At 36.9% G+C, this 71819-nt stretch overlaps 5 protein-coding genes across 10 annotated transcripts in view; 3 read left to right on the forward strand and 2 right to left on the reverse strand.

Moving 5' to 3' along the window:
* rock1 (Rho-associated protein kinase) overlaps window positions 1–6407 on the forward strand; it is a 12730-nt gene extending 6323 nt beyond the window's left edge. Inside the window, exons 5-13 of the mRNA XM_013312948.1 lie at window positions 3303–3493; window positions 3683–3857; window positions 3940–4097; window positions 4199–4400; window positions 4475–4743; window positions 4891–5048; window positions 5137–5262; window positions 5467–5683; window positions 5959–6407. Of these exons, the coding sequence (XP_013168402.1) occupies window positions 3303–3493; window positions 3683–3857; window positions 3940–4097; window positions 4199–4400; window positions 4475–4743; window positions 4891–5048; window positions 5137–5262; window positions 5467–5683; window positions 5959–6052 (1590 nt within the window). The 3' untranslated portion in view covers window positions 6053–6407. The remainder of the gene's footprint in view (window positions 1–3302; window positions 3494–3682; window positions 3858–3939; window positions 4098–4198; window positions 4401–4474; window positions 4744–4890; window positions 5049–5136; window positions 5263–5466; window positions 5684–5958) is intronic.
* Window positions 6408–11557: 5150 nt separating this feature from the next.
* qua (villin like protein quail) lies at window positions 11558–22812 on the reverse strand. Its single transcript, XM_013312890.1, has 16 exons — window positions 22599–22812; window positions 20866–20952; window positions 15451–15564; window positions 15168–15370; window positions 14824–15022; window positions 14436–14741; window positions 14027–14323; window positions 13734–13931; window positions 13570–13656; window positions 13391–13484; window positions 12961–13209; window positions 12748–12885; window positions 12500–12655; window positions 12307–12413; window positions 12031–12216; window positions 11558–11840 (listed from the first exon to the last, which is right to left on the reverse strand). Exons 1-16 carry the CDS (start codon window positions 22698–22700, stop codon window positions 11727–11729), a joined length of 2637 nt encoding a protein of 878 aa, XP_013168344.1. The 5' UTR covers window positions 22701–22812; the 3' UTR covers window positions 11558–11726.
* Window positions 22813–24489: 1677 nt separating this feature from the next.
* On the forward strand, window positions 24490–25091 carry LOC106118277 (uncharacterized). The gene has a single exon (XM_013312897.1). It carries the CDS (start codon window positions 24571–24573, stop codon window positions 25054–25056), a length of 486 nt encoding a protein of 161 aa, XP_013168351.1. The 5' UTR covers window positions 24490–24570; the 3' UTR covers window positions 25057–25091.
* Window positions 25092–25096: 5 nt separating this feature from the next.
* mEFTs (elongation factor Ts, mitochondrial) lies at window positions 25097–27386 on the reverse strand. 6 transcript variants are annotated; one of them, XM_013312892.1, is made up of 5 exons: window positions 27276–27386; window positions 26872–26901; window positions 26371–26508; window positions 25812–26063; window positions 25097–25697 (listed from the first exon to the last, which is right to left on the reverse strand). In XM_013312892.1, the coding sequence occupies exons 2-5, from the start codon at window positions 26899–26901 to the stop codon at window positions 25173–25175; spliced, it is 945 nt and encodes a 314-aa protein (XP_013168346.1). In that variant the 5' UTR covers window positions 27276–27386; the 3' UTR covers window positions 25097–25172. The 6 variants fall into 6 exon arrangements, with proteins under 6 accessions (XP_013168346.1, XP_013168345.1, XP_013168349.1 ...); XM_013312891.1 differs by having other exon boundaries at window positions 26371–26520; XM_013312895.1 differs by lacking the exon at window positions 26872–26901 and having other exon boundaries at window positions 27276–27385.
* Dhc36C (Dynein heavy chain at 36C) lies at window positions 26941–52851 on the forward strand. The gene is made up of 74 exons (XM_013312898.1): window positions 26941–27254; window positions 27650–27875; window positions 28090–28294; window positions 28585–28720; window positions 28842–29008; window positions 29379–29532; window positions 29783–29932; window positions 30068–30259; window positions 30404–30532; window positions 30686–30933; window positions 31110–31331; window positions 31526–31607; window positions 31700–31824; window positions 32152–32329; window positions 32399–32520; window positions 32591–32875; window positions 32957–33079; window positions 33214–33367; window positions 33442–33668; window positions 33777–33921; window positions 33995–34123; window positions 34254–34416; window positions 34617–34732; window positions 34844–35000; window positions 35103–35239; window positions 35314–35544; window positions 35625–35790; window positions 35874–36019; window positions 36150–36275; window positions 36414–36536; window positions 36783–36943; window positions 37065–37236; window positions 37436–37618; window positions 37689–37820; window positions 37912–38025; window positions 38103–38210; window positions 38367–38564; window positions 38641–38764; window positions 38840–39015; window positions 39188–39339; window positions 39487–39634; window positions 39720–39932; window positions 40116–40288; window positions 40826–40967; window positions 41044–41157; window positions 41255–41365; window positions 41486–41674; window positions 41760–41989; window positions 42144–42369; window positions 42491–42673; window positions 43125–43350; window positions 43566–43711; window positions 43802–43997; window positions 44122–44192; window positions 44315–44472; window positions 44564–44717; window positions 44818–44951; window positions 45076–45349; window positions 45488–45629; window positions 45818–45996; window positions 46184–46347; window positions 46948–47089; window positions 47164–47230; window positions 47340–47485; window positions 47595–47747; window positions 47831–47960; window positions 48047–48288; window positions 48488–48644; window positions 48759–48925; window positions 50217–50454; window positions 50709–50860; window positions 51329–51466; window positions 51861–52004; window positions 52584–52851. The coding sequence occupies exons 2-74, from the start codon at window positions 27656–27658 to the stop codon at window positions 52788–52790; spliced, it is 11934 nt and encodes a 3977-aa protein (XP_013168352.1). The 5' UTR covers window positions 26941–27254; window positions 27650–27655; the 3' UTR covers window positions 52791–52851.
* The last annotated feature ends 18968 nt before the right edge of the window (window positions 52852–71819 follow it).

Here is a 71819-nt window from a genome sequence, read left to right on the forward strand (position 1 = left end):
ATGACAATATGTTTTAAATGGAGATTTTAGTCTTAGAAACTCACGGTAAAAGAACCAACTTAAGTTTATACTCATGTTACGATATAACACGCACCTGCTCTCTAAATAAACATAGTTACGTGTTATTCATGGTTTATACTATATGTCATTTCTTTTAGTCATGTAGAAATAATTAGCCCTCATTCATCTTTTCAAGGAATAGAATTTATGGTAAAATTATTGTTAAGTCATGTTTTGGTCAGTTTAATTGGAATTGAGTTCGAATTGTTCCTAAAATGGTGGCGGGAATAACCATTTTGATGACAGTACTTCAAAATTATTACATATTAAAGTATATTTTTCATAAAAGATACCTATAATAACGCGTATTAGTTCTTGACAACAAAAACGTTTGCTTATTTAAAAAAATAGCTATCGCAAGAGAATCAGTACGCACGAAATTAAAAAAAAAATAATGTATGCGTCCTTTCAGGCTATATCTATGTATATATCTATGCCAAATTTTAGTGTTATCCATGCCGCCGATCTTGAGATACATTCTAACAAACATCTATCCATACATCCAAACATTTATAACATTATAAAAAGTAAGATCGCTTCATCACAAACCTATATAGATATTAGCATGTTTACCAGTATTGAAAACGAAGTTCCTAACGTAAAGATTGAATCTAGTTTATAACGAAGCAATTAGACCTACATATTTTATGTGACATGTCATAACACACGTAATATGTCGATTGTTCACACAAGCACAAAAGATTATCAATACGCTCTCAAACTCCGCTATTAAATCAAAATGGTGGCACTCAACGAGTTCACAAGTTTATAGACAATTGTTTAGCGGCGTGATACGTAGGGTCATTGTTGACTTGAATCTTTGGCTCTTGTATCTAAATTTGACTGTTAGTATATCTTTTTGACACCTCAAACGAATTATATTAGAATCTAACAGTACGATTTCCAAACCGCTACGACTTAGGGTCCTTCAAGAAGCGAGCTTATCACCATTTCAAAGGCCGGCAACGCATCTGCGGTTCCTCTGGTATTGCTGATGTCCATGGGCGTCGTTGAACACCTCGGTGTTCCCGCTGCTCGTTTGCCCCCTTCTGTTATAAAAAAAAAACGATCCTCGGCTAATGCACGCGGAGTCAGGGTTTAGCCATATATTTTGACATTGAAAACAATTGATTGTGTCTAATTTATCAACTGCTGGGAATATGGGCAGTTTTAAATTACTTTCGTATATTTCGATTTACCCCTTTTGCATCTCATAAATGTAGGAGATAAATAGCTGATGTCGTGACTATTTTCTATATATTTTTTTATATAATATGCTCAAGTATTATGCTGAGATAGAACGACGTGCCCGATGCGCATGTTCGATGTGTGACGCAAGCATTACTTCTCACACGCGGTCCACAATGCCTCACTATGCTCGATTACACAAACGCTGCCGTGTTTACTACGATTTCAAGAATTTAGCGAGATTCATCATGTCAATTAATTTTGATTGCTTATGTTTATTTTTGTACATAATTAACACATTTTTTTTCTTTATATTATCACGGCTGTCTGACTGCTAACAATTAGAAAAAATATGGTAATATTTTGATGAGACGTTGTATCATAACTAGTAGCTTTGTAGCATTATCCCAATTAAATCCAAGTATGATAAATTTAAACCTTTTTGGTGCTTAAATCAATTTTGGTATAGCATTTTTCAAATATTTTGGCGGTTCGAAACTTTGTACGCATCCTTGCGCAGAATACAATTTTAAGTTAAACGGGGTGAAAATGGATGCCGAGGGACAGGATTGACCATCGATGACTTTCAGCCGCCAAAGTATTTTAATACATGCAGTTGTACCGTTATGCCATAGTTAAATTAAAATAAAAAGATAGATCAATTCTTCGAAAAATACGGATATGAAGTAGTGACTTCTAGATAAGCGTTCTGAGAATGCGTGCGTGCGTAGATGTGCTCCGTAAACTTTTATATCGCCTCGCTATGAAGTACAATTCGTCGCATTGTGCCGGCACAGTACCGTTATTAGAGAATTAATATATTAACAAGGATAGATGTTTCTAGAATATGATTGTTAAGAAAAGATGTGATTTTTTTTTCTTATCGTCACAGTTCTAGCTCGAATTGTTTAACTTTTAGACGATAGTTCGTTTCCCAAACAAAACGAAAGTAACACTTAATATTTTTTGATTCTGATAGTATCATACAGAATTTACAGTGAAGAGTTTTATTCATGGTACTATAAATGCGAATGTTTGGATGGATGGATGGAAAGATAGATTGATGTATGTTTGTTAGAACGTATCTCCAGAACGGTTGCAGGTCTTGCAGAAATTTGGCATAGCGAGAATATATAGGCTACTAATTAAGTTTTTATTTTAATTTCACGCGTACAGAGTCGCGGGCGACGGCTTATTACTTATATGTTAAAGGGAATAAATGATTATTAACAACTCTACAGACTTTAAGTAAAATATTTACACCACTTTCATTAAGTTGCTTGTAAATTTGCTAACAAATTCCTATAAGGACGGCCTTCAGAGATGATGATGGGTATAAAACGCAATTATTTATTAAAGTTTTAATGAACAGTAGCATGTTGACGTAGCTTTATTTCCCGGACAGCTATCGGTGCTGCGATTTTATTGCGCTCTTATGTTTTATTTACACACGTATTACATTGGTTTTAATTCGCTCTATAGGTTCACGATGAGCTTGTTTTGAATGACGTCAGACACTTACGGTCAGTGTCGCTGCTTGATTTAGTCATAATGCATATAAAAAACTATTTTGCATTTACCTACTGCAGGAACTTGTATGATTTTAAAAAGCATATAGAATTTATGATTTTTTAGATAAGTATAAACTAATTATGAATCTCCATTGTGTGATATTAGGCGGTATGTCTCCATACGTAAAGGTCACTACAATTTTAGATGATACACAAAATTTATATTAGACGGCAACTCTTTAATTTATTCGCTTACTGAGTACTTTTAGATATAATTGGTTAGAATTATTTGGCGCGAAAGACGCGCTTTCGTTACAAAACAAGTGTCAGATTGATTAATGAGGGGACATAAACGATGACATTTTAATAAGGGTAGTGTTGCGCCTAAACACCGGCACAGTGTCGGATTCATTGCTTTGTGTTTTCGTTATTAAAGCTTTTTACGCTTCGTAAATTTTACGTCGTTTATAGCTAGTTAAATTGTTACACCTTTTAAAGATTACATGACACATGTATGTAATATTAGTTATATGTGGTGTCCAGTGCGAGGAGCTGCGGTCGCAGCTGGAGAGCGAGCAGCACTACTGCGCGGTGTACCGCACGCAGGCGACGGAGGCGCGTGCCCAGCTGGAGGAGAGCGGCCGTGCCGCGCGCGACCTCGAGCACGAGCGCGCCGGCCTCATGCACCAGTTGCAACTCGCCATCGCGCGCGCTGATGCTGAAGCCATCGCAAGGTTAGCACATCACATCATACACCCCCTAGCTTTCTACCTTCACCTCACAAATGAGGATAACTCCTTTCATAAAAGGACCTTAATAACTTTTAAGATACAAAGGTGCATGGAGATTTAGAGCCAAAGACCAGGCAGAGCGCGCTTATTCAAACAACAATGATATTCAAATCATTATTTGTCATGCACCAGGTCTATAGCAGAAGAAACTGTGGGTGAGTTGGAGAAGGAGAAAACGATGAAGGAACTGGAGATGAGAGAGGCACTTGCACAGCAGAGCGGCGAGCTGGCGGCGCGCGACGCGCTGCTGCAGAGCCTGCGTGACCGCGACCACGAGAACCGCGCCACTATCGACCTGCAGAGAAAGGTTAACATTGCACTCTGTCATTCATTCAGTCATTCATTCAACCATTTCGCCACTCATTATAAATTTAACTGGTATTTTGCAGGAGGTGGACGAGCTTCGACGCAGCGGAACAGCATTGGCGGAGCGTGTGGCCACGCTGCAGCGGCTCCAGGAGGACGTGGACCGGCTCAACAAGAAGCTCAACTCGGAGATCATCCTCAAGCAGCAGGCCGTCAACAAGCTCGCAGAGATCATGAACAGGTAAATATTTTGATCTGGTTACTTTGCAGTAATGCTCTAAGGATACGACAACCTAAATTCTTTATAATTGTAGTAACTAAACATCGATTCTATTAAAACAGAAAAGACATGAACCCAACGAATACGAAGACGAAGAGCAAGATGTCGGTGCGCAAAGACAAGGACTACCGCAAGCTGCAGCAGGAGCTGACCCGCGAGAAGGAGAAGCACGACCAGCTCGTGTCGAAGCTACAGCGCGACCTGCAGGACGCACAGCAACAGCTCGTCGACGAGCAGCAGACTCGCCTGCGACTCGCCATGGAGGTAACAAAGGAAATATAAACAAATATTTTCAATGTACGGTTTTAATACTAATTTGAACGTGTTTGTGGTACCAGGTGGACAGCAAAGACGTGGAGATAGAGCAGCTGAAAGAGAAGCTGGCGGCGCTAACGAGCGAGACGGCGTCACAGTCGTCGGCGGACGCGGAGGACGGCGAGACGGAGCAGACGCTGGAGGGCTGGCTGTCGGTGCCCCTCAAGCAGAACATCCGCAGACACGGCTGGCGCAAGCAGTACGTCGTCGTCTCCTCCAAGAAGATCATCTTCTACAACTCCGAGAACGACAAGCAGAACACCACCGATCCAGTTATGATACTCGATTTGAGGTCAGTTTCATACTATTCAGATCATTACATTGATGATGATAAAACTAAAAGTTTTCTGTTCCATATTTGGGTATAAATAGTTTATTTTTTTTATCAAGTACATAGTACAAGGATAAGTTTCTCTACGTGTGTTTGTGTGTGTTACAGCAAGGTGTTCCACGTGCGTTCGGTGACGCAGGGCGACGTGATCCGCGCAGACGCAAAGGACATCCCGCGCATCTTCCAGCTGCTGTACGCGGGCGAGGGCGAGGCGCGCCGCCCGGGAGACGCAGCCGACGCGCCTCAGGACAGCGCCGACCATGCCGGTCAGTCGTTAACACTTTGTATACTAAAACGTATGCGTATACTGCGTACGCCTTTGTACCAGCATGTGATGTGTGACGTATGTTGCAGGTAACACGGTGCAGCACAAGGGGCACGACCTGGTGAGCATCACGTACCACATCCCCACCGCGTGCGAGGTGTGCACGCGCCCGCTCTGGCACATGTTCCGTCCCCCGCACGCCTACGAGTGCCGCAGTTAGTACCGCTTACTTATCATTTCGTAGCATTCCATTTTGATTGAAAATTATTTTAGCTGCTGGCTTTTGTCTGCTCCGTTTGCGCAGAATAAAAAAAGAGTGAAATGCTCTAAAACTACGCCAAATTTTAATTGATGTGTCCCGTGTATCCCATAAAGAGAATGGTATTGTTTAAATTATAAATTTGAATTTATTTTGTCAGGGTGTCGTATGAAGATCCACGCGGAGCACGTGTCGGAGGGGGGCGAGGGCGTGGCGGCGTGCAAGCTGCACGCGGACCGCGCGCGCGAGCTGCTGCTGCTGGCACCCGCGGCGCAGGAGCAGCGGCGCTGGGTGGCGCGCCTGGCGCGTCGCGTGCAGCGCTACGGGTACCGCGCCGCGCACCACACCAACCACGACCACGCCAAGCTCTCGCCCAGGTCCGTACACCTACTGTGTAGTCATGTAACCGCCTACAAACAGGTTTATTACTAAGCATTTATGTCGAATAAATAAACACAACAACTCAAGCTGTAGTAAAAACTATAACCAAGAATTAAAATAAATGAGAAAATTTATAATTGAATAAATTGTTGGCTAGTTAGGTTCTTTTGGTGAACTTTTGTTTTTTTTTTACATTAACATTAATAAAGGTTTTTTTTTCGAATAAATCTATGTTTTGACATCATTTATAATATTGTACCTATCATTATAGGGATTCGGTGCGGTCTAACTTCAAGCCGGCGTACCTGAACGCGTCGCAGCGCAGCTCCACGCTGCCCGCCAACGCCTCGCTGCCGCGACACTGATCATCTCACACCGTGTCTCTCACAACACATTCACCACTCTCATTGTCATACAGTACACCACTGTCATGTCACGTCCGCACATCCGATACGTCGATGTCATCATTGACCGCATTAATTAGGACAAAACTGCCTTTGTCTCACTATAGATGTCAACACGATCAAGTGTACACGTAGCAGTAAATATACAACAGACGTACAGAACATCATTTTATTTTATACATAAAGTACTCTGTAGGCTTTAGTTATAGTATCGGTGTTCGTCAATTCATTTAAAATATTCAAAAACAATTGTATGAACATAAATTGTTGGAACAAAAAATGATAAAAGGAATATTTTTTTAAATCGCTAAAATTAAGTATGATAAAATAAAATTTGATAAAGGACAGGTGACAGACCACTCTTGACCGTAGCGCCACCTACTAAGCGTTTTTCCTTGCACTGGAAACGTTTTCTTGATCGGACGATACTGGTATTGAATAATTTACTAAAACAAAATAAAAACGGCTATAAGAACATTTATGGCGCTAACAAAAACTTAATTTACGTGTACCATATACGGAATTTTCATTATTAACAAGGTTATGGAGCCGTTATGACATTGGCGTATAGAATGTGACAATTGCTATACGAATTTTGTTCATACACATTTAATCACAAACCACATCACTGTTTGATATATAATATATAACATAAATATATATGTAATGTAAAGAATGGTGCACATAAAGACCCCAAATAAAGACATGGACAGTCTTTTTAGTAATAGTTTTTTTGTTAGAAACATTTTTTTGACGTTTATGTCACGTAATGCTTCAATTTAATGCTCACAATAATACAGATAACATAAAAGTTTTATAAAAAAAAAATATAATAATACATATCTCAGTATCACGTATGTTCAATTTTTGTATGTTTATATTAATTTAATTATATAACTAGTCCTGTGGTATTTTATAGTGACTACAAAGTTCGGATTTCTACGTTTTCGGTCCCTGTGATAGGCGTAATGTTGTACTTACACATTTTGAAAAATTTATCGATATTTTTTGGATCTGAAATAGGGATGGTCGTTGCTGTAAAAACGTCGATATATCGTTTACAAAATAACAATTAAAAATTATCATTTTATAGGTAAAAATTTATGAAAAGTTAAAGTTAACAACGTTAACGATTTTGGAATTTTTGTGCAAATGTGTTGCATAATTTTGCAACATATTTCTTTAAGAAATTAAAAAAAATTAAAGCTAAAAATGTCATTTTGTCAATTTAAACAAACATGGCTATGTTATTAAAGTTATTTGATTGGGCATTGCACTTTTTACATATCGATTTTAGTAAACTTGCATCGATAGTAGTATCGATATAATGTATCGATCATCCCTAAGCTAAAATTGCATTTAATAAGATTGTTTATGTTATTAACAATAAAGTTATATTTCGTTTGGCATAGAGAATAAGACTATCAAAATTGCTTAATCTATATATGTAACTGTAACACTATCGTTGATTCGCTTCCGAGTTTTTTTTAATCGACATTATATTTATATGAGTTAAAAATGTTGAATATATGAGCACATTATCATTCAATTTTATAAGTTTTTAATTTCAAATTATTTAAATATTAGTTTTATTTGTGTTGATCGATATTGTTTTTTTTTAACTTTGTATGAGTAGATGTTGGATGAGTTTTGCTTTGGCGGTTTACAAAATGACGGTTGATGCGCGATTTGTATACGCTCTTGGGAATGCTTTGAACGGGCTTAAGGTTGTTTTTATTCAGGGACAGGGGAAATGTTACGTAAAATTCAAAAATAAGCTTAAAGAAATTTAAGGAATAATGATTTTAATGTGAAATCAAAAGTAAACAAAACTCAGATAGGAAATTCATTTTTTAAGAAAGGAAAGACGCAAATATTTTTTCCAGTCAACTTTAAAGACAAGAAAACATCCTAAACAGTACACAACATAGTGAAAACAGTAATATTAGAAATAATTATAATTTTTTGAAGGAGATTTGGTATATAATTTGGTAATTGTAACGCTCGGACTACGTAACGGTTTTTTAAGCTATGCACGGTTTTTTTTTAATTACCAGAAAAAATATTAATTAATGTAGAATATAGATAATATCTTAAACATAAGTTTTTTAAATAACAGATTAAAATTTTATAAAAAAAATCTTTAAAAATATTGGCCACAATATTTTTTACAAAGAAAATACTACGAGTCATATTGTTGAATGAAATGGCTTGGCTGAAACATAAATTTGCGTAAAACATTTTTTTTTCGATTTTGATGTGCATATTTTTTTGTGTAAAATCAATATCGTAAACAGTTTACGATATGTTTTTTTCTGGTAATTAAATGATGACGGTATATTTTATATAATGAAATATGTATTAAGTATATAACTCTAAAACAATACTGTGAATCTAAAGGAATTGATTTTCATAATATTAAAAAGTATTTATGTAAAAATATTTATCTATGTATTATAAATATGTATTTAAGTATTGAGCCTTCTTAGGAAATAAACAATGTAAGAGATACGAACATTTCAAATTGCCTTATAATTTACTTATCTTCTTCAGTACTTCAATCTTTATCAGTACTAAAGTGTTTTTAAAATGAAAAAAGCTAATAAATTGCTTACATTACCGATAGTATATAAATCAATTTAAGAAAATCTCAATTACTAGTGTTTTATAAAATACTAGCAGTTGCACGCGAATTCGTCTGCTCTGAATTAAAATAAAAATTGGTATAAAATATGTGTGCAACTTCAAATATTTCTTAAAAGGCTCGATATTATCATTGGCACTTATTTCTCAATACAATAAAACAAATTAAATATGTAAAATCCGTGCACAATAATATGGCTATAGTTTGGTATTACGTCGCTTCACACTCTTCACCCGTGGCATCGGTATGACGTCATCGCACTCGCATCACGTATTATTGTGCATTTTAAGATACACGTCCATTAGCCCGTGACCTACGGATTAAATGAATTTTAGCTTTGTCTAGCGATGCGGGCGGCGCGGATGATGGACGCGTACCTTTAATCAAACTCAGGGGCCCTAACGTAGTATATGTTAGTATAAGCATATGTTGCAAACAGCATTATCGAAGTCAGTGCCATATGTATGTTTTATTTCTAATAGTATATCTTTCATCTAGTTGCTCAAAACATATGTATGTTAAAACATGTTCGAAATGTCGCATCGTAATAATATACAGGACCATTTTGGGCTTCCCGAAATTGATTGATCAATTATATAAGAATTTTATAATAAAACAGTGTGAAATTTTACAAATAATTATTACTGTAAGTAAATATTTATATGAAAAGCAATAATTGAAAATCAGTGTCTTAAAAGCTCCTTAATTTTAATGTGAATTATGTATAGTGCCAAATTTTGTTCAGCTTGTATTATGAATACGGGAATATAATTTTTAATATAGTGTACAAATAACCTCGATTGAAGCTTGTTTTGCAAAGGTTGTGTATACTATATATTGCTTATGTATCACATATATACAACAATAATTCTTGCTTAAAGCGATGTACACTTGTAGTTGTGTACCACGTATGCGTAAGCTTGTGTGCGTAAGCAACGTTAGCCAATCAGAGCACAGAATGATGCGCAAGCGCACGTATACGTTACAAGTGTGCTTTGTACGCCTTAATTTATTGTCAGTAATTTAATATATATTTCTCATAAATAGTGATTGAAAAGTACAAAATGTAGTTGTGAGGGTACATACAATTTCACACGGCTAATAAATGTGTCGTATATCAATATTCCCTGCTTGTTGAACAGTGACCTCACTCAGGATCTTTTAATTGCAGTTAAATCCTTTAGTGTACATTAAGTATGTACATTATGTGATTTAAGTAAAATTTAAGACTCTTTGAACAGTGTCGACTCGAAGACACTTTTTATCGGTTCGCTGGATCTGGAATAGGGCGGTGCGACTCGGCGTCAGGCCACAGACACATGTGATATAGACGTGTCTAGAATAGGGATGCACTATTATTTAAACTTCGTTTATAATCTAATAAATAATCGTAAATATAAACTTACATTTTCTAACTGGATTTCTTGTTTATATTAGATATGTTTCATGTTATTAAAATTGTAACATAATTTGATATAATATAAATTTAAAAGACAGAGTAAATCATTATTTAGCGCATCCCTAGGCTGGAGCCCCGTGGTGCTAAAGAAAGCAGGCCTCCGACGTATTGTTGTTACTCGTGGTTCTTGTTAAAGATATAAGCGATGTTTATTAATGCTATAAAAACTGTTTACATTCCTCCAACAAGAGCTATGTTGAGTTTTGTTTAATTTAGTTTTAATATTTGACTCTCACGTTCGACTCTGTCGCTTGACCAGTTATCGCTTTTAGTTTTTTTTTATTAAGTTTTAGGTTTATAATCTGTCCGTTCATTTGTACGCCGACTTACGAATTACATATTAACGTACTTAAGTGTTTAACTCAGAATTCATTGTCGTTGTTGTACGCTTATTTTTGAGATGCATTTTATTTTAAATTATATTTTGATAGGGCAGCTATTGCATTCGTTCCATTCCATTGTACATCGATTGATTCATTTTTGTTATGCTTTCAACGAAAAATATGTATTTGTTTTAATTGCCAAAGAAATTTTGGATTTTTTTTATAATTGATAACCTGTTTGCTTATACTGCGAAAATTATATTTATAATATTTTCATTATTATTATTTTGTTTGATTATTATAAATCTGGTTAACGCATAATTATTAACAAATAGCGACATTTTTGTGAAGTATTTTTTTTAATCTGCTTTAATCGCCGCGTTAGAAATACTTCCAAATTGTCGTGAACGTTTTTATGAGCGATGTTTAATCCTCAATTATATATAAATTATTTATTTTAATTATGTATTTACCCCTCACTTCAAACGGTTTGTCATTTTTTTTAATATAAGTAAGTTCCTAAGGTTCAGATTTGTAAGCGAAAAAAAACTATCGATAATTGTCTATGGCCGTATCGTTCAGTATATTTTTGTCTCTTGCATACTCTGTATTGTGTTTGATTGTTAACTCAGTGAGGAATTTTTGTGCAGTCATCCAGTACTAACACCACGTGCCTTAGCTACTCTGCCCATCCCATATCAACTAGGCAAACTATGTTATATGTAATCGTTAGTTATTGTAATGTACATATGTTTTCAAATAAAACCAATATTTTATGGATTTTTTTAAGGATTTTGTATATTGTAAAGATTATTATTAATTTTATCATAAAATTAATGCCTTAGCTAATAAGAGCTACATTTGTGAGAAATAAATAACATTTTAAAAATCTCATTGTTTTATTTTAACGTATTTCATTAAACATTTTTTATTAATTAATAAATAATGGATTAATATTTTACAAACTACGACTTAAATCTATTTTAATTTGAATAAGGAATAAAAGTTTATATTTTTTAAAACATTCCAACACAAGCCATTACCTTTTATTAAATAACAAAAGGGAAAGAGAACAGAAATCTAATCGGCAGTTGTAGATCTATCCAAAAACTGCAAGAATTGCGAATGATTACATAACGTCACAAGAGTTGTGTTATAGCAAATAAAGTAGTAAAGCTCGATACACATCTCCCGCTATTTGTTCTTATGTTAGAAGAGTCCGACAGCTTTCTTCATCTCCCTCTGCTTCCAGCTGGGCAGCACACGAAAATCGCTGTACGCCATGTTGAATGTCGACACGAAATCATCGTGCGTCAAATACAGCTGCAATTAGAATAATTTAAATAATTTTTTTTATAAGAAAATGCATTTTTCTACACTGCTTGCCAATTTTAGGTTACTTTTATCCGAGGAAGTATTAGACACGCTAAAGTTGCTAACTCCAACCACATCTGAAAGTTCAGCGCTCAGAGTTACTAAAGTTAGTGAATAATAAACGATTTTGGGTGCAGACCTCTTTAGTGAGAGGGTTGACGTCAGGAGGCAGATGTTCCTTGGGTCCGCGCAGCAGCGCCGGCGGGTACTTCTCATGCAGGTCGAATTGGTTGGCGCTGTTGCCGCTCCGCACCGCGCTGTTGCCGCCCTGCACGATCGCCTTGCCTTCCAACGCGCTCATTATCGCACCAAAACTCTTGTGGCTCTAGAATACATCGAAATGTAAATCAATTGATGGAAATTGAATGTCATCATGTCATGACCAAATCCAAGAATCTTCAAAGGAATTTCTTACCTTCCACATGGTATGTTTCCAGTGTGGGAAGAAGCCAGTGAAGTTTGGTGGCTCCCGGCCCTGGCTCAGAACAATGATCGGCGTCTCCGGATCTCGTGCCGCGGGATCTAGTGGATGTTAGATTAATTTAGGTCGTTAGTTTTATTTGATTAATTAGTACATTTAATGGAGATAGCCTCATTTAAGGGTGTACCATGTGCGAGGTATGTGGCGGCGATGTTGCGAGCGTCGTCCTTGGCACGCGGGCAGCAGAGCGCGCCCAGCCACACGAACACGCTCGTGTGCGCGTCCAGCACTGCCGCGATCTCCGGCGCAAGCTCGTACTGATTCACGGAGATTATCTCCTCAACTGGAACATATTGCAGTAGATACTATCTGAGCGAATGAATGACTTAAAAAGAACCACGAAACAAAGTGCAATATTTTATTTTATATACTTACAAGAATACTGTCCGGGTGGCCCGAAAGACACGTAGAATAGCCGCGGGGGCAGCGGGCGCTCCACTTCCTTGAGCGGAGTCGCGACCAGCAAATGTCGCCGGTCACCTAATGCCGTCCAGAAGTCGCTTTTCTCTTTACCTGCACGATAATAAGAATGTTTATAACTTATCCTATATCGGTACAAATAAAATTTTCTAAACATTATGTACGTACCTTGCATGACGAGGGTGTGTTCGGCGGCGGCCATATTCTTGGCGACCTCGCGCTCATCACCGGTGGCGCAGGCGGCGCACCACACCCAGACCCGCGCGCCCTCGCGCACCACGTAGCACGCCCCGCGCGCCTCGCCAGCTGACGTCCCGCCTGCCCCACACCGCACCTCCTCGCCCCGGGCCTCCCGCGCGTACTGACCGGACACGCGGATCATAGCGCGCACTGGCGCCACCACACGTCTGCCGCTTGCTACATAACAAAACACACTTTTAGACATTATCAAAAGTATTCCAAATAATTTTTTAGAGCTAATTAGCTCACACGGAGTGATAGTTGCACACATGAACAATGAGATTCTAGAATCCGCCTATAGCATGAAGCAATAGGAGTAGATATAAGGTTGTCGGTATTAATAAATGATAAATCTTACGATCATAATCTGTGGCACTGCCAACATACGTGGTCATCCTTCCTTTGAATATTTGCAGAAAATGCGCCGGTTCCTTGCCTTGGTACACCCAAGCCTGGAATCGTAACATAAGATTTAATTTACTGCTACATTTACATATTTAAACCACTACAATATAGGATATAATACTATTAGCCTACCTGGACTGGAAGACGACCTAATTTAACGTACAGATCTTTGGCTTCTTTTGCTCCCAAATCCCTCAGTTCATTTGGTGAAGAGCCACCCTGGAAATGGTGAAAATTGTTTAGTTTTTTTTACATCAAAAAAACACTGCGTCTACCTGTAGCAATTTTACACATACCATCCAGTAGTAAAGCACAGATTGTTCGCCTGTAGGCGCGTGGTATGTATAGAGCGCGATGTAGCAGTCCTGGTCGTAAAAGACGGCGTGCTGTGGGCGCTCCACCTCGGCCAGCGCGGCCGCGGGTACAGCCGGCTCGTCGGCGCGCTGCACCCGCCACATGCGCAGCGACCCCGACCCGTCGTCAGGAACCTGCGCCTGTATACAATACACAGTACCGAGTCGTTTACAGCCTCTACTAATCTTTGGAAGGAACAGCGTCATATTTTATATATGGTACATTAAAGGATTACCTCAGCTGCAAGCCAGGCATTAGTAGCTAGGCTGACCGCATCCAGCTTAGTGGTGGCGGAGCGTGCAGCGCGGAGCCGAACGTCTCGGCGCGCATCGCACCAGCGCCAGCGGTGAAACAGTGCCGCGAACTCCAATGGCTCGCGGCCTGCGGCACAGCAGCTTACTGGGCCGCAGTAACGACGCGCGCGCGCCAATCCCCGCGCCGCCGCCAGCGCGCCGCGCGCTGCAGCACCCCCCGCACCAGAGCCCACCCACGCCCACACGCCTCGGTTGCCAGCGTCCACCACGTAAATTCCCTGAAGATTGGTTGGGAGTATACTCATCACATTAACCTTTTGTAGAAATAGGACCCACGGCTATAAATATTACATGAGTTGCAGGTTTTATGTCTCCTGCTCTAGAACTTACATCATCAGTTAAGTCTTCTCTATACAAGGGCGCGCGCTTTACTTCCTCAAGTCGCGCAGCGGGCCGCTGCGAGGGCAAGGTGAGGGCGGCGTGAGGCATGCGGGGCTGGGCTGCGCGGTACAGACGCGCCGGGCGTGGGGGCTCCGGCGCCGGCGCGGTTCGGACCACGCGCGTCCTCGGCTCGAGCAGGCCGGCGAGCAATGTTCTCTCTGTCACCGGAAGCGTCTGCTCGTAGCCATCATGCGCAATCACGATTCGTCGAGTTGTAGATCCTTTCTCTATTCCTCGGGACATGCGGTATGCGATCTGAAAGGATTAATTTTGTTGAATTGATATATTCTGAAGCCAGCAAAAAATAAATTAAATCAATTACCAATCTAAAGCTTACCTTAGCGCCGAATATCTTCTCAATCAAGTTGGCGGTGCGTCCAAGCCAGAGCACGAGAAGAGCGCCGGAATCCAGGACGAAGACTCCGTCGGAGGCGAGCTGTGCCCAGCACACCGGCTCCAGCTGCAGTAGCAGCGGCCGGGCGCCGCGCACACGGTACAGTCGCGCTCCACCGGTCGTCGCACCCGAGCGGAAGATCCTGAAATGTAGTGATTGTTTAATTATAGTTATCCGATTTATTTATTGTCTCTCGGTTGTCAAAAGAGATCATGGTTATTGATTTTTGAAATATTGGTAACCAATATTTCAAAAATCAATTACTATGCATCAATTAGGCTGCTGACCTGATCCCATCCTTGAAGTAGGAGAGCAGTCGCGGTGACTCCCTAGTGGCTGGCTCGCGGTGCAGCACAGCGGGCGCAGGCAGGTGCGCGGCGAGACGCGCGGCGCGAGCCAGCGCGGCCGACCCCAGCTGGCCTGACCGTTCGCTACACCAAGCGTGGATGTGTCGCTCGCTGCATTCGCCGTTCTCTTTTATTTCCCGTCTCTGTATATATATCAAAATATCAGTCTTCTCCGTCTCCAATAGTTAGTAAAATGGGCATAGATTTTGTGAGGGTAACTCACGATGACATCCGGGCCGGCCGGGTGTCCGGGCAGCGAGCACGAGTACACGAGGTAGGCCTCGGCGTCGTAGAATGTTCCGTACTGCGACCGCGGCACCAGCTCCGTGCCCTTCTCCTGCACACGTCGTAAATTATCAAAGAACACATAAAACATATAAACATAACTAGAATTTGTACCCATGAGGGTCAAAATGTAAAGTGCAACTATGTTATTTGATGCATTCACTTTTATAGTTTACAATGTAAACATTACAGATATCAAGGATTATATTTTTACAAGCACTTCGTAATATGTATTGCGTACAAGTATCAAGATTGTTTGATTTGTAAAATCTAGACCAAGTCACTATTGGCAGTGAAACTGATCGGCCTAACGGTTATTTCCAGCCCATATCATTGCGCTTTCTATTTCGCAAAATACAATTAAGCCTAATTTTTCTCGGTATGATTTCTTTTTTCCTCCTTTTGCGTTGCACACGCTATTATTTTTATTAAAGCAATATTAATAGGTTCTTAGTTTATTTGTTTTGTCTTATTTTATAATTATTTGACTACGGTATATTGAAATCATGAAAAAAACAACGCCAAAACTTTATTGTGAAAGTATGTGGCGATGTTAGTAGTAGACGTCAAAAAGGCCTTTTTTGGTTTCGGGGGAAATCCTAACAAAGACACCCTGCTCCTTGACAGCTTTATGTGGGGATTTATCAACAAAAACTCCGTCAGTGGCAATTCTCTAATGCCACTGACGGGGCTCCGGTATGTCAGGTGGAACGCACCGTATGTACATAAAAAAGTCCTACGAACCAGATTGTGATAACGATAAGAATGTCATTCATGACGAATGTATGTTCACTACAGCATTCGTCAAAAAACAGTTTTTCTACGTCATAATTTATATACAATACACAAATCGATTCTAAGTCAGTCATAATCTTCGCGTAATATTCGTGACGACGACATAATGACGTCCAATTAACTGCGTCAGTTATGCATAAAAACTTCACCGATATGTATTAATTTGCGGGGACAAGACAATATAATAGGTGTTCATGCATGAACGCCGATTAGCTCGGGATTCGTCAGATTGTTGGGATTATCCTGATAGCAACACGACATTTGCTGATAGTTCGAACGCTTTCATTATTACTTTGTGTAGCCAACAGTGACGATAATGCCTTTGTCATATAGACTACTACTTATGTATTATAAAATATTATTAAATCACCTCTATGAGTTATAACCAACATTTTCTTTTGAAATATAATTTACTAGCTGTTGCTCGCGACTCCGTCCGCGAGGAATTAAGAAAAAACATTTTAAGTAGCCTATGTGCTCTTCCAGACTACGTTCTATATTTTTGCCAAATTTCAGCGAGATCCATGCAGCCGTTCTGGAAATACTTTCAAACAAACATCCATTAATCCATCCATCTAAACATTCGCATTTATAACATTAGTAAGAAGTAAGATTTTATTTACCTGAAATAACATTAACGAACCATTTCACTTTTAAACGATTTAATGTGCACGTTCAAGTCGAGAATTTTGCCCTTACAGTCTGAATGTGCTTTAGAATTAATTATTGTCATCATACTCAATAAATAAACATATTAAACCAATTAAAGATTACACACATGTACCTCATCATCAGTGTGTTACTGATCTTGACCGTATCTTTTTAATTGATCATAAATAGCTGAGGAATCATCGGCATCGTAGCATGGATAACAGACGGCTGAGCTGTCGGTCTGATTCGATTCCATCACCTCGTTTTATCACTTTTTGTTACCAATTAACGTAGCAAAATAATTGCGCACAATTGCATGTTCCGCTTTTATACACATAACAAAAACGAATCGATTTTCTAAAGTCTCCTATTTTTTATAGCCTCCTATAGTTGTACCGATAACGTCCTTTCTACCAAGATTAGTTCTACGTCAAGCTATTTGTGAATATTGAAGTAACGAACCGAGATATCTCGTCTATTGTCTATATTTTAACTGCTATTAAAATGAGCAGAAAGACATACATACAACTGTAAGTATTATATATATAAGTGTTTCGGATGGTTAAACCACTATTACATATGCTTAAAAGAATCATAATAAAAAACATTTTGAAAACTTTACCCGGCCCTGTCGCGGTTGCCAGCCAACCGAACAGGCGGAGCCGGCGGAGTAACGGTACACGGATGAATCATTCATGACTGCGATACACCGATATCGCAACCATTGTTATTGTTTTGGATTCAGACTAATTCCTATACATAATTTAATAAATTTATTAGTTGTTTTTATCTATAAAATGCATATTCGTTAAATGAAACACCCAATAACATCTAGAGTGAGGTCATGCTTATACAGTGCGACAAAGCTAGTGCCATGTTGGATTTTAAATTAGAATAGTTCATGATGTTAGCTTTTTGGTACATCCACTGTATCTTTGTACAAGCCCTATTTTAGTGTAGTGTGTTATCTTCATATAGTTTATGTCTAACAGTTCAATAGAAGCTGTTTTGATGGTTACGTAGTTGGTAAAAAACTTGATTGCTGCTAATGAACTGTTACACCTGGACTCAGAGAAATTCCTAAGTGGAAATTTAGATTAGTTTATACCAATATAACCATTTAACCAATTTCAGTGCGTGAGTTAGTCAATGTAAGTTACATTCATTAAATATTGAACGTGTTCAATAAAGATTAAAAATGTTCAAAAAGCCTTACCATATTATATCTAACGTAAATTATTACGCTTTTTGTAGAGTGTATTAACACTCTACAAAAAGCTTTTGATGGAAGCACTTGCGATGCTTCGTAAGCCAGGAAGCGCACGAACTTTCTGATTAATTTCAGTAAGTCTCTAGAGGATATGATGCTGCGGAAATGTATGGCTTCTAAGTACATTATTAAATCAGAGTATATTTCGTCTTGTTATGAATACTGTGAAATTACTATCCAAATGTTATTTCATTTTTTTTTAAACTTATGACAGCGTCGTGAAAATTATGTGGCCATTAAGTAATAATTATTCAAAGTACTTCGCACTTTTAAACGTTTATAAGCGATGTCGGCTGTTGATTTGCATGTTTTATGTCAAGTGTAGGAGCGGTCGGCGGAAAACTTTCGGTTTTCCTCACTTTCTACCGATGCGTATCTAACAAGAGTGATGTAGGTATGTTGAGTGTTGATTTAATTAAACATTATCATGTATTAAAATAGCTATAATTAGAATAAAGTACCTTTGTTTGCTTTCTTTTTGTAGCAGAAAAACGCACTGATATTTACTGGTTACTTAACAATCGTTTGGATTTCAGCAAAGGCATCATAAGATCAAAGTAATCGCAATTTTGGTTTATTATAAATAATAAAGAATTAATACAATTTTAACGATATTAAACTAGAGCTTAAGAAAATAGTTAACTTAACGTTAACTAGTGTACAACAAAGACGTAGTCAGGCTCAGTTAGCGGACCGCACTATGCAAGAGTGTGTCACGCCCGTTTGTCGACGCACGCGATGCACTTTCTACTCGCCACACCGAGATAAGCTTTTTAACTAAACATAAGTGCAATAATAATTATTATTATTGTATTTTATATTAATCTTACAACATTGTAACGTAATTAGTCCTTATTGAATACATTTATCAGCCCGCATTCGTGTTACAAAAACACTTTTAAGAAACATTTTTTCACAGAACATTAGGCAAATCGTGATTGTAATTTTCGACAATAGAGTTACAAAAAAATAATAAATTCCACGACCTTTTAAAAGGCGTGAGGATAACGATGTAACGAAACACATTATGTATTGTTCCAATAAATTCACTTCTCACGACAGCGGGTAGTTTTAAAATTGTTTCTCAACAACGTCTTGTTTATTCATCGTGGAAGTTCACTTGGAGACGACCCAGTATTTTACTTGAACACAATACTCACAAGATTCATGAGAATGTATACTGTCATTGTTTACATTGTGTTGTTAAAAAGGAACTTATTTCCTAGGTTATTAATGTTTACAGTACCTAGATAACTTGATACTTTTACAATGTGAAATTCTGTATTCCATTAGGACTTGATTGATGTTTTTAGAATCTTATTAACCTTTGTATATCACAAAAGTATTATGTAACTGTCGCTAGCGACTATGACTAAGCAGAATTTAGAATAAACTAGCCTATATGTTCTTCCAGACTATGTTCTATATCTTTGCCAAAATTCAGCGTGATCCATGCAGCTGTTCTGTTCGCTGTGTTCACATGTATATTAGTAAGATTATTTGATATTATATTGGATAGCTCGATGTAGATTTTTATAATAGATTTACATAAAAATGTGAACGACCTGGTTATTATTACGTCATTAGATGTCTTGTCGTTTGAATCGTGAATTAGATATTATCACAAATTCAAGCAAACAAATTAGTTTGTATATCTAAAACATAAGTGCCTTTGAAAAGTTGACCAAAACATAGCAACCTTGGAGTTAGGATGTAAAGATGAATGATAGTGACTTTCAAAAAAGTCCTACCATTATTTTTATAAATACTATCGAACTTTTTCGTAACCATGAAATTCGGGTTAGGGAGAATCTCCATCAGCGAGAAAAATATTGCTGTCTCTTGGATCTTCTCTTATTCAGGTTCAAGTAATGTAGATACGACTTCACATTACATTCGTGGACTTGAACTGGCCAAACTCAAATACTTTTAGACATTATTAGTTAGAATCCTTTGGCGCGAAAGGCGCGCTTTCGTTACAAAGTCAAGTGTCAGATTGATTTTTTTTATATTGGAGAAGGGAGCAAACGAGCAACGAATCGCCTATAATTATTTGATCCCACGCCCATGGACATCGCGACTGATTATTGAAGGGACATAAACATTGACATTTTAAAAAGGTTATTGTTGCGCCGATACACCGGCACAGTGTCGGATTTTCTTCCTAACAATACAAAGTTCTATCTTAGTTATTTTAGATAATGCCATAGATGTATTTGAATGAATGTTTCGCCAGTGGAAACGAACCTCAATACCCAACAAATACAAAAACGATGAATGAAACTAGATTCAAATTCGGTATTACATGAAGTATATTTATTACGTAACATTACAAAAGATATTCCCTATTCGTAGTTTACTAACGACGTTCTATCGTGATGTGATTGAGACGTGAAAGTGAAATTAGTTTCGTACGAGTAGTGAGTTGACACGCCACAGAGCGACACGAATCTAGAAACTAATCGTTGAATCGTGCGACATCGTGCAGTATGCGGAGTGGTTTACCAGAAACGACAAAGTTCAAATCTAAGAAATACGAATCCTTTTCAGTCTCGAAATAGAAAACAGAGATAACTAAGTTATAATTGTGACTGTTAATTTAAAATGACCTAGTTGACAAATACATATACAACTTACCGTGATTTTCCAGACAAGGAAGGTTGTATGGTCGCGCGGTACCGTCCGGAATACAGCATCGGCGGCGCGCGCTGTGCCTTCGTCATCCTGTCATGACATATTCAATTATAAAAAAATATAAACTAAATACTTAGCACTTGGACAAATGTTTGTAGTTATAATCTAATTTGAAACAGGAGATTGGTTTTTATGTACTGGAGAACAAGTAAAATGTCAGTGTGAACTTAAAGCCGTGTTCTTCATTACGAAGGTACTGGTTTGTCTTATTGGCTGAATGTTTGTACTTTAACTCATTCCATACTGGCAGGAATTAAAAATATATCAGTAATAGTATTTAAAATATAAATAAACATTATGTAGTAACATTGATATTTTAATATATCCACCATTTGACTATTTATCGTATAAAAATTTCTACATATTCTAAAAAAAATTATAATATTTTAGAAAACTTTGACCGACAATATAATTATGATGTCCTTATAATATACATCAAAATATTATTAAAACGAAGTTCGAATTAACCTTCGTAAACAAACAAAACCCATATCTTGCAAATCATTTTGTGGTCATATAAACAGTTAAAGTTACGACCCCATTACAAAGTCTAGGCTTCACAATGCGACTACACCTTAGTTTGGGAGCGGCAAAATAAAGGCCGATTAAACTAGGGAGTTGTCAAATAACCTTGAATAAAGACAATTGTATAAGAAATGTACAAAAAATAGTTATATAATCTGTATTCAAAAACAAAAGGGTAATGCTTAGCGACATATAGAGATAGGCAGAGATTATAGATTTCTATTTGTTATAATTCTGAAAGACATTGCACACGAGTTTGTTGTTTATGGTCTTATTAAAGAGTTATTTAAATCCTAGATCTGTCCCTTAAATGATTTCTTTTTTACATATAACAAATGTACATTTTAAACTTTGTAAGATAATAAAATTACTATTCTTGTATTACTAATCAATAGCAAATGTGTCTGATTGTGATCTAAATAAATTAAAAGTAATCAGGTCGATGTAACGGTAGTCAGTCACAGCTGCGAATAATGCGGAGCAAACGACGTCTTACTTATTATCTCCGATCGCAATACGATCCATCCAAAATATAATATGTATAATGCATACAAGGTAACTTTTATAATATTTGTAACTTTAACTGATGTCAATCAACTAGATATTTGAATATTTAAATGTCATGATGTTACAGTTAGAATAAGTTGTTGTTTATTTGACATGACCTTGGCACACCTTAAATCTTTTTTTTTTAGAAAAAAAAATAGTTTTATTACTGACCATTATTCAGTACTTGTAAATGTAGACTATTCGAAATAAGTTTACTGCATATTAGTTGTAAAGAATAGAAAATGCCTATGTAGTTTACCAAAAGTAGCGCAAGCGCTAGTAAGTCCCTCATTTAAGCCTGATTTATGGTCATACTTGTTTATAGAACTTTCCTTATTTGATAAGGTTTTTATTATGTGCAATTTTAACAACAGCGTTATGCGAACTGAAATTACAATAAAATGCAATTTCTTTTGTACTTTACGTGCCTACCTACTTCTTGTTTTTTATTTAAGTTTGGAGTTTTTTTTTAGTTATTAATAGTTTTTTTTATTTTTTAAAACGTAAAACCTTTGTTTTTGCGCTAATTTTTACTTAATAACCAGCTTAATGATCACAAAAAGTAATGATGAATCAACAAAAAAGAAATATAGAATATTTACTTGATCAGCACCGATCTCTAGGATATGCATTTTCGATTCGTTCGTCTGGAGCGAGGTGCTGGGATCGGCGCGAGCCGTCACCACTGCGTTCAACCGGACCATTCGTTTGCACCGCACTTATTGTTGCGAGACAAAACACGACCACATCGGTCAAGCACTCAGCACAGACTAAACAACTACAAAAACAACGACCGTCGATCGACGGTGAAAAAGAAAATTGTTTCACGCCGACTGCACTTGAGTGTATATTAAAAAAGGTATAATAATGATTCCGCCGCGAAAGTCGCGAGATGTTTCTGCAACGAGATATCTCGGTTTCATCTCTCGGCTCCGACAACTCCGAATTGTGCGACCATTAATTATCGGTTACTTAGCAATAAATAACTAATATTTATCACTTAGATTATTATTTACTAACATTTCAGTCGTTAACAGTTATATTATTATAAAATTGACGATGAATATGTAATAAAGTTAATTACATAAACATAAGTTAAGCAAACGCCGAATTCGAATTATAAAATTTGTATCATCACTTTTGAAAATCGAATAGCCATTTGAGCTACAGTAGTAGTAATGGAATGGACAACACTCGAATATATTGGAATCAAACCTACATTTAAGTTATAATATTTGGTACACATTTTAGCATAATCAATCTATCAACATAAACATTAAGTTCCTGTTGCCTTTGAAACCATAACAGGGTTTGCACAGTCAAAACATGTTGTTAATATATTTTCTTGTTGTCTCTGTAAATTACTGAATTTACAAACAATTTATAAAAGATATTTTACATTTCTAAAAATTTGTGGCAATAATATTGTTATACGAAACTAAAATCCACAACCAGTACAATATTTTATGTAAACAATTTAATAACATGTGTGAATCAGATTAAAATATGTTAATTCATACCTGATAATCATCCATATATGTTAATTATACTCTCTCTGCTATGGAATCACGATCAGGATCTTATAGCACTGATAACTAAGTAGTCAGAGCTAAGAAACTAAGAGCTGGGAAATTTTAGCTGAATAACTGAAACTAGTATCTCTTTGCCGAGTAACTAAACGGTACTGTTCTGGTCACATAAAAGGTGGATACAGACTGAACTCACTTGCATCGGTTTTGCTAGTCACGGGATTCACGCTCCGACGCGCCCTTTGTCTCCTTTACCGCGACCGCATTTTCGACATAGATATGGTGATTAGAACATTAGCACAAACCATATGCATAATATGGACTATCTAGAGATGACTTAGCTCCTGTACTTCCCATAACTTTGGTTGATGTGTTGCAGGATCTTAATTTCAAACATAACGTAACAAACAAGCAAGCGGCCGAAACTGCTTCCCATAAGTATCCGCAATTGCAGACGAAACGTGGAATTACTTCTACTTCACGTCTGTGTAGTGAAGTCGTGGTATTGCACCGGGCGAGACGGCCCATTCATTCCATATAACATGCTGCAGTCTACCACTGCCAAATAAAAAACAGGCAGGATTCAAAAAACATTGTCAAACTAGAGATAACCAATTTATAATTAGGAGCTTTCTGGATAACAGAATGCTCGATTCGGTGCAGTAAATTCAATAGAAATCATTTGTTCAATTTATTTTTGTCCTCTTCAAATTATTGTTCAATTAAACTGTGTCAGTAAACATTTGTGACGGTAGTTCTATTGTAGTATTTAAGTATTGTTGGTCAAGGTCACAAAGATTTTGTATGAAAAACTCTAGACCAACCTATAGCTTAGCGGTTAATTGGCTGCTACGATATAGGGAAGTTTGCGGTTCGATTCAGCAAATTTTCGACTACAATAAACCTTATTATACCACCGTGTCCAAGAGATACCTAATCAGAAGAAAAATAAGGGCGTCAGAAAACCAGGAACAAATGACGGCAGTTGTCAAATGTCATAAAATTATTGTTTTGAATTTGGTTTAAATTATTTTTGCAAGTGATTATGTTTACAGAAGACAATTCTGATAAAGAAAGTGAATATGAGGAGAGAAATCTTGAAGAATGTACGAATATAACGAAGAAATCATTGTCGACAGTCGGCTTTAGGAGTAATGCGGACAACCAGAATGCAAGACCGTTGACGCTTCGAGCGACGCAATCGTTCACAGGGGCCGTGGAGGAGTTTAAGTTATGTGGCAACTTCCAAAGGATAAACTTGTGCAATAGGATGAACGTGGTGCCTTCGCAGAAGATCGCGCCGGTATGTCCGTGCGGTTGTCTACTGCGGCCCTGCGTCCCCGGACCATTCCGGACGCGGGAGCAAACAACACTAGCACTCTACGTCGTCTCCCCCGACGTCCTTAACTACCACGGCTACAACTTCGAAGCTAACCAAATAGCTTTATTCTGGAAGAAAGACTGCAGAACCTTTTTATGGAAAGGAAAAGCTAAAAAGAAAAATTACATCCACGTAGAATCCCATAGATAAAATTTTCTGTTATTTATCAGGTGTAAATAAATTTAAAAAATAATAATGTATAATTTTATTCATCTTAAATGCAACATAATTTAAAAATAATTTCTAATATTTGCAATGACTATATTTTACTGAACAGTTTGTACTGTATCTAATGGTTGCTTCTCTACACCGGGCATAGAAGCTTCTGCAACTTCTCCGCATGAAAATCTAACATAATCTATGACTTCCACATTATTTTGTTGCAAAACCTCGTCTACTGTAAACGAGGGGTCCAGTAAATACTCTTGGTATATCAGACATGTTTCATCATCAGAGTTCTTGGCTGGTTTATCCGCTTCTTTATCACCAATCTTTGTTGGTGCGCAACCTACAATATGTTGGCAGAGTTGTTTGCCAATATCTTCATGATCATTGGCCTGTCTATATGCTAGCAAAGCTCCATATTTCCCTGCAGAATAATCACCAAGGACTGATGGTGCAGGATGAGTGTAGCCAGCGATTTTGACATCACTATTATTGGCTTTCCAGCACTCAGCTCTCCTCAATACTGCATTCTCGCCAACTGAGCCAATAAACAATGCCAATATTTCCGAAAGCTTCTTCCCTCCTTCAGCTGCTAAATTTCCCAGTTGCTCGCTGTCCAACTCCATCTAAAACATGGAAAGTGATTTTGCATTTATATCCATTTTAGACTCTTTAAAACTCACTTTGGTTCGCTGCACTACAGATAGTAATATAATAAAGGTAAATTAAAAAAAAAATACCTTTGTGACAGGTCCCTTTGACTGCATATTAGTGTGAGCAAACTTGAAACAAGCCATTGTTGCATCTTCAATCATCTTCTGAAACTTATCATTCTTAGCAACAAAGTCTGTTTCACAGTTGAGCTCAACAAGAGCACCATGGTTCTTGTCAAACTTTACAGCAACTAATCCTTGTAGGGCAGAGCGGCCTGCTAATTTTGTAGCCTTCGCCCAGCCCATTGCTTGAGCTTGTTCATTAAGCCATGTTTCTGCCTGGAAATTGTTTACAGTGTAATCATAAAACTACTAGCTATTGTCTGTGACATGGTCTTCAAAATGCAATAAAAAAAATGAAACTATGAAGGCTATGTATTTCTCAAATCTAATCAACCGTTCCAGAGTTATATTGTAAAAACATCTATAATTCCATCCATCCAAACTTTTGCATTAATAATGTTTGTATACTTAACACACCTACAGAATTTCTCAGATATCTTTGACAATATTTGAAATTCTGCAAATTGTTATCAGATTAATCTATTAAAGCATTTCGAAATATATTTCTAAATATTTACAGTACCTTGTCAGTATCATTGTTATGCATTTCAAGGGCCTTTTTGCAGTTAGCAATGGTATAACCGGTTTTCTTTCTTAATTTGGCTAGAAGAGAGGACTCAGCAGCACGGCAGATAGGACCTGTGTGTAGGCTCCTCACCAACTGGAAAATCATCTGAAATTAATTTTATTTGTTATGTTACTTAATTACTTAATAGGAATACAGTTCTATATTATTTTTATGCTTTAGTTTGCTCAGTAAATGTTTTAGTATTTAATGAATCTCACACAATGATCTGTCTGTTATTATAAAGCATAATTAAGATGTAACACACAATTTAAAACACAGATTTGCTTAAACTGTACAACTCAATTCATAGCAGAGTATGACATCATAAGCTAGACCTATTAAATATTTTCAAGGCCAATCCAACCATGTTTGCACAATGGTGTTTACTGTTTAGTCGCTAGCTAAATTTAATGCTGTATTCATGCATGTAGCTAATGCTTAACTTTATAAAGTTACCTTTGAGTAACATTTAACTTTTTGTTTCATCTGTAAAATTATCAAATTAAGGTTAAACTAAAACAACGTACTGTGCCATTACAGTGCCAGATTTTTTGATTCAAGAGGTTTTATTGGAACACCATTTAAAAATTAAAAAGAAAAAATATTGTTTATTGGTTGCCAACAGTTTTCAGAATATCATTGTTAAGTCACCATGGATACTTCAACAATTGATTTCTTATATAATTCGCTTCATTTACTTAGCGTGAGAGTAGCTTTAATATTACTAACAATTAGTTACTTTTTGTTTTTTATGTAGAAATATATTTTACTATATAATTAATAAAATATAGAACGTAATATCTAAGGTCATCGTATTATTTCATTGTCTAATAAAACTGGTAAGTTTATATAATACTTACTTTATTTAACTGCTTATAAGGCTTTTTTTATATTATTTTAATAATATATTTCCAATGAATATAGAAATGTATAATATTAAAGTAAGGTTATGACTATTATTTTAGCTGTCAATGTCAAATAAAAGTCACCACTTTGACGGAAGCGTTTGCGTTTACAAACGATTAATTCGTCGCCTTAAAGTTCGATTTACTAAAAAATATTACTACTTTATTATTTACTTTTATATATAATCTTAGAATCTTATTACTCGATTTGTTTTAAACCATGCTTAATACCAGGATGCTCGAGCCCATCCCAATATTAAATTACTAAGCTGCCCAAATCCTCTTGGATAAGACCTGGATTCGCCACATATAAAGTTACATAATTACAGCTCACAATGCAAAGTCGAAAACAAAAACGGACTAAGGAACTATCCAAAGCATCGTCATCCGAAATCAAACTACCGAAAATACCTAAAGCAACAATGCCTGAAGATTTCAAAATAAGAACACGTCCTCTTTTTTCACTACCAGAAGAAATCCTTAAATTACCACCACCGCCTAAAACGTCTAAAGTTCGATCTAAAGCAACAACGGCACCTCGAAAAAGATCTAGCGGTAATTATATTTTTGTGAGATATTTGATTGTATTAGCATTAAATGCCATCTCTATGATACTGATTACTGAGTCCTCAAGTCTTTTTCTATCCAGCAGAAAACCGAAACATTTTGTGGCTTATCGTCATTTTAAAAAGAATCAGTTGCAAAAATTTGTAAATAAAACTTTTTGGTGTATTTTTTTTTACTAAAGAAATTTTTTTCTTGAATTCAGTTATGCAAAGCTTTACAGCGATGAGGAAGGCCAGAGAAGAGTTCCGTGCTAAACTAATGAAGCTCATTTGTCAGTCCGCCCCCGGGGAGGACAGCGACGCCATTCCTTCCGGGGACGAGAAGAATATGCTTCGTTACTATTACTATATACGTTACGGTATAGACACGATTCACGTTGCTCCATTGGATAATAAAATTATATTACGGTAAAGATTAAAAAAAAATCTTACTATAAATTCAACTCGGAAATTCAAAAGTTAATTTTTGACTAGTAGTTGAAACTTTTACTTGAATAATCGAAATGGTTAGATAATGCGCCATTAGCCTAAAGGTTTAGGATAGGTTTGGGTTACAGTACACACGGTCGTGGGTTCTTATTTACCATACGACTGTCAATTGAAGTCATTTAATCGCATGCCATTGGAGTCAAACCCTGTGCATATTTTGAATCTATATTATTAAACGTTGGATAGTAATATCATTATATTAATTGCAGAGTGCATAGCCTGATACCTTTAAAATTAAAAAAGTGGAAGGAAACTTTGTTTACCAGTACAGATGAAATGAGAGAAGATTTCATGATGAGTATGAAAAAGGCGATCGTTGATTTTGTACTCAAAGATCCTAGCACGGTAAATACATATTTGTTCATTATTTGAGAATGCTTCCCAGCAACTCATAATAGTAAGTGTTAGGTTAGCTTTTTTGGCGGCAAATGTTTAAATTGTCATAACTATTAAATTAATATCATAGGAAGAATCGTTGCAAGAAGAAGAAACGCCGTTGATGCAAGAATTGGCTAAAAAAGATGACGCCTGGAGAAATAGATACATCTTAGCACAAAAATATAATACGAAAAATTTGCACACTGTAAATCCGTGTATAGCACAAGTGCTACAAATATGGTGGAAACAATTCAAGTAAGTATAAAGGTGACCAAAGAAAGGAATGCCTTAGTGGATTAAACAAGACTAAACGAATGACAGGAGATCGAAAAGAGACATGCGACTCCGTGCGTGTGGAATTGGAAAAACTTAATTAGCAGCATATGCGTTCTTCCAGGCTATGTTCTACATCTATGCTAAATTTTCGCAAGATCCATGCAGCCGTTCTGGAGATACCTTCAAACAACCATCCATCCATCGATCCATCCATCTAAATAAGATGTAGGTAGATAGTCTGAAAGAACGCATAGGACTGATTCGCAAATAAAAGCTAGTTTTGTAGATAAGGTTAGATCGTTACAGTTATGTTCGTAGTATTAGTATTGTACCTATTCGTACATTCTAGTGACCTCCGACTGATCAGCATGAGGGATATAATGATGACGCACGAGGCGTACGAGCTGCAGGACTTCAGTTTCGTGTGCAAGCGGCACATTGACGCGGCGGGCAACGTACTCACGCTGCAGTGGATACCTACCGTACAGGCTGTCTTCCTACAGGTGGAATGATGACTTTCATAAGCACTGTATGCCATTAAAACAAAAAAAAAATTACAGCTATTTAGCTACTGGACAGTCGTTCAGTACTGTCTCAATAATATGCACGATGTATGAAATAAATACTAATACTAAAAAAATGCGGTGCACAAAATTGTGGTTTGTTAACCGTGGGACGTTTAAGGGTAAAAATTGGTCTGTTTTTCTAGATGTTTTTGTTTTTTTTTTCAATAGTTTTACAATTTGTTTGTAGGGAAGCAAGAAGAAACAGATACCAGATGTAAAGCAAGCGGCGAGGGTGAAGCGATTTTACAACTGTCTCGCCTCCATTATGACATTCAATTTGCAAACGTTGTGTTTGAAATCAATGAAAGAGTACACCGATTACATTATGGACGTTGGGGTAAATTATACATTTTTGGTCAACTTTAAACGATAGTCAATAATACTAAAACTTAGATTATTGAATCGGGATTTATTTATTGTGTTGAATTATTATAAAATTTCGCGGTTTAAAATATTGTTTTAATTGTTTTAGGGGATGAACCAAGGTTTCATAATCAATCTGTCTTTCCAAAACGAGGCAATCGGTTTCGAGCCATCATTTAAACAGTTTCGTGAACAGCTGTGCCTTTTGTATGACTTTTTGATCGACGCCTGTCGACAGACACCTCGCCTGGAGACTATTTTGTATCAGGATTTTGATGTTACGTCACGTTCAACATTAAAAGTAATCATGAACTTTATTAGTAACAATTTCTGTAACTTAACATGCGGTTTAACGCTTGATTAAATGTAATAACCTGTTAACAGTTGACAAAGTTTAATTAGCTAACCTAGACATGAAAATATATTTAAATAACTTTCATTTCAGCCAATAATAGACAGTGAGTTAGTTGACAAGTACAAAAAAAGTATTGCCGACTTGATTGACGAGCAACGGATCGGACCAGAGCTGAGGATCCAAGACTTTGATAATTACGTTTGCCTATTAAACGGGGAGGTAATTTACATAATAACTATTTTCGATTATTTATATAAAAAAAGAATAATTTTTGAATTGAGCCATTATAATGACAAAAGGCTCATTACATATTTCACATGTTCCTGATTTTTTCACTTTTTATTTAATTTTAATCTTTTATTTCCGTGCCAGTCCCTTGATGAGGTTGAAGCTTTTATCTACGCTGACCCGGAGAAGACATTCGAAGAATTCTGTGCGGAGTCCATCAAGTACGTGGAGCTGGCACGAGAGATACCGTCCAAGCTGGAGGGCACGATCGTTATCGGCATGTTCATGATGCAGCGAGGAGACCTAATCAACTCGTTGCGCGGCGCCGCCACCAGGCTCGCCAACATGGTGCTGAGGAAGATGACCGATGATTACCAGACCATGGTCAAAATGTACGTTATGTTAATAATGACTGCTGGAACTAACAAGTCCAAGTCAGATAATACTACAGTGGCGATGAAAGCCATTTGTATTATAATAAATTTATCAGATCTTCATCTGCTTCTAAACAATTTAAATAAAGTAAAGTACAAAATATCACAACTTAGTTGAGTTTCTTTACATTTAGCATCTATGACGAATATTCTCACATCGCCAACACTCTGCTGACGCCGCCACCAGACACGGCCGCGTTGATGGACCTCATCGCGTACTACAAGAAGGTTGAGGAGACGGTGCTCGACGAGATGGAGGACAAACTGCGCAATGTCATGAAGTACATCATCTTTCTCGGCGACTACACTTCTTTTACACCGCTAGAGGTCAAGGCTAACAACCAGACATTTCATTGGTAATATTATGAAGTCAATATGATGGAAATGAGAAAGGTTGTAATGGATCTTGATGAGGTTGAATGAGGATGAGGATACTTTTTTTAAATTCTTCATTCTAACTTTTGACTGACTAGTATAAGAAGTATTACGTTAGTTTATTTTTTTATTTTATATAAGTAAAATTAATTTGTTTTTTTTTACGAAAATTTAGGTACGCTCGTATGCCTAATGTTATAGAAGAGAGCAAGGCAATTTGCGATCAAAAGAAAATCGAGTATCAGGACCTTTTGAAGGTAGGTTTTGGTGTGAGGAGAGAACTTACTCATGGGACCGTAATATGCTCCCTAACCTTAGAAACCGAAATAAATATAAATAAAATCATCAGGTTCGGATTGCAAAATTTATCGAAGACCTGGACATGTATGAACTGCAGTGTAACGAGGTACAGTACTGGGGCGATATTAATGAACTGCCCAAATATGTATCCCGCGCCCGACATCTTGATGAAAAGTAAGTAAATGTCTCATTAAATTATAGATTTATTGCGGAATATAAAAGCTAGAATAGTAACAACTAAATTCGAAAAGACAAGACCACACTAACGTAGTGGATTTACCAATAAATTTCCCTCTACCACAAAGTGCAATTTATTCGAGCATTGTACCACGCCTTTATGGAATATCGTGGAAAATACATCACGGTTTTAAACTGAATTCTGTGTTCATATTCGGAAAAGGATTTTTCCAACCGAATCAGAATTCTGATTACTTTTTGAATATAGTATTTTGTAAATATAAAGTAATTTATGAATTTTTATACTTTTGTGTTATATTCCAGGTTGTCTAATGCCTTGGTTAAAATAGATCAATTTAATGAAGAAGAAACTTCCTTCGGATGGGAGTTGTCGCAATACCCAAAGAGAAAAGCCGTCTACGATCGATTGGTTCCTTTTAAGAAATTATTCGACGCGGGATACGATTTTCTTCAGAAACATTCCAATTGGATGCAGTCCAAGGTATTTTCAATAATTTCATGTATCAGTTAAACAAAATTTGAATAAAAAATATGCTGTTCTTATTTTTAGGTGGGTAGTTTTGATCCTGAAGAAATAGAAGGCGATGTGAGTTACTATTACAAAATTGTATACAAACTTGAAAAATCATTCCAAGATGTTCCGGATACTCACCAACTAGCTGTTTCAGTCAGGTAATTAAGCATAAATAAGCATAAAAATACATTTTTTAATAGAGATGAAATTTCTGCTAGTTACTTTCAGGGAGAAAATGGATGACTTCAAAACGCATATGCCAATTATTCAAACTTTAGGAAATCCTGGTATGAAATTACGACATTGGGAGAAAGTGTCTGAAATTGTTGGGTTCCCTATTGTCGTGGATGAGGAATTATCACTGGCCAAAGTTATTGATTTCAACTTGGATGATTACATTGAGAAGTTCGAAGGAATCTCTGAAGCTGCAACCAAGGAAAATAATCTCGAGAAAGCATTGGACAAGATGATGAAAGAATGGGCTGATCTTAAGTTTGAAATCTTGTCATACAAGTCAGTACACACTAATCTTACTCTATATTTTCTATTGATTAAAATTAAAATGCAGTATAAAAAACACTTATTTGATTTCAGAGATACTGGTACATACATTTTGTCAAGTGTTGATGAAATACAGCTGCTACTCGACGACCATATTGTGAAGACACAAACTATGAAGAATTCTCCATACATAAAGCCATTCGAAGAAACCATACAGTTAGTAGAACTTTGTATACTTGCTAAGTGTTCGCAATTAACTATGGAATAAAAACTTTTAGCCTAATAAACTTTGTTAAATTGAATGAATAATATTAGAATTCGATGTTATCTAAAATTTTTGTTCCGAACAGCGATTGGGAAGGCAAGCTTATACTACTGCAGGAAATACTTGACGAATGGCTGAAAGTCCAAGCTACGTGGATGTACCTGGAGCCAATCTTCTCCTCGCCCGATATCCAACAGCAAATACCTGAAGAAGGAAGACGGTTTAGCGCTGTTGACAAGGTTTACACTTTTCAAGTTCCCGCAACTACTTCAAATTTTCATAAATCATGTTTAACAGTGGAGTTTAATTGTAGATGTGGCGGGAAATAATGAAAGCCGCAGCCACCGAGCCTCGAGTTCTCGACGTGATCACGATAGAGAAGATGTTAGACAGATTGAAGAAGTCTAATAATCTACTGGAAATGGTACAGAGAGGTCTGAACGCGTACCTCGAGAAGAAGCGCTTGTATTTCCCACGATTCTTCTTCTTGTCCAACGACGAGTTGCTGGAAATTTTATCCGAAACAAAGGATCCAATGCGGTGGGTTTATTATTTAAGCGTATTAATGTTTATGGCTAGCGAGAAATAAATAATATGGGACTTCGAAAATAATTATCTTTTGGAGTTAAAATGTATTTGCGTCTTCAGAGTGCAGCCTCATTTGAAGAAGTGTTTCGAGGGTATTGCGAAGCTTACGTTTACGGACGAAATGGTGGTGACACACATGAGGTCTTCGGAAGGAGAGATCGTATTACTTACGATGACCATAAACACCGTAGCCGCTAGAGGACAAGTGCGTACAATGTTTAATTAGTTAATATAAGTGATTTTACAAGGGTTTCATAGCAAGGTTTTCAAATATATAGGTAGAGAAATGGCTGCTGGAGTTGGAAGTTTCAATGAAGTCGTCAGTGCACCACGTCGTGCACATCTCGTATGACGATTACTCGCAACGGCCGCGAGAGGACTGGGTGCTGGTGTGGCCCGGCCAGGCGGTACATATTCCATTTTCGCTATTTACATATGTTTTTACATAATTCTAAAAAGAGAACCTTTTATCCTCCTTGATTTAAAAGTAATTAAATACAAAAATTAGAAACTAAAACATTTTATTTGTTCTTAAAGGTGCAATGTATAGCAATGACGTTCTGGACATCAGAGGTGACGGAGGCGATTCACATCAGTATCCGCGCCATGCGAGCCTACTGGGACAAGTGCAACTACCAGATCTCAAAGATTGTCGACTTGGTGCGCGGCGAGCTTAGCTTGCAGAACAGGATCACTTTAGGTTGTTACATAATTCAAAATTAAAATATAGAGGTATTGAAATATTCCATGAAGAAAGGTCTTAAGCACTAAAAAGGAAGCTTTGTGTATAATTAGTTACAATTGATCTTATCTTTCTTCTTTATGTTAGATCTTTCTGTACATGTCTCTTTAACAATTTTGACTTTGTTTTTGTGATTAATACGGTTTGTCTTAACTTAGGTGCTTTGGTTGTACTCGACGTGCACGCTCGGGATGTTTTAATGCTACTCATCGAGTTCAAGGTGCAGCAAGACAACGACTTTAACTGGCTATCCCAGATAAGATACTACTGGGAGGTAACGTCTTCAAATAACAGTTCTAATCTGTGAATATGTGCTGAGGGATGGTTCATGATTATCCTGTCTATCAGTTGTAATTAATACAATACTGTATTATAAATATTCTAGGAGCAAGAGGAGAGGGGCTACCAGATAGTGACGCGCATGATCAACTCACAGTTAATGTACGGCTACGAGTACCTGGGTAACACGGGCCGTCTGGTGGTCACGCCTCTCACCGACCGCTGCTTCAGAACACTCTTTGGAGCCTTACATCTTAACTTAGGCATGTTGATTACATGCAAAATACATATTTAAATAAACCGTTAGATGGTTAACAATCGAATACTACTTAATTTGTAAAGTAATGATAATTTTCTTTTATAAGGTGGCGCCCCTGAAGGGCCTGCGGGTACAGGTAAAACCGAGACCACAAAAGACTTGGCTAAAGCTGTCGCGAAACAATGCGTGGTATTTAACTGTTCCGATGGACTCGACTATATTGCTCTCGGAAAATTCTTCAAGGTAAGGTTACTTAGGTATTCGATGAAAATTAATTTAAGATGTTGATATTAATACAAACGGGTGTAAAATGACAGGGTCTGGCTTCTTGCGGCGCGTGGTCATGCTTCGATGAGTTCAACCGAATCGATTTGGAGGTGTTGTCGGTGGTGGCGCAGCAAATTCTGTCCATTCAGCGCGGTATTAATTCGGGCGCCACCGAGCTGCTCTTCGAAGGCACGCTATTGCAGCTTGACAAGTCCTGTGCCGTCTTCATCACAATGAATCCAGGCTATGCTGGTAGATCAGAGCTGCCTGATAATTTGAAGGTAGGAATCACTGTAACTTTATTTATAGCCTTAACTCCTGACATTAGGAATTTAGTATAATAACATCTTAAATTTCACAGGCATTGTTCCGCTCTGTGGCTATGATGGTCCCAGATTATGTGTTGATCTCTGAGATTGAGTTGTACGCGTTTGGCTACCTTAACGCCAAACCACTTGCAGTTAAAATTGTCGCCACCTACAAGCTGTGCTCTGAACAATTGTCTTCGCAGAGTCATTACGATTATGGTAAGTATCAGTCTATCTTCATAAAAGGATTGCTTATTAGTTACCATTGAGACTCATAACTTTACAACTGTCGTTTGTAAAAGGTATGCGCGCGGTAAAGTCTGTTCTGCGCGCGGCGGGGGCGCTGAAGCTACGCTACCCGGATGAGGACGAGGACGTGATCCTTCTGCGGTCTATCAAGGACGTCAACCTGCCCAAGTTCCTCGAGCACGACGTGCCGCTCTTTATGGTTGGTAAAACATTTTTTCAGACCGCATTCAAACCATTAGCGAAAGGTGGTAACTAGGCAAATTCTTCAAGACAGTATTCAACTATTCCTCCTTTTAGTGTTTTATTATTTATCTTCATATTTTCAACAGGGTATCATAGGAGATTTATTCCCTGGCCTACCGCTGCCTCTTGCCGGTCTGCCGCATCTAGTGGCTTGTCTTAAGGATGTTTGTGTAAATATCAACTTGGTAGCAAATGACTTCTTTGTAGAAAAGGTGAGAATTTAATTCTAATGTTGAACTACCAACAATTATATATAGGAACTTAAACTTTTTTCTGCCTCACATGTTTAATGTACAAAAAATTAACTGTGTCAAGATCGGATAGTTGTTCATTTTCAACATTGCTTGCAGGTTCTTCAGTTGTATGAGATGATCCTGGTGCGTCACGGTCTCATGCTTGTGGGGCTACCGTTTGCAGGCAAAACTAAGTGCTACCACGCCCTAGGCGGTGCCTTGGCTATGGTTTCCGAAAAGGTAATTTTTCATGAAATTTACGAATCACCAGTTTTTTTGAATATGGTTAAAGACATATTACATGTTGAAAGAAATTGAAAGCTTTCTTTCAACATGTAATATGTCTTTAGAAATTGTCTTTGCGAAAGAAGTTTTGAAACCAATTAAGATATTTTTGGTACAACTAAACCTTTTTTTCGGTTCAAAATTAGTGTAGATATTATATTTGTATACGTGTGATTGATGCGATTTATTCTTATCATTCAGGGACTTATGGCAGAAAACGCTGTGGAATGGACGGTGATCAATCCTAAGTCTATAACAATGGGGCAGCTGTACGGTCAGTTCGATCCAGTTTCACACGAGTGGTCCGATGGTATTTTAGCCGTCAGTTACAGAGCATTCGCCGTCTCGCCTAATGATAATAGGTATATTCATCTTGCTTTATTTTATTGCAAGTGATATTTTTACAGCAGTTTTGATATTCAGATAAATATGCGATAAATAAATCTATTTTGTTACTGAAATTTATTGATTTTCCAATGGTAGAAAGTGGTTGGTATTCGACGGGCCAGTTGACGCGATATGGATAGAAAATCTGAACACAGTGCTCGACGACAACAAGAAGCTGTGCCTGATGAGCGGCGAGATTATACAGCTCGCGCCCACCACCAATCTCATATTCGAGCCCATGGATCTAGAGGCCGCCTCGCCTGCTACCGTAAATAAACTTGCTATCAAAACTAGTACAAGTAGTTGCAATTTGATAATCCTTTTCATTCTTGCCTTCTGAACTAGAAAACTTTCTAACTCTTATTTGTCTTGACTGTATACATTATTTTATTTGGTTAGTTGTTTATCTACTCATGTGAAGCTGATGCGGATTACCAGTAAAATACTATATCGTTATAATAAATAAGGTGTCACGTTGCGGAATGATCTACATGGAGCCGAAAGGTCTGGGCTGGAAGTGTCTAATGGAGTCGTGGCTGAACACGCTCCCGCCGACTCTGCACAGCGTCAACCGAAACCTCATAAGGAATCTATTTAACCGCTTTATGTCCCCGCTTTTATGGCTCGTCGAATATTCTGGACAAGTTAAGGTTAGTTAAGTCACAGTGGAGTCGTCGTACGGACATTCAAAAAGTGTATAAAGTAAAACTTTGATTTTAGCAAATGTACATCACTTCGCGAACCAATCTGGTCAAGTCTTGCATGAACCTCTACGATACTTTTATGGACGATTTCTATGACGAGAAGTACGTAGAACAACTATCGGATCTTGATGTTAGAGCACAGTTAGAGGTTAGTATAATTTGTATGACATCTCATCTTAGATGTGTTGGTTAATTTATCTACATGTGGCGATTTGTAACTAATGTATTTATTTTTAAAGGGAGTTTTCTTCTTTTCTTGTATTTGGTCGATCGGAGCAACTTTGGAAGGTAGCGGCAGACCAAAGTTTGATATGTTGTTCCGTGGATTGTTAGACAAGGAATTCCCAGAAAAGGTTTGATTCATACCTTAGTTATAAATGTAAATATATATGCAAAAAATTAAATTTACACTTATGTTATTACATTTCAGGTTATTGAAGCGTTGCAAATACCTAAAGAGATTGCCAAGCCTGAGAAACAGTATATATTTACTATACCCAAAGATGGACTCGTGTATGATTATAGATTTATCAAAGAGGTAAAATTTATTCAGCATTATCAACAGCCTTTACCTGCCAATTCCTGGGCACATTGCTAATTATTAATCTGTAAAAGTCGACCGTAATTACAAGAAATCTTGTCGAAAAGACCTTTGATACCCTTTATGACGTTGAACCTATATTTTTTTAAAAAGGGCAAAGGAAAATGGAAGCCATTCCAAGACGATGTAGTGTCAGCGCCACCGATCAGTCGGGACACGCCGCCCAACCAGATTCTAGTGACGACCCTGGATAGCGTGCGGTACCTGGCTCTCTTCAAACTCTTTGTGACCCACCACAAACCGGTCATGATGGTCGGCCCCACCGGAACTGGGAAATCTTCTTACATTATTGTAAGTATGGCTTAAAAGAATTATGAGCTGGTATACCATATTGTTCTTTATAATGTGATAACATGATTTATTCTAGGATTATCTTGTGAAAAGAGTCGATACGAAAGTATACAAGGCACTAATCATGGCGTTTTCTGCACAAACCAACTGTAATCAAACACAAGATATCATTATGGGAAAGTTAGATAAAAGAAGAAAAGGTATGTCAAAGATTATTATCATGTATTGTGATAAATACGTACAATGTTAATACTTTTAACTAATAAAATATTTAGGCGTGTACGGGCCTCCGATCGGTTGCTACAGCGTGGTGTTCGTGGACGACGTCAGCATGCCCCAGGCGGAGACGTACGGCGCTCAGCCACCCATAGAGGTGCTCCGTCAGGGCATCGACCTCGGACTCTGGTACAACCGCAAGACCAACGACGCAATGCATCTCATTGATGTACAGGTAAGATGTTGGCGGAGTAAAACCATACGTGTTTAAGAAAATAGCATGCTAGCTTCTTGAAGGCGCTCATACCTATCGCATGCTTATTTATTCATGAATATTAGTGGTGTTGGTAAATTATGTTGGTGCTGGCCAGCATTTGTTCCTTGTGGTTAATAATGCGTGTTTCCAGTTCATGTGCGCGATGGGCAAGCCGACGGCCGGCGCGAAAGTGATCACGCCTCGCTTTACTCGTCATTTCTCTTTCCTCTGCATCGATGAGTTCGAGGACGACACTTTGCAGGTCATCTTCAGCAGGATAATGCTCTGGCATCTTGATACAAGGTGATAAGAATAAATACTAACTTAGTGATGAGTTTGTGAGTGCAATAAGTTGTATAAACAGACAGAACTAGGATGTAATTTTTTAACTTTAAGAATACGAAAATCGAAATTTAGATATTTCATATTAATTGTAATTCCAAATTCCAGAGGCTTCTCCAAAGATTTTGATCCTTGCATTGACGAGTTAGTAGCTGGTACCTTAGAGGTGTACAAGCAGTGCCGACTGAACCTGTTGCCTACACCATCCAAGTCTCATTACACTTTCAACCTAAGAGACTTCTCCAAGGTTATCTTGGTGAGCTTTTTTTACCGAGATTATCTTAGTTAGCTTTATTATTGATAAGATTAGACTTCACTAAATAAATTTGTATGCTTCCCAGGGCGTACTTCTATCAGTTCCAGAAGTAACTCCAGACCTGCAGTCCATCAAGCGACTGTGGGTGCACGAATGCTTGCGAGTGTTCTCCGACCGGCTGATTGAGGACGCGGATCGGCAGTGGCTGGTTACCTGCCTGCGCTCCGCCACCGCTCTACATCTCAACGAGGACTTCGACAGAATGCTCTCGAGGCTGCTAGAAGGAAATAACAAAACTGTAAATTTAAATAACTGTTGACTTTGTCAAAATTGTTGCAATGTGCTTAATTTCTACAAAATAAACTCTTGACTTATTGCTCAAGAACACAAACTGTCAAAAGAAATCGTAATAAAAAAACCTTTGTGTCGTAAAACAGTTCTTAATGTTTTATATTAAACAAATAAAGATATCTGTTTTCAGATCACCGATCAAGATCTACGAAAGTTGATTTACTGTGATTTTGCAAATCCAAAAGTTGACACGCGCTTCTACATGGAAACTACAAATATGGAGCATTTGAACTCGACTGTTGAAGCTTTTCTTGTTGAATTTAATAACATGTCAAAGAAGCCAATGAATCTTGTATTATTTCGGTGAGTTTTTACATTACCAGGCAATTCGAAATGCCATAAACAATATTTTTATAATGTACACTTATTTCACTTTTAATGAAGAAATTAAACGGTATATCGAAATACATACATATATCTTGTTGCTTATCAAAGTACTAATTTATCTAACCAATAAGTATTGCCTCATAAAATATACACATCACAGAAAAAAAATGTTTCCTCGTTCCAAAGAAATTACTTTTATTTTCAATCGTTGTAGGTATCGATTGTCATAATAATCTTGCTTCTTAATTATCTCAGACCACTGAGCTGTTGAGTTCTCGATCGTAATTAGAGTAGACGTGATCCCGAGCAGAATTCGCTCCATTGAACTGGAGTAGAAAAGATTAAATGTTTCTTTAAAAATGGTTCAATGAACCTAATTCTCATAGGTATATCTGTAATGTTTATCGTTAAATAAAATAAATAAGGTAGTTTAATTCGTTGATGGCTCCAAAGTTGACTACAGATAAGAGAATGAAGTCTCATGTGATGATGATGATTGGTACCTTGTGATAGGTTTGCGATCGAGCACGTGTCTCGTATCTGCCGCGTGCTGACTCAGCCGCGCTCCCACGCGCTGCTGGTGGGTCTTGGTGGCTCGGGGAGACAGTCTCTCACAAGGCTCGCCGCACACATCAATGAATATGATCTGTTCCAAGTAAATTAACAATTTTGGTTGACAATTATTGTAATTTTACGGCGTGTAATTTTGATTGCAATTGTTTTTGGCATAGGTTGAAATGAGTCGTACATATGGGAAGAACGAATGGCGCGAAGATTTAAAGACGTTGTTGAAGAAGTCCAGCACTCCAGAATTACACATGGTGTTCCTATTTATTGAGTCACAGGTAAAATAATCTTAAATTTTTTTAAATAATGTAGGACAGATCTTACTTTTAGTTTGTTAGGAAATTCTAACAAATAAAAATATAACGTTTTTATTAGATTAAAGAAGAAGGTTTCCTTGAGGATGTTAACAATATGCTTAACTCCGGTGAAGTACCCAATATTTTTGTAGCTGATGAAAAAGCTGAACTTTGTGAAAAAATGAGAGTGGTAAGAATAATAAATATTATATTTTTTAAAGCCATTTTTAAAGATTTCCATTTAAAGAACTGAAATTACACAACGGAACGTACTTATTACATGTGTTAATGCTTTGGATATGATTTCCAGATTGATCGTCAACGCGACAAGTCTCTACAAACTGACGGCAGCCCGACTGCGCTATACGCGTACTTTGTGTCAATTGTGCGCGACCAGCTGCACATAGTCCTGGCTATGTCACCCGCCGGCACTGCGCTGCGTACCCGCATCCGCAAGTTCCCCTCCCTCGTTAACTGCTGCACCATCGACTGGTTCCAGGTCAACATCTTACACTTAATTTGAAACCATTAAGAACTATCATAGACACATGAAAATCGTGTTATTATTTTCAATCCAACTCTAGGAATGGCCACCGGATGCTCTGCTGGCTGTAGCTAAGCGTTTCCTGAAGGACATCGAGCTGACAGAGTTGGAGCGAGAGACGGCAATCAAGCTGTGCCAGATGTTCCACACGGACACGCAGGAGCTCACGCGTCAGTTCCTGCTGCGCCTCAAGAGATACAACTACGTCACGCCAACAGCATACCTCGAGCTCATCAACATGTTCAAATCGTTGTTAGATAAAAAACGAAAGTGAGTGCGTATTTCATTTCTTATATACTTTTGGCCGAATCGCCGTTTTGGCCGAGTTGTCACCAAATATTTGTCGAGGGTGTGTTTATAAATTTAAATGGTATTTTTGGTTCATTTATTAATCAAATTAAGTTTGGTTCAATTATTTTGCCAGGGAGTTGTTATCAAATGAGAAACGTTATATCACCGGACTTGATCAACTTGCCATTGCGGCTAAATCGGTCGCTGCCCTGCAAGAGGCGCTAGAGATCTTGCAGCCGAAGCTAGCGGCCGGTGCTGCTGCTGTGGCTGAGACAACCGCCAAAGTAGAAAAAGAAAAAGAAGGTGTGGCTTTGGTGGAAGCTGAAGTCTTAGTAGACCAGGCGGCTGCTGAGGAACAGGTAAAATATTACGAGTTGTAAGGAAAAACTTTTTCTGCATCAAATCAAATGGTTTGTAGACTACTGAAAGCCAGAATTATTTACTTACGATTTCATAGATAAATTTGTCTGCGCTCTCCAGGCTAAAGAAGCACAAGGTATCAAAGATGAGTGCGATGCTGACCTGGCAGAAGCGATGCCCATACTGAACGCTGCTCTGGCGGCGCTGGATACACTCACTCCTCAAGATATCACCTTCATCAAGACAATGAAGAGCCCTCCAAGAGGAATAAAGCTTGTGATGGAAGCTATCTGTATATTAAAGGTACTTTAAAAATTGTCTACAATCAGAAGTGCAAAATATAACCAAAAAAGTTTGTTATGTTTACTAATGTAGTTGGAAATATTACATTTATTACTTTAGGAAACTGTTTAGAGTAGATTGAAAGATTAGACCTTGATATTATGTAACCATTCAAATAAAACGAAATGGTTAGTTAGACTTATCGACTGTGTAAATAATAAAACATCGTTTGTTAATCCAATATACATTTTGTGCTGTAAAATGTGCTTATTTATTGAGTCATCGGATAATTCAGTAGACAAATGCTTTAAATACTTATATTTGCTTGATTTTAATGCTCTACCAAAAGGATGATCCGGTAAGTATGTTTTTTTTTATTAGATTTAGTGATAAAGTACCTGCAAAATCGATCATATTTTAGTTACAACTAAACTAAAAAATAAAAATTAATGTATTTTTAAAAATATTACAGGAAGTGAAACCTGATAAAGTCCCGAATCCATCAGGCGTTGGAACGATAGAGGATTATTGGGGACCATCGAAAAAGTTATTGAACGACATCAAATTCCTAGAATCGCTACAGAACTATGACAAAGACAATATTCCGCCGCCCGTCATGAAGAAGCTCATGGCGACTGTGATGCAAGACGATGGATTCGTTCCAGAGAAGATTAAGACGGTGTCCGTAGCAGCGGAAGGTATTTTAAGGACAATTATTAAATATATTGCATTTTAGTCTCAAGTTATATTAAAAAATCATTGCTATATTTTATTTCATGCAGAAAATATTCTTATAATTTTGCGGTTGATAAACACTAAACAAAATATATACTATTAAGCTATTAATTATATAAAAACCTTTAGTACTTGTTAATGATCACTAGACTTGAACCGATAATGATAATTTCATCAGGCATGTGTAAGTGGGTGATTGCAATGACGAAGTACGACAAGGTGGCCAAGATCGTGGCACCTAAGAAGCAACGTTTGGCGGCGGCACAGGCAGTCTACGACAAGGCTATGGCTGCCTTAGCGATCAAACAGGCGCAGCTAAAAGAGGTAACCAATACAATTATTTGCAATTTTCAGTTTCGATCACTCTCAGTAGCAGACTCCTACAAATCTTAATTATTTATTATTTGTTTATAGGTACAATTGAAATTAGGAAAACTTGAAGCTATGTTAGCAGAACAGAGTCGACAACAGAAAGTATTGGACGATGAAGTAATGGATTGCAGTAATAAATTGAAGCGTGCGGAAATGTTGATCTCCGGCCTGGGCGGAGAGAAGACGAGGTGGACTCAGATAGCGAAGACGTTGAGAGATACCTACAACACACTTACTGGTACCAATCAGACTCTTATAAGAATAAAGTTTCTCAATTTAACGACGCAAAACAAATTTAATAGTTAAGTTTAATGAAGTTATAATACTGCTCCGCACAATATTACTAAATTTCCTTGTTTTAGGTGATATATTAATTGCGGCTGGAGTCATTGCTTATCTAGGACCATTTACAGCTGCGTTTAGAAACACACAGGTACGGTATACATATTTAAAATTAGATAAAGCGTATTTTTAAGACCTGAATAACGAAAGTAGTTGATGAAGCTATTGATGCTTTTCTTGATGACAGCAGTGATGAAGTCTGTATGTTTGCAGGTGATGGCGTGGGCAAAGGCGTGCCACGAGTGCGGCATTGTATGCACTTTACAGTACAGCGTGGCGCGCGTGCTGGGCGAGCCAGTCACCATCCAGCAGTGGAATATTGACGGCTTGCCTGATGACGACTTCAGCTGTGAAAGCGCCATCATTATCATGTTCGTATCTTTATATAAAAGGAGGAGGAAAGGAATACTGGCTACTTTTTGTGTGTTTTTATATTATTTATTAAATACATTTTTAATACAGGACGGCTCGTCGTTGGCCTCTCATGATCGATCCACAAGGACAAGCCAACAGATGGATCAAGAACATGGAAAAACCAAATAACTTGTGCGTGGTTAGAATGACCCAAGCGGATCTCAGCCGCGTCTTAGAAAATGCTGTGCAATTTGGCCAACCGGTATTTTCTTTTTTATGTTTTTATCCAGAGAATGAAAATCTTATTGAGAGATTAAAGATTATATTTATGTAAACACATTCAGTATAAAATATTTGTGTAGGTGTTGCTGGAGAACGTTCTGGAGGAGCTGGACCCGATGCTGGAACCGCTGCTGCAGCAGCAGACCTTCCGGCAGGGCGGTGCGCTTTGCATAAAGATCGGGGACTCCATAGTTGAATATAGCAAAGACTTTAAGTTAGTACTATGAAAAAACATATCAGATTATTTAAGATATTTTACAGCTTGCTTATTAGCATAAGGTAAGACTTAAAGTAGAAACAAATTTGTACATTGAATATTAACATATAAATATTTTTAGGTTATACATCAGCACGAAATTGGCAAATCCGCATTATCTGCCAGAAGTAGGAGTCCGAGTGACTCTAGTGAACTTTATGCTCGCCAAAGACGGTCTGCAGGCGCAGCTGCTGGCCCGAGTGGTGGCTAGGGAGAGGCCCGACCTGCAGCAGGCCAAGTCTGACCTCACCACGCAGGGGGCGGAGCACAGGCGACTCCTACAGGATATAGAGAAGAAAATTCTAACCGTACTCTCTACTTCGGAACATTTGCTAGAAGACGAAGAAGCGGTGCAGGTAAATACTAGTCAAATAGACAATTCTGACGTGAATACAGAGTGAATCTTTTGACTTAAACCACGAACAAATCATAGCGAATGTTTTAAAAATAAGAATTTCTACCGCCCATATCTAACATAACACATGTTTATCTAGATTTTGAACTCAGCCAAAGACATGTCGAATGAAATCAAGGAGAAACAAGAAGTTGCCATGATCACGGAGAAAGCTATTGATGCTGCTAGAAATGACTACGTGCCCATCGCTGTGCACTCCACAAACTTGTTCTTCTTAATTGGTAACGATATTCAACTTTATCAGATAAATTAGTCAGAATACTATACTATACTCTATAATTAGAAAATGACCATTAGCTTTTATTACTTCGCCTGACAAATAAACGAAGATAGACGAATTTAAATACATTTGTTGTAGATCGAATTTGCATATTTTATCACAGCTTCTAATTACAACGTTTTTTTCTAGCTTCATTGGCGAACATTGATCCCATGTACCAGTACTCGCTGGGCTGGTTCGAGGGCCTGTTCACCGCGGCCATTGACAATACGGACAAAGTTGACGATATTCACGAACGACTGGCCATATTGCGAGCCTACTTTACTTACTCTCTCTACAACAACATTTGTCGGAGTTTATTCGAAAAGGTATAGTATTTTTAAGCTTTGTAGACATATTTACTTTGTTAATTCTATTTTATTCCTAGGTTTACACCTAAAATAAATCTAGTGTTTTTGATGTCAACTTAAAACGATAAAAAATTCAACATGTAAAGAATTGGATATGAAATAATTAAGGATTATCCTAACTAATGAAAAATTGTATGTTCTGTAGGACAAAACAGTATTTTCATTGCTACTAACAATGACGATAATGGTGGCGGAGGGCCGGCTGCACCAGGGCGACGTGTTGTTCCTGCTGGGAGGCGCGCAGCCGCGCCACGTGCCGCCCAACCCGGTGCAGTTCCTCAGCCCGCAGGCGTGGGCGGAGCTAAACGGGTCACTTCTCTCTTTATCATACACCTTGTTTGCTTTACTGCCACCTACGAGTTCACGCTCAAAGTTGCTTCCGTAGGTCTGCCAATGTAAGGATAGTTCCTCATTGGGAACTTTCCAATTGGTGATAAGTGAGCACCATATTGATTTATAAAACTCTATTAATTATTATATTACAAATTTAAATACTCAACAATAAGTTAGCTAATTAATGTATTACTAACAACATAATTTTTGAACATGAACACAGACGAAAGATAATACTCTTGGTGTGGTACCACCCTTATATTTACGGTACTATATTTAAACTACTCGTATTTTATTATGTATCTTATTCGTTTATTTATTATTATTGCATAAGTAAATAGCCTCGAAAAGTAAAAAGCCGCAGACCGCAAAAACATTGCTCCATCTCGTTAATCGAGTGTGATAGTTTCGTGGCCCAATGTTATGACGCTTACTGCTAACTCCGATACTTGGAGACAAAAAAAGATTTAGCAAGAGCCTTTACACAAGGGTGGCCCTAAAATAAGAATAAAAGATTTATCTTTGTTTAGATATAGACGTAATACATAAAAACTAGAACCATTTATATATTTTTAGATTAAGTGAATTCGAAAAGTTCAAGAATATAGTAACGCACTTTTCAAGCAACATTCCGCAGTGGGAGGCCTACTGCAACACCGTCGATCCTCAAAACCAGCCGTTGCCGGAACCCTGGAACTCAAATCTTGATAGTTTCGAGGTTATATTGATGTTACTAATTAATATAATTTGTGGATTACATTCATATTAAAAAAAGTCTCTGCTTTGTTCTAGAAATTGATGGTTCTACGTTGCATGCGAATGGATATGATGGTACCTGGTGTCCAAAACTTTGTTGAAGGTATGGATACAATAAAACATGGCAAAAGGTGTATAAGAAAGCAAAACAATAACTACTAGTGACTTCATTTATATTTAGGAGTCTAGTTATGTTGCATATATGTTTGCAGCTCAACTGGGCAAGCAGTTCATCGAGCCGCCGCTGTTTGACCTGGCCTCCTCATACTCGGACTCGCACTGCTGCATCCCACTACTGTTCGTGCTCACGCCGGGCTCTGACCCTATGGGCACACTGCTCAAGTTTGCTGATGATCAGGTACAACATAAAAACTTACAATTAATTGATAGTTGAATCATGTAAAATAACCCGATAACATTTAAATGCTGTAACCTACCGCTTTTGGACAATGAACATACATTTTTAGGGTTTCGGTTCATCCCGCCTGTTCTCGCTGTCGTTGGGGCAAGGTCAGGGTCCGATTGCTGTGAAGCTGATTGATGAAGGCGTCCGCAGCGGAACCTGGGTAGTACTTCAGAACTGCCATCTCGCCAAGAGCTGGATGCCCATGCTCGAAAAGGTATGTCGAATACTGACGAGAAAGAAAGCGAGAAAAATTATATTTTAATAACAAGGTTTCTACATTATTTTATTTTGATGTAGATTTGCGAAGGTTTGACACCGGACTCGACGCATCCAGATTTCCGCCTGTGGCTGACCTCGTACCCGGCGGACCACTTCCCCGTATATGTACTGCAGAACGGTGTCAAGATGACAAACGAACCACCTCAAGGTAAAAAATTATATTGAGACGAAATAAAAATGAAAAAATGGATGACATCTTGTAAATAGTAAAATTGTAACACGTTTTGTTTCCAGGTCTCCGCGCGAATATAGCGCGCTCGTACCAGAGCGACCCGATCAACGACGCGGAGTGGTTCGAGGGCAACAAGCAGTCGGAGGTGTTCAAGAAGCTGTTGTTCGCGCTGTGTTTCTTCCACGCGGTGATCCAGGAGCGTCGCCAGTTCGGTCCACTCGGCTGGAACATTCGCTACGAGTTCAACGAAACTGACCTCAAGATCAGCGTCACCCAGCTTTATATGTTCCTCAACGAGTATGATGTGAGTTAACTCATTTAATCCCAATATGGTAGTTTTAGTCATAGAATTAAGACATTTTTTCTCTGTCTTCATCGGGCGCCAATATTTATGAGTCCAGCTTTTAGATACTTCCAAGTCTGTAAAGAATAGAAGACATCTGATGCTGAAAAATATTGTCGTTCGCTTCGTCTGCCCGCGCTGACTTATTTTATTACAAAAGGACATTCAATTTGTTGCGCTGCGCTACCTGACCGGCGAGTGCAACTACGGCGGCCGCGTCACCGACGACTGGGACCGGCGCTGCCTCAACACCATACTCTTCAAATTCTACAATCCTCGGGCTGTTGAAGAAAACAAATACCCACTGGATCCCTCCGGTAACTCCACTTAATATCATAGGCATACAATAGGCGAATTCATATTACTTTATAACAATATATCCCTAAGTTTCACACTAAAATATCAAAGCGAGCTGTTTTTTTGTGTGCAAGGTGTGTACTACATCCCGACGCTGAAGGAGCACGCAGATTTCATAGCATTCGCGCGGTCGCTGCCGGCCGCCACTCCGCCCTCCGTGTTCGGCTTCCACGCCAACGCAGACATCACCAAGCACTTCCGCGAGGCAGAGGAGTTGCTCGACACAGCCATACTCACACAGGTGTGTTGTAAAAGGGAAAAGTACTTCGTGTTTGTGAAGATTTTAGACTTCATAGTATTTCGATCAATGTACAGTCGCGGAAATTCGCGGTGTTCCACTTTCAGAAATATTTTCACTTTCTTTACAGCAAGAAAAACTTCGCCTCTTATTACAAATAACCAATTAGGTAGCAGTAAGTGGTAAAAATGACGGGATAATAATAAAAAGCAATTACTCGTGTACTACAAACCGACTTTTTTCGTAGACAAAGTAAAAATCTACAAGTATACAAAGTGTTCTAACGACTGCACCTTCTAAGGTGGAACACGGTGAAATTCCCCGATTCTCTACTGTCAAATTCCTCTCTCTGACAACAAAACAGTGGTAACAATAATTTATTAAGGCAGTTGAAATTGTAGTGATAAATAAAATTCCTCTGAAATATTATATTATACGGTGTTCATACCGTGTCAAATATAAGTTTGAAATCTTTGGAATTCCACTGAAGGCGGTGAGCGTGAATTTTATTGTAGTAAAGTGCGCAGATGTGCCTCTCGGAACTCTCGTATTCCTTCTAACATTTCGCCTTCGCCGCCGACTGCCTCGAGTCTACGCTATGAACTTCAAGCATCTCATGAATTTCGTTTAAGAGCGAAAATGCTTCTTACATTCCCGTTTTATGTTTCGCCACGAACCAGACATAGTTTAGCTGCGCACATTTAAATTATGTACTCATATAATAGTACATATTTATTTTGTTTATTAACAACAATTTGTTAAATACATATATATATATAAATATATATATATATATATATATTAAATATGTATTCTTAAATTAACATCAGCTGGGGGGGGGTGGCTAAAAATGCTCGCTACTTGAAAATTCTTTATCAAATTGTATTGGTTTACTTTTAATTTTCTCTATTGATAACATTTTGTTTTCTTTGTCGCTGTCACATGGACATCAAATAGGACCGCATGGTAAGGTTTATTTTATCACTGTGAAATATTTTAATATACATTTTATTAATGGTTTTATATTTTTCATATACAAAGGATCTCCTGAAAAAGCATATTGTAAGTAAAGAGAATCTCTGTCGCTTTTAGTCGTCAGCTTTGTGAAATTGCTTGCTTGTTGTGTTAATGTATAGTTGCCGATGTCTTCTTGCTTGAACGCTTCCTTCTCTTGTTTTGTCTCTTCCAACTACTCGTTACACACAGCTTTGGTATAGGGTCATCGCTTGGCAGACCACGTAAACTTTATACCGATTTGGGGACACTGGATTTATACATACTTATAATACTGTAGGACACGATGGCAGCGGGAGGCGCGGGCGCGACGCCGGAGCAGCAGGCGATGGCGATAGCGGAGGACGTGTTGGCGCGTCTGCCCGCCACCATACTGTCGGGCCCCTCACACGAGGGCAACGTGAAGCCCGCCGACATGACGCCCATGTCCATCGTTGTGATACAAGAGGCGGCGAGGTATGAGCGGCTCGTTCAAGTCGTCAGGAGCAGCTCCAGAGCCGTCATCGGAGCTATACAAGGTATGGAGACAATAGACACATGTTTCATTTAATGTTATCAGATTTTAGGATTGTTCCTACCTTCTAAATAGTTAACCTGATATACAATATTGAGGACACAAAATCGACGTGAATTAAAATCAAAATATGATGGTGAAAAGATACTGCTACTTATAACATTTATTATATGATATTTATAAGTTGGGAAGCAATTAAAATCAATTTTAATAACTTGTCGGAAATTTTTAGGTTTATATTAATATTACTGTCACCAGGTGTGAGCGTGTTGAACGACATAACGGAGGAGGTGCTGACGAGCATGGTGCGCGGACGTATCCCCGCACTGTGGGCCGGCAAGAGTTACCCCTCGCTGAAGCCGCTCGGCGCGTACTTCAATGACCTGCTAGAGAGGCTCGCCTTTCTACAGGTGGGCAAACTAGTCTTACATATGTCTTCAGACGACCAGTCAGCTGTCCTGAGACAGCTCAGGAGTTAAAAAGCAATCATGTTCAGGAATTCTCTGTCAGTTAATGCATTACTTATTTATGCAAGCATTGTGTGATTTTTTTTTAAATCATACCCGTGTACAAAAAATGATAAAACCACACTAAAGCTGAGTGTCAACGTGAAGCGAACACTTTGGATGGTACAATGAAGCACTCATTCAGCTGATTGTTGTGAACAATGAAGCGACGATGGACAATTGCAACATGTCGAATATAATTCATATTATTTGTGATAAAATTTTCACTCGCATTGAAATATTTTAGCAATGAAAATCAAAAAAACATAGTTATAGTAGTTTCTGGATGTGACTCGCTGTGATATTAATATCAGTGATATTGTCTTCTCGTTGATTTTTACTATTGATGTAAATTATAACATATGTTTGCAGCACTGGCACCAGTACGGGCCGCCGGTGGTGTTCTGGCTGTCGGGTTTCTACTTCCCGCAAGCATTCCTCACAGCCGCGCAGCAGAGCTACGCCAGGAAGTATAAGATACCCATCGATCAACTTGATTTTCATTTTGAAGTAATACGCCTTTTAAAAACACTAATATTTGTTATACAATTACGATCTCTGTTACTATGTTTAAATAGTTTTAAGAACCGTCGAATAGGCTACCTTTAGCCTTCGATTACGACACAATTAAAAATGTAAATAATAATAATAAAAAATGAAATTGTTTATTGGGCAAAAAAATCTTTTTCACAAAATTTTGTGTGCTCCGTCCCAGGAACTAGTTGAAACTGTGTTTCAGGACAGAGCGCCTTCTCGTATCCTCTTAATTCTAATCCTAATTAGTTCGCGTATTGCTTTTTCTTTGTTTCAAATCTTGTTTGTAATTCATGAGTTTATAATCCTTGAAATATATTGTCAGTTCGTTTTATATTTTATATAAATGTGAATATATTGTGACGAGCAGGTGCAGCGCACGTTCGAGCTGGAGAAGCCGCCGGAGGAGGGCGTGTACATCCGCGGCTTGTTCATGGAGGGCGCGCGCTGGAACAATGACAAGTACTGCGTAGACGAATCCCTGTCCAAAGTGCTGTACGACATCTTCCCGCCGGTCAGTACCATGTTACATGAATATACCTTTTTTGTACCATTATTAGGTTTATAAAATATAGCTAGGTGTACGCGCGAAATTAAAAAAAAAACGTAATTAGTGGTCTATATGGTCTTTCAGACTATGTTCTGCATCTAAACCAAATTTCAGCGATTTCTGGTCAGCCATTCCGGAGATACCTTCATCACATACATCCATCCAAACATTCGAATTTTTAATATTATAGTAAGACTAGCTGTTACCCCAGACTTTGTCTGCGCGCAATTAAAAAAAACTAAAAAACTAACCTTTGTGTTTTTCCACACTATATTCTAAATGTATGCCAAATTTCATCAAATCCTTTGTTCGTTCCGGAGATACCTTCAAACAAACATCCATCCATCCATCCATCTAAACATTTGCATTTATATTAGTAAAATGTAAGATAGTAAGATCTTTAAGTATGACATATAGACAGATCTTTAACTATGTTACATTCTGTTGAATTTATTTTAAAGTTAGTTACTCGTGGAAGTGAATGAAAACATAATGATTTTTTGGATTTGCTTATCACAAACAAATTTTGACTTGCCCGCGTAGGTATGGTTGATACCGCTGAAGCGCGAGGACATACCAAAGGACGTGTTCTACAACTGCCCACTGTATAAGACGGGCGACAGACGCGGCGTGCTGTCCACCACGGGCCACTCCACCAACTACATACTGTTCATGCGGCTGCCCACAGGAGAGGACCCCAGCCACTGGATCATGCGGGGTGTGGCTCTCCTCACACAGTTGCCTTTCTAAAGCAACCATCCAAGTGTTGTGGCAATTTTTCTGTTAAGATGATTATTTTCTGATATGCAAATTAGAAGATTTTCTTTGTTTTTGTTTTTAAGATATTCAATAATATTATTTGTTAGTTTTTATTTCAATGATTAGTAATAAATATGTTAAATAATTAGAATAATAATTAATTTCTGTATTTTTATTTATTATTATAATTAGAGTCGGATTTTTTTAAATTAAATACCATCAATTCTATTTCTACACGATTATTACGATTATTTATCATAGTCAGATAAAACTAAGAAAAAAACTGAATAATAATATTCGAAACTATATTTAGTTCTAAAAATGTATTTCTTAAAATTTTATTCTTATAAAATACATTTTGAGAACTGGCTAACACGATTTTATATTTGACCAAGTGCATTTGACATTTCCACAGCCGTGGTAAGAAAGATTTATAAGTTGAGCTCAAAATATTTTTCTATAAATCGCAGTCTGACCCATTTTAAAGATATCAACCTATTTAAGTTGTATTTTGGCAAAGTTCGCCGCTGTTAGAGGGGGATGTTTATTGCTGCGCTGGGGTGAATGGAACTATAATGGCAGTCTTTGAGTTGCTTTTTCTAATAGTGGCTTACATGGGGGTCAATGTCGGCAGACGAATGCATGAGATTTGCTCTCAACAATTGAACTCTGAATTTATTCTAATATCGATAAAATGGTGACGCGAGTGTAAGTTTTGAAAGCATTACGCTGCCCTGTCATTTAGCATGAAAAAGCTTGCATCCGAGAACCTCCATGTATTAAATAAGCGAACAGTGGGCAGATCAGGGGATGGTGAGGAGGTGAGGGGGTGAGGCGGAGAGGGCGTAGTACGGGAGGCACTCGGTCTGGCGCGGCGTCGCCCCGGCAACGCGAGATATTGATCTGCGCGTCCGGCCGCGCAGCATCCCCTGCCCCCGCGTCACACCGCGCACCCCCGCACGCCCTCTCGCCCTCGCGCCCTTGATTCCGCCGCTCGACCGCTGCCACCCCACGCGCCCACCCCACGCAAATACTTATTACACTTCGCACTACATACTACGCATAATCCGATAAAGAAATTTCTCTCGAGCTTTCAAATACTAAAAGCTGAATCGATCTGCCACTTTTGTATGAATCTTATTTACAATAATTTACATGGTTATTACAGATAAAACTTGAATACTAGATATATAAAATTTGTTTAATAGACATCAATGTTAGTAAAACTAATATCATGATATTAGCAGTTACACTGTCAAACATATTGTAAATTCTAAAATCCATTTACTAGGTTAAAACAAAATATGATTCCTTTGTTCGGAGTCTGCTGGTGCTGGAATACAGACAAAGGAAATGCATTAACTCCTTTGTTTAGATCCAATGAAAAATAACATTTTGACACAGGAGAAAATGATGTAAAAAATAGCATTTTTTTAACGAAGGTGTAACCATAAAGAGGAATAAAACCTTTTTTTATATTAATATCTTTATAATACAACAGAAGCAGGAACAAAGAATTATTACGAATAATTTCTAGCATTTACCTTTTATAAACACACACAATATATTCAAATTTCGATTATTTTTGGCACGATACCTTCCACTTTCATAACAGGTAAGTTTTTTAGACATAGTATAGGGTGGTTTAATTTTACAAAGGGGTAACTCATAAAAGACATGTCTTTGAAGTTTACTAACATCAAGTTACATGTTCTTCCGATGTTTCAAGATTAAGGGAAACCTAAATTATAACTTAACACCCTTAATATTCAACATTTTGATGACAGTGTTTATACATGAATTTAATTATTTTGAACTAAAAAGGTGGTGCTTAATGCGTTTCTCCGACTAGCGGATCATGACGTTCTGTTCTCCATAATTTCTTCTAACGATTGCGAGGCAGTTGAGCGCTTGGAACTCCTGACCACCCTTGTATGTTGCATAAACATGATTTCATTCTATGAACTCATTTTACCGGCGACTATTCTTATTAAGATAAGTTGAAAGAGATCATATCGTGTTGTGCCCCACGTGGCCGAGGTAATGTACTTTTCTCTTGAAGGTATGAAAAAGTTCAGAAGTTTACAAAATTTGTTTCAATTCTTTAATATTATGAACACGTTACCGAACTACGTTAACTTAATGCGTGATAAGATTTGAAGTTAAATGGAATTTTTTATTCTTAAGATAAACGTTTATTTAAAAAATACCTGGATTCATAATTTTTATTTTGAAGAAGAAATAATCTCTTACAATTTTTTTTAAATATAAGACAAAAAAACTTCCATTTGTGATATTTTCTATCTTTCATACTTTCCATCCATCTAGCCGGCGTTTCTAGGTCGTCTGTTTATTGAGAATCGTAGAGTCGAGGGAATTATCTAATGTTCCGTTATTTGTCGCAGTGGAAGTAGGGAAAATGTTTCATAAATAACGGTTGCGTATCACGTACACGTACACATACGTGAGGGGAAAAGCATCGCAACAATACCAAACCACAACTTGTTCCAAATAACAATTATATTTTATAGACACTAACTGGAAATGAAGACCTTGTAAACGGGATAATGGAAGCGTAGTATAAAATATAACAATTAGGTAGAAAGTGTATACAAATTTTTGAAAGCCTGCAAAATTATTACTTGACTTCACAATCTCGGCCTCAATTAAATTTTTTACTTTGTGTTTGCACATTTTGTTACAAGCTTTATTAATTCTTTCTGAACACTATCATCTTCTATAATAATAATTACATATTAAATATAATAAATAAAGTATCTGCACACCAATTTTTTTTTGAATAAAATAATGTAATTCTAACGTTGAAAATCAATTCTCGTGCAATATGCTGAGTGAATTCAGTAAATGTGAAAAATCCTTGGTTCGCTGTATGTTAGTGTGTACTCGTAGCTCTACGTCGTAGACCCGATCGTCCTCTTATTCAATTTCCGCTGTAGAATTTTAACATGAAATTTTCAACGCTTTTGGGATAAAGTTCACGAACGAATTCTCAGATGGAAATGTAAGAGCAAAGTATTATAAAATCCAGGTTATTCGAAAAGCATTATTTTAAGAAAATCTGATTTTTTTACAAAACGAAGGGAAAATAAAATTCCGCGTCCTGTATTAATGTTATATATGTAGATATAAATATTACGATCTACGCAATTTGATAACTCAATTAGTTGTACAAAACATTTTGATAAATTTTAAATTAGTCTCGTAATTGTTCAACCCAGCATAATTCGACTATGAAAACTCGTAAACTGCTGCCACAAATATCATCGGAAAATTTTAGTTATACTTCACACAGATTATAATATAAATTTATTTAATTTTGTGAATAAACTCAAAGGCGTATCTGGCTAGTTAGAATCTAAAATTCCTTTGCTTTGGTTGAAAATTAAAAGAATATTTAATATTACTGAGAATTCCATTTATAGAATAGTGAGTGGGCGGAGTCGACGGCTCGTTTCACTCATTTAGCCAAGAGCTGCCGTCAATACTCCGCCAGACATGTCAATAAAATCCAATTTAAGCTTCAGAATTACTGCGCGGAAAATATTTTCCAGTATAGATTTATTATAGAACAATAAATATATGAGCAAAAATAAACCATTTCAATGAAGGACAAAAGAATAAATAAAAGGTCGTGTCGTTAATAAAAAGGTAGTTTCGGTTCAACGTTAGTTATGTGCTAGGATTAGTTATTTCTACCTGCCCTCTAAGTTTCAGACTTGAGCATTATCTTCATGCTTATAGCATATCTTATTAATATAAATTTGAATATTTGGATGGATTAATTTTATCACACAACTCCAGAATACTAATAGCTTACACCTTAGAATAGGTAAGAGACTTTTAATTAAGTTTTAATTTCTCGTGGTCTGAGTCACGGGCGACAGCTAGTCTTTTATAAATAATACACGTATAAGCTATTGATATATGATTATTCTCATAAAAGAATACGGATTGAAACGTCATATATTACAGCGTTATCCCTTAATGCCTTTCACAGCGGCTTTATATAATTAGATCAATAAAGATAAGGCACATTCTGATTTGTCAGCAAATACACAGTATATTTCCGATGGAATCGCAATTGTTCGCGGAAGACAGGAGGGGCGCGACGCAATATTTCGGCATTGTAACGACCACACGCGGCAGATTTCACTTATCTCATTTTACCAGTCGCATCACATGATTGATATAGGATTCTAGAGAGGAAAAAATAAATGCGAATATACGGTTAGATGGATTTCTTAGATGGACGTTTCCGTTTAAGCCTACTCTTACGTCTAAATCTCTCGTCACAAAAGTATGCACTTTATTTGGCGTATAATAAGATAATTATGCAGAAATTCAGCTAAGTCTGATTCGATGTAAGCCGTCGCATCTTATTTACAGTGGTATTCTAATTTTAGTAAAACTTTAAATAAACTCTACCACAGTCGGGCCGCGCCGGACTAGCAAAACCAACCCGTTTATTGGTTTTGGAGCAGCTTCCTCCGGCTACCGCTAGGGGGCGTCCAATTTTAATGTTATGTAACCGAACCGAATTAATTCCGTCGGCGCTTTTACAAACAGACGCTTTGCGATTCACTCTTACACAAATATTGAGTTTCAACGTACCGCCGTAATAGTTTAAAAGCTTGTTCGCTAATTTCGCTTTGAATTTGATTTTAGTCTAATTGAAGACTTTGAGGGCAGTCAGTAGATTGTAAACCTATAGCTATTATGTAACAAATTATCTTATTCATAATACCTTTTCAATTTTAATTATTCTCATATGATGCTATTCAAAGCTGATATCGAAATTACAAAAAAAAAACATAAATTTCGCTTAATTAAACAATTGAACTATCAGGCATTTATATAATAGAACAAAAAGCTTATGTATCTTTCTCTATGTATTTTTATGTAAATAAGTGAATACAAATCACGTAAAAAGCAATAAGTAGTATGTAATGAGAGCTCGGGTCGCAACGAGATTAATATTTGTCCGCGTTTCATTTGCCAAAAAGAGCGTTTCGATTCGTGTAATTAAAATGTCGGGACATGATGTACAAAGGAGCACGTTCCCACAAGCGCCAGCGCCAGCGGCAGCGGGGGGCGAAGAACTTAATTAAAAATATTTCGCTTCGAGACTGTCGTTTAATTATTATCAATACATTTGGGAGTACACAGAGTGATTTTTTATAAAAATTAAACCACTCTTATTAAATGTTTATGTAAATAATTTAATTGTAATTAGAAATATAATTTTTTAATAATACATGAATTTAACATAGCATTAATGATGAAATGATGGAATACTTCTATATTAATTCCTTTAGTAACAGTTTATTTTTGCAAAATGAATAGGAATAATTCTTAAACAGCACTTAGTTCCTTTCTCGACAGGAGCTGTATCGATATAAATATCAAAACGACGATTACTATATGAAAATGGAAACACGCACCTGTATCCTAGAAGGAAGTGAAGGAAGAATAATCTAAAAAAAATCTAATTCTGAAAAAAAATATCTCTAAAATAGATTCAAGAGGCCAGGTATGTGGTGGGTCCAGCGCAAGCGATCTCATTATAGCCTAACTTCCGTCGTCTTTGAGCCCAGCGCTGCTACGACTTCTAATTAGCATGTCTCGTTAGCTTTTCTAAAAGCACTCTAGATTTAACAAAGGAACTTTGCGATATTAATTTTCTATCACTAAATATTAACACACTGACGGCTTTAACGCCGTGCTGCGCAAACGGATAGCTTCGCTTTTACGCAGAGTGCGGGATAGCCCCAACACCATACTAAGAGGCCTTAGCGACAAGCCTGACTGCCCGATAGTGCGACACTGGGTACGTGCACACGTCGTATATTTACCGACGTAATATTTGTTTTTTCTAATAACTAATTGTAATATTTTTCCAATATGTGTTACCTACTGTTACATGAAATAAATAAAGTAAAATAAATATTACAAAATAATATTTTATTAGAGAGAAGATTTAATCATAAGAGTTTAATATAACATTATGTTTTAGTAAGATTGTGAATCTTGCTCTTCGTAGCTATGTTAATTTACCTTTTAGTTACATTATATCATAAAAGTATTTAATGAAGAGAATAGTAGTATTAAGAGGACCTAAAACTGACGAACGTATATGCGTTGATGGACGCCAAATGAAGATGTCCGTGGTCTCTACCTACTCCACTGGGTTATGAGCATAAGTTGTTTGTTGTTGTAAAATAGAAATGTGATGAGTATCATTTTTTTACCATTTTCAAAATATATTATCACGTTCTATCACTACGTATGTGACGGTATATTGAGGATAATGTACGTGAAAATGTCTGCTATCTGTTTTCCGGATCAATGGTCCCGACTTGTGACGTCGTAACCAGGACGGAGAGTGTGTCTTGACAAAGAACGTTTGATGTTACATTGAACCCTCCTTCCGATATCGACGCAATCCGCTAATGGATGTGATCTGAGCAAAAGTACTTTGATATAAATTAGAACATCGTTTTGCTATCAATTCACTTTACTTAAATGAAAATTTATTTAATGACATCCCAGATACTCTAAATAATAATGGTATATTAAAATTTAATTTTTAAAATGAAATACTTAAGAGAGTTGATATTATATCTGACCTTTAAATATTACAACAAATTAGTATAAAAGAAAAGTGAACAATTTTTTTTTACCATTTTCTTTTCTCGGACGCCAGGTTAAAATAATCCTTTAATTTACCTTACAACATACGTTTTAGTTTGTTAAGTATAATATTATAATAACACGTTGTAGTAAAATGAATATCTAAAGACAAAACGAGCATTAATTTCTAAAACCCTTTGTTTAATTTAGAACCATGTACGTGCCAGACGAGCGAGGGGTAGTCATTAGGGCGCGCATCCTACCGTAAGCGTACACCGGCTACATTCGCATATACAGGTGCATCCCTAAATCCGAATCAGACGGGCGAACATAACGCGGCAGCATCGCGAATGTGTGAATCATTGTTTAATTGAAGCTTCGGGGCAAGCGGGAAGAGACGTGAGGAGCGGGGGACGGCGCATCGATCGTCTCGCGTCGCCATGGTAACACACACCCCCTGCCGCCGCGCACCCTGCGCAGCCCCGTCTCATCCCCGTGCCCGATTCATTTGTAATCATTTGTTTCGCGACCGTCGAATAATAGCTTTTGTTAATTCTCACAAATTTGATGTATTACTGTAAACAAAGACCACCTTATGTATAGGCTACGGTGGAACTTTACAATTCAGAATAATACATCAAAGAAAATATAGTTCATAACAAGAAATTGAATGCCAATAATCAAATATAACACGTCGACTTTGATCGTTGAGAGGGGAAACTCAGATCGGTCTAATTAATAACTCGTGGAAATGATTTTTTCTTTTCGTTTCTTGTGTTTTAGACAGCTCGAGACATCCTTAACAATAACGGTAGCTATTGATCATGAAGTAAAATGCTTGTTGTTTACCGATTACATAACATTAATTTGGATGGATTACTTTTTAGTAAGCTACGCGTAATCTACAAAAAAAATTGTGCCTTTAACTTTTTATCATACCAATGATATTAATTAATAAAACACTGTTCGATCATTTAGATTAATTAAATATAATTATTGATACTGGAATGAAATAACTTCCCGAAAAAAGCAAGCCACCAAATCTCTCTACTTAAAATAAATCCCTTGAGTATAGCTCAAAAGTTTGAAAGAATCTTTAGTACCTTACTTTAACTACACGTAGCAATGGAAAATCAATTTTGCACAACACTAAAACTTTTTCGCTGTAACAATACAACGGAGGGAAGGACTTTGGAAGCGGCTTTGATAAGCAATAACCTATTGTGTAAGAAACCGCCGCCGCTGGGTCCTTGATGTAAGTCTTACAATTGTTATTTCATACCGATATTATGTAAAACGTACTTTATTATTATAAAGCTTTGATTTCAGATTTTTATGATAGTCAACACGGGTTTACAAATATATTGAAGAACCGCGTCGTAGCAAAGTGCTACAGAGGCAGTCTACGATATTGCTACGTAATATGTCTTTTATACGGATTTTACGTCTATGGTGTAAAAAGTTACGTATTATTTTCGTTCGTAACATTGTGACTAATTATTGTTAATAAATAAATGATAAGGATGTGAGATGACGGCACAAATCACTTGATATTTAAATGAAATTAATATACAATTGAAAATTTTGGCAAAACTTTGAATCTCATAAAATGTATAAATTTATTTATAGCAGCGTTGTATCCATTTACTATATTATAATTCATAATATTATATTATTAAGATACTGTCCCATTCGAAATAATTTCATCAACTTCTTTTAATAAACATACCGTTTTTAATGTAAACTTTAAAAAGTAAAGAAGTATATTTTAATTAATTCTCGAGAGCATTTTTTTCTCCAACAAAAAGATCAACAAAAAAAATGTAGATTCGATTCAAGAGGATCGAGAGAGTGGGCTTTGGACGAGTGTCTGATTTTCTTAAATAATTTTGATATAAGCCCTGTGCGGCCGCTGGGGGTGGCAGAGGGTGGTTTGTGGGAGGGGGTCGATCCCTGCGAAATGAGATTTCCTTTGAGCAGCCACAGCGGTGGGCGCGGGCGAAGCACCCCGCATACATCACGCGAAGCTACGAACATTTCATAATATTCGAGAACTTTGAGAAGAAATGTGACCACTTTTAGTACTACGACCCTTTTTTATTCAATTTCCGGCTTAGCGAAATGCTTTCAATTCCTACTTTTAGCATATGCAGCATATGCAATATGCATTGAAAAATCTTCGGATTTTACAATAAATAAACTAAGACTAAAAATAATTATGACATTTTAGTATGATAAAGCAACACAAGAAATATTTTGCAGAACCCTTAATTAATTAAAAATTCCCTAAAGGCAACGCCAGAAAAATATATTGAGCCAAAGACCCACACAATTGACTCAAAAATGAGAAGTAAAAAAATGAATGAAGTATGAGAAACATTTTATAATCTTATCTTTACATAATTAGTATGTTAAATATTTTTAAGCATGCATCATATTTTCCTCAGTAAATTTTTGTTCATATTTCCGTATGTTCGAAGATAAATGAATTAAAAATATGTCGTTTAAAATATATCTCGTTATAGAGTAGCTTAATTAAAGTGCACTTAGGGCAAGTCTGAAAGCACCCAGGAATCCCCTTTTCAAAGTTTCCTAGAGACCGAGAGTTTAATCCTATTAGTTTGAGCGTCGACAGAGTCTGCCGTGTTCTTATAACTTGTGTCAAATGGAAAGAAGATTAATTAAAAATTAAATCCCAACTGAAGGAAGGAAATTCAAAAGAAATTCTTTTAATGTACACGAGATATTAAAATGTGACTCGTTACGAAATGAAAATTCAATACAAGGAAAAGTCTACGAAAAATATGATCGTCGAATTTCATATAATCGTTAATTTTGATTTCATAGTTCAATGTTTTGATTTGCTTGCTCATCCATCGTTTTAAAGTGTAGAAATAGTTAAATGATAGTATTGGTCGAAACTTACTTAGTTTGTTTTTATAAGTGAAGGGGGCAAACTAGCAGCGGGAACACCAAGGTGTTCAACGACACCCATGGACATCAGCAATGCCAGAGGAACTGCAGATGCGTTGTCGGCCGTTGAGACGGTGATACGCTCGCTTCTTGAAGGATCCTAAGTCGTTAAACGAATACTCTTTGCTTTCACATATATCTTATAGCACGAGAAGCATATTGGTGGTATTGTGTCAATATTCAGTCTCGTCATAATTTCTAGTCATCAACCATTTAGTTACAGTATTTTTGCATTTTGGAATTTTAAGGAGGTAAATATTGTGATAAAGGAGTTTCTTTTCTATTTTTGGCATAAAGCCAGCTGCCAGCTTCCCGCGGATTAACCGCCTTTCATTTTTAAATTCCGAATGTGTTTGCTACGAAATCACTTAAAACTGTGATTGTCTATAAATATGTTGCAATCCGTAAAAATACTTGCACTTTTACTTAACATATATTTATTTAACAGCCATCGATATAATACTTAGTAAACTGTCTTAGTAATATTAATAAGGATTTTATTACATTAGCATCATTACCTCAATAAAATTAGTAACGGCAAAATTTAAGAGGACTTTTCTTTCCGTCAAAATAACATCGATAGGACAAAGGAACATATCGATCATCAAAAAACTACCTACTCGTATTATGATTTGTTACAAATCCCAGATGATAAACATATTGAAGTGGGAATTTAATAACGAACATCAGCGGCTCTAGAACCGTATATAGAGCGTAGTTGTTATCTTAACAAACTAATGCTAATATTGCGACGAGCGGTCCCCGGGCGCTGTTTGCTCCGGATCCCCGGGCACAGCCTCGCGGCGCGCACCCCCGCACTCCTGCCGCGCTCCCCCGGCCGACCCCGGACAACCCCGGCCACCCTCTACGGCCCACCGCCCACCGCTCATCGGGAGCCATTACAACCTGTATCGGAGGGCCCTTAGCCCCGCCGGACACCCATCAACTTTGTATGCGCTCGCCGCCGGCCTTTCACATCATTTTTGCGACCCTCGATAGCTCCCATTGCATCCTTTGACTAATTCAAAACATAAAGTTTCGATATCAAGCGAAGCTAATGGAAGTGACTTACATGGAGTAACGTAGTTTATTTCAGATGTTTTGTTGTTGTTTTGTGAACGTATATAAAAATGTACATATATTCAAAACAAATCCGTGTTCTGATATAGATGATAAAAATCGAAGGAACGAGTAAAAGAAAGATTTTTAACATAAAGTTAAACGCGATATTTAATTTATAGCTTGAATTATTCTAAAATATATTATATAAATATTCGCATGAAAGCCGGTATATATATATATATATATTTATATATTTTTCCAATATATTTTAGTAAATTATTCGTTTTTTAATATTTTATTTTATATCATAGATTTAAGACTATTCATTAGATTCTTTGTTAGTTTATTGTTAGAATATTTATATTATATTGAATACTCAATTACATTCGTATAAGTATAATGCTAAGATTATGTACATTGCTACTTATGATTAACGTCTTTGAAGTAACTATGGCAATTTTAAGTTAGGCTACGGAGAATTCCAAATTGCCTTTTAAACTAAGTAGTCCCGAACGTTATTAACTTATTTGTCAACTTTACCGAACTTAAATTTAAAAGCAAACGTAACGGTAAAATTCAAAGTTAGGGGAAAATTCGCAGTATGTAATGTGAACGCGGAGTTAAGCAAACTCATTATGGCATGTCATCGGGTGTTGAAATTGCAACAGCAGTGAGCTGTGAGCGCCACAAACGATCGGAGATTGCAACCCGCGGGCATGGTGGTGCGGCAGCGGGCGGCGGGGCTATACAAAGCGAAAATTAATTACAAATGTCATGAGCACGCGCTTGTTGATCTGCTATAGCTTCGCCTCTCTCCACATCATTAAGTACAGACCAATTCAATTTTACTATACAATATCTCTGCTAACTATTGATTTTTCTAGAATGTTATTCCATACACCGACAATTATTCATATGAGCAGAATCTTACTAATATTATTAATGCGAATACTTAGATGGATGGATGGACGTTTATTTGAAGGTATCTCCAGAATAGCTGCATGGATCTTGCTGTTGGCATAAATGTAGAACACCGTCTGGATGAACACACAGGCTACTCATAAAGTTCTTTTTTTAAATCCGCGCAGAAGCAGTCGCGGGCGACGGCTTGTATGCTAATAAAAAAAACCCTACGAAACGCAGTAAGTGCCAATATGAACTGTCTTTGTTTTAGCGGATATTTAGCGGAATATCCTTTCGTCTTTTCCAGATACGATGTTGTAAGTATATTTTATATTAAGTCTCGCGTTCAACACACCTGACACCCCGTCGCGAAGTCTTTGAGACTAACTTTAGACGCTGTAGAAGTTTGAGAATCGCTGGCGGCACTTTTACACAGCTCCCAAAACAATCTCTGTTCATGACTGCTTCGCTACGAAACAACTTCTCCACCAGAGCGAAACTATAAACTGTTTCCGAACTAATTTCAAACATGTTTTCGCAACTTTAGTATTTGTTTTTCAACAATTATATTCTTTATTATGGTATGAAATTGGTTAACAACTAATTAAAAGTTTACAAGCTTAAATAGTTTTCGTATAAATGATAGGGTTGCCAGCATTATATAACGACATATGTACTTAATTCAATCGAAAGAAGTACAAAAGTTGTATATTAACAAAAACATAGTTGTAGTCTGAAAAAATCTGTTAATAGAAATGTAGAAAACTGTTTAATGTAAACATATTAATTTATGAAATATTTTTAAAATACTGTATTTAAAAAGTGTACAAAAATGGTGGCTCGATTATGTTCCTAACTTTTATAAAAAAATCAAAAGTAGCTTACAAACATTGCTTACTGTAAAGAGAAGGAAAAGTAATTATACAAATCGTTATGTAATATTTACCCAAAGCATTTAATTCAAACATGTTTTTGCTTCTTTTTCTTTTGATAAAAACAAGCGCATACACAGACTCGAGGTTGTCGTTTGAGTTCAAGTTGTTCCAGATTGTTGTAAGCATTTGCCGAGGCATAATGAGGTATTTCACAACATGCCGCGATGAATATTTGAGTTCTATTTAAATTGAAATAACAAGGAACGTATTACAAACAAGCGTACGCTTTTACCTCTTGTCGTATGTGTCACCGTAAAATTATTAATACAGTTATTTTTTTCAATTTAATGTATATTTTTCAATCATTTATGTATGTTTCTACTTATTTTTACTTTTATATATATCTCTATTTCTTTCTAGTTTGTACTACGAATACAAGGCACAACACTATTTCAAGATTTGTCCAATTGAAGTGTAAGGTAACGAGATTATGTAATATTTTTTGTTATTTTGTCTGCAACTTTAAGATAATTTATGATAAACTTATTTTAAATTTAATATTTTTTCTAGTTTTACGGTGACATTTACATAGTGAAGTGAAAGGCGAGCTTTTACCATAATACCTTCCCCGCCTAACTCATCTCGCTTATAAAATGAAATTAATTTCATGTCTGACGATGTTCCGGGTTCGTTGGGGAGCCTTCGTCTATTTCATACAACTGATTAAAGCCACTTTCGGTCTTCCAAAGCCAAGGCCCGATCAATTTCGATCACATAACCACGACGTATGAATACCCATCACTCAATTAAGGTGGCTTAATAATAGTGATGTGACAATAGTGACGGATGCGTATCGATATACATAAATATCGCCAAATTTATAACCTATAGCTTTTGCACGCGTATCTATCCATACGAAAATAAAACTAATAAAACTTAGTAGCCTATGTATTCTTACAGACTTTTTTCTACATCTGTGATAAATTTCATCGAAATCCATTGAGTCATTTTAGTGAAACGTAGTAAGAAACATCCATACATTCATACTTTCGCATTTATAATATTAGTAAATTCAGAATAATTTGTCGACATTCAATTGTTTACTAATTACAATTACAAAATTACAATTTTCGAATGACAAAAACAAAATTTAATTATTCCGTTGCATAAACTTAAGCCTTGCTTAAAGCGATACTCTACTTATGAAGCGTCATTTAAAAGACATAGTCATCACTGTGATAATGATGATAAGTCATATTAAAAATAAACAAACATACGAGTACATACAATACATATAATGGTCTGTCCTCGGCGGTATTTCCAAACCGCTACGACTTAGGGTCCATCAAGAAGCAAGCTTATCACTATCTCAAAGGCCGGCAACGCATCTGCGGTTCCTCTGGTATTGCTGATGTCCATGGGCGTCGTTGCACACCTCGGTGTACCCGCTGCTCGTTTACAGGGGGTATCTGGGGTTGGGGTATCTGTTATAAAAAAAAACTTACAATCACATAAATCTTGTATTCATAAGAATATGGTTTATATCGATAAATTGAATTACATTCAAAACACAACTCATCTAGCTTTCCTCAATAATACATTTGGCATTACGTCTGTCAACGGCTATACAAATTCCAATATCGGGATGAAACTCCAAATTAAACTCGCTTCAAACGAACGCAAATTGAATTCCGAGTGAGTTGTATCAGAGCGTAATTCAGTGCTTATTGCGTTGCATCTGATATAAACTATACATATGCAGTCCGTTTGTGAATTCAGCGCAGATTAATTTGCAAGCCCGACTCTACATTTTGAATTAAATATGGAATTCGTTACTATATTAAACTATGGAATATATAAAACTGATGATAGCATTCTGTTACATAAAGATTCGTTTATTGGTCGTGAACTGTCTGATTAGAAATCTTTAAGTGATAACAGAGGGCAGATGAAATATGAGAAATCTTAGTAATCATATGAGTAAGTTCCTTAGTAGAATGTGTGAGGAATTAGCACTAAAGGACTGTCTAAGTAAACGATACGTGTCTCTTTAAGAGGCAGTAACTGTACAAATGGTAAACTGATGCATTTGACTTCGTTGGGTTTAGATATGTGATTGTTTCAAATGTCTTATTACGATTATATCAGATATAAGAATCTACTAATTACAAAATCGACATATATTAACAAAGCTAGTTTTTCAATCTATGTATGTGTGCCTTAAGCCGAAACACACAAGCCATATGATGGTGGATGATTAATAAATGAAATTGGAAATCATATTTGATAATCGGCTTACCTTTCCCTCTTTCATTGACAGGCTGCAGAGAGGAGAGTTCATTTAATTCGCATAACGCGCTGCCACGTCATGCGTTGTGGTGAGTCATGGGGGTCGCGGTGAGTCGCTGGGGGACGTATGAGTGGTGGGGAAAATGGCGGACGAAGCTAAGCTTCCACGGGTCAGTACATACGCATCGGACATAGCTTCGGCGATCAATTTTTTAGACCTTATTTTGATAAATGCGAATGTTGAAATAGATGTTTGTTAGAAGGTATCTCCAGAACGGCTGCACGGACCTCGCTGAAATTTGGCATAAATGTAGACAATAGTCTAGAAAAACATAGGCTGCTAATTAGGTTTTTTTTTTTAATTCCACGCCGATGGAGTCGCGGGCGACAGCTACTCTCTTAATAATTCTTTACGAAGATTCTCAGTGTCGTTTTTATTTCTCTTTACTTATTACTAATTCAGAATGAAAAAGTAACCTAAAAATAGAAAAACGGTACCTTTATTTAATGACTCGTTTTTCCATTTTATTTCTCAGAGTATTGGTCGTCGACAGCCCTATTTCGAGTTCGGCTTAAACCTGCCGATCCAAATGGCTTCATCAGTTATTAATTGCTCAAGTTCTATCTCCATCTAACCACAGATAATAAGCAGTATTGTTTTCTCCGACATAACAATTTTGTAAGCATATTTGAACAATAAAGTATGAATTGGAATAAATTTGATGGATATTTTTGTTATTTCGTAGACTTATGTACTGAATTATGTAATATTTGACTCTTAAATAAAAACTCAATTTTAAACTAAATGTTAAAGTTAAGAAAATTACTTGAATATTAAATATGAGTCATTATATATCAAAAGTGTAATTAAAATGTTTAAAGTAAATTTTTTTACGAATAAAATTTCTCTTGAACACTTTGTACTTGTTTCTGGTATTATTTGTTCACGTCTGTATTAGATTTCCCGGCGTAGTCATGGCAACGAGCTCGTCCGGGCCGCCCGCCCTGAGGCCCGGGAGTTCGCGAGCGCTAAAGCCTGGCACCCACTGCGAATAATTTATAAATAAGTGCTGTGCAAAAAAAAATTAAAAGCACCAGCTCCTTATCGACCCCATTCGGAGTTGGCATTGTATAACATATTATAAGACAAGGTATATCAATTCAAAGTAAAATTTGTAACTTGTTACGACCGAATCGCTATTATAAGTATCTTAAAATATGTTTGAAGTGAATCAATATGCATTTATGAACGATGTTGTGGTTTGATTGAGACGTAGGTAGATGCCACTGAGATAATTTTGTACTTAATTATCTACCTATATTTCTGCATTTTCAACAACGTTATAGTGAGTACTTGGCCTAACTCACCTGCCCTGCACACACACGACCACCTTCTCAGCTTTGACTCTCGACGTACACCGACAACATTACACGCTCGTGTGCTCTTACACTGCTATACACCAAACAACCATAAAGCTATTTGCATAAAGTTCTCTTTCGATTAAAAAGTTTTAATGTATAGGTAGAGAAGCGAGTTGCATTGGCTGTGCCCGGGCGAGCTGGTAGTCATGGTGACAGGATCAGAATACGCTCGTTAGCTTCGCGCCGTCCAACTGTAAAGTGATTGCATTGAAAGCGAGTCATTTCGGATATTGCAGCGACCAGTACGCTATCAAAGTATTCATACCTACTTTGTCATATTACACATTTACACCTCAAGAATATTTAATTTAATTTCATATTGGTTCATTCATTTATAAAGTAGATTTAGTTTCGAAAGTGCCATGTTCCAGCTTCGAGTGTCTGAGAAAAGGTTTGTGGAAAGTTTTCTTTAATATCCGTACGTCGCGTTTGTAGTTATCGCGTAGCGTTAAGTTGATCGTTGCCAAACATTGGCGAGGTGCCAACTCGTTCTCAACTGAGGCCATATTATGTTGAAAAAATGTTTTACTAAATTAAACTCTATTGTATACACTTCAGAATTTCATTTAAAATATCAAGCTTTATTAAACGTAAGTATCCCGATCTTAAATTTAGGAAATATCGTACATTTAATATCTAGCGTACCGCGTAATTTGATACATTTATTATGATGCCTTTATGGTACAATGATTATTACGTTTTATTGAAATTACATTTCTACAACGTAAAAAGAACCATCATTTCATCTTCAAAGTATTAGAAAAACAAGAAGCAAAGAGCAGCAAGAAGCGAACCTGTTTTATCGACAGTATATAAAATTTTAATAACTAGCGGTCGCCCGCGAATTCATCGGGCAAAATTTTAACAAAAGCCGCTTGTAATATGGCCGCAATCATCAGCTACCTCCCCATTAGAGTCCTGTCAAAATTGGTCCAACCATACTGGAGAATACCCCAAAAAAACGAGGCCTTGCGAACAAACATAAAGACAGAGAAAAATTTTAAACAAGGTTTTCGTTACTACATCAGACTACAATATAAAAATTATGTTTAGATTTTATCGATCTAAAAGTTGCTTGTTACTTTTAATTAAAGAGTTTCGAAGATTTAATTTCCTAATGTTAAGTAAAAATAAAAATCGAGTGATATTTTAAATATGATGTAAGTCGGCGATTTTTCCGCTCCGATAATTTCCTCCTTCTGTTAATGGTCTTCACCCTCGCGGGAAATTGCACGCGCGAGCTCGACTCGGGGAAGATTTATCATCGCTTCCATGTTATCCATTTATCCCGACACCAAGCACTGGGACAACTTTAACGACCAATGTTGCAAAAGATATGACGATATACGAACATCGCTTAAGTCTTTTGTTTTCCTTTTCACTCGTCTTTTGTTTTCAATTGTGAATATATTTTTAAACATAAAATAAAAACATTATTTTGTTTTTTTAATGATAAACTGTGATTTTCAAAGCAGATCAGAAATATAGTTTTATTCCACTTTCTTAGTAAAATTATATTTTAAAATGGTACGATAAGCTATAGGCATGATTTCGTAGCAGTAATATCAACAAAGAGTGTATGTATCACTCATCTTTATCATTTTTAATGCATAAATTAAATTAAAATTGTACTTTGCAACTACATGGCAATCCATGTGTGGTAAAACTAAAATTGTTACGATTATTTTACGTAGTCGCCATTATAGATAACTTGCACTAACTAGAGCCTCGTCTACCGCACACGGGAGGAATTCATTTGATCTCAAACTAACAGAAAAAAATGTGAAGACTCATATCACAAGAGTATAGCTAGAACTTAACTCTAGGACCTCATTCTACGTAAACGTTTTATAGTTTGTACTTACAGTTACTTAAATTAGATAAGTAAAAACATATACACAACCTACTAAACTACTAAAAATGGATTTGTTTTACACATATCTTTGTAAAACAAACCATCCATTTTTAATGTTCCGTACCCTGAAAGGAAAAAACGGAACCTTTATGTCACTTTGTTGACCGACCGTCTGTCTGTCGAGACCCTTTTTCTCAAAAACGCGTGAAGGTATCAAGCTGGAATTTTTTTTTTTATCAATACACTTTAATATTGTCCCGATTATCATTATTTTCCGTTTCTAGGGTTCCGTACCTAATAGGAAAAAAACGGAACCCTTATAGGATCACTTTGTTGTCCTTCCGTCTGTCTGTAAAGACCCTTTTTCTCAAAACACGCGTGAATGTATCAAGCTGGAATTTATTCTTTGTGTCTCCTATCTTTTATAATATTGAATATTATACATTTACAGAATATAATCATCAATGGCCTGTACTATCTGTACTTTTTGGTAATTTTAAATTTCCAGTAATTTAATTACCGTTTTATTTAACTGCTATTCCTTTATACATATGTACTATTTAAATAATACATAGCTCTTGTAGAAAGTAACTAAGTTAGATAATTAAGAACAGGCAGCAGTGAAATTCACCCTAATGGGCTGTTTACTGCTTTTATGGGCCGTTTCTGTACTCCACTGCCTCTACAATTAAATTGTCGCAGCTAACTTTGTTTCATTGTTCCTGACCGCTTACAGTTTTATAGTATTAATTTTTTAGCACTGGTTATTAATATAAAACTAAAAACTTTTCGAGTTGTTTTTTAGGCAGGTTAAAAGCGGAGATCTAAATCTTCGTTTAAAACATATTGTTATGTCACTTTTATCAAAGACAAAGACAGGGATGACGATATGCTTAATACACAGATTTTGGTCTCAGAAACCGACCGTACAACTTTGATGTTTTATGTCGTTGTCTTCGTGTTAGATATTTGTCGCTTAACACACCATTA

The sequence above is a fragment of the Papilio xuthus genome, unplaced genomic scaffold (genome assembly GCF_000836235.2).
Source record: "Papilio xuthus unplaced genomic scaffold, Pxut_1.1 DF827597.1, whole genome shotgun sequence".
NCBI classification, from domain to species: Eukaryota; Metazoa; Arthropoda; class Insecta; order Lepidoptera; family Papilionidae; genus Papilio; species Papilio xuthus.

Bases quoted from the DNA above. Each gene is read 5' to 3' on its own strand.
- qua (XM_013312890.1), bottom strand. From the start codon at position 22,700: ATGGTCCGGTTGAACGCAGTGGTGACGGCTCGCGCCGATCCCAGCACC. The intron at 15,565-20,865 runs GTAAGTTGTATA...CGACGTGTGCAG, and splicing joins TCCTTGTCTGGAAAATCACG to GAGAAGGGCACGGAGCTGGT. The intron at 15,023-15,167 runs GTCAGCAGCCTA...ACTACATTTCAG, and splicing joins TACTTCAAGGATGGGATCAG to GATCTTCCGCTCGGGTGCGA.
- LOC106118277 (XM_013312897.1), top strand. From the start codon at position 24,571: ATGTTTACAGAAGACAATTCTGATAAAGAAAGTGAATATGAGGAGAGA.
- mEFTs (XM_013312891.1), bottom strand. From the start codon at position 26,901: ATGAAACAAAAAGTTAAATGTTACTCAAAG. The intron at 26,064-26,370 runs GTACTGTAAATA...AACAATTTCCAG, and splicing joins ATAACAATGATACTGACAAG to GCAGAAACATGGCTTAATGA. The intron at 25,698-25,811 runs GTATTTTTTTTT...TCCATGTTTTAG, and splicing joins CAAAGGGACCTGTCACAAAG to ATGGAGTTGGACAGCGAGCA.
- Dhc36C (XM_013312898.1), top strand. From the start codon at position 27,656: ATGCAAAGTCGAAAACAAAAACGGACTAAGGAACTATCCAAAGCATCG. The intron at 37,821-37,911 runs GTTAGTATAATT...TTATTTTTAAAG, and splicing joins ATGTTAGAGCACAGTTAGAG to GGAGTTTTCTTCTTTTCTTG. The intron at 47,090-47,163 runs GTTATATTGATG...GCTTTGTTCTAG, and splicing joins CAAATCTTGATAGTTTCGAG to AAATTGATGGTTCTACGTTG.